This window comes from Strix uralensis, chromosome 2, assembly GCF_047716275.1.
Source record: "Strix uralensis isolate ZFMK-TIS-50842 chromosome 2, bStrUra1, whole genome shotgun sequence".
Classification (NCBI taxonomy): Eukaryota; Metazoa; Chordata; class Aves; order Strigiformes; family Strigidae; genus Strix; species Strix uralensis.
Window position 1 is genome coordinate 73,398,169 of NC_133973.1, and position 71,907 is coordinate 73,470,075.

Genomic DNA, 71,907 nt, shown 5'->3' on the forward strand with positions numbered 1-71,907 from the left:
TTCTTGTATTTGGGGTGTAGTGTGTCCAAACCTGGCTGCAGTATCCAAAATACACTCTGAAAGGTGCCAAGAAAAGGGGAATGACCCCTTCCCTTAATCTACTGGTGACACACCTGTTAATACAGAGCAGTATGCTGTTAGCCTTCCTCTCTGACAGGGCTGACTACAGACTTGCATTTAGCTTGCTTTCCCCCAGGAACCCTTGGCCCTTTTCCACAAAGCTGCTGTCTTTGCCTAACCTCATTTCATTCCCAGGCTTTTCACAGCCAGTCCACTTCATTCCCTTGCATTTCTCCCCATCTCACAAGCAATCAAATCCTAGTTAGGGTCTCTCCAATTTCTGCAGTCCAGCTCCAAATCTGGTTTGTTTCCCTGATCACCCTTAAGCTCCATGTAAGTTGTAAACTCCATGAGAGCCTTTCTACATCAAATATTTATTTAGTGTCCCTCTTCCCTGTGTTTGCATCAACTTCCTTCTCACTGCTGCATGGACTGACCTTGAAAAACAACCTTAGGTGTTATTGATGGTGGTAATCCATGGACTCAGCCAAGAGACAAAACTGCTGGGAACATTTTCCTCTCCCTTTTGAAAGTTCCATAGAGACATATTTTATGCTTTCTCTTAACATGAGAAAGCATAAAATATTCTTCAAAAGCATATACCTTGTCAAAGTATGAACACAAGAAAGAAAGGAAGAAAGAAAACCTTGACTGAAACAAAGCAAAACCCACATTACACACATTTCTTCTTTCAGACCATAGAATCTCTAGACCTTCCCAAAGAAAAAGTAGCCAAATCATTAAAATAGAATCTAAAAAATGCATTTTCCCTACCCTCATTTGTAGAAGAGTAGAACTTTGGGGGCTGAAGTTATCCAAGACAATTCAACCCAAGACATAAACCTGAGATACAGAAAATCTCAACTCCAGCAGTATAAACTAGGCAAAACTATGGGACAACTGAAATTAAGGTCTTACAATGGCAAATGCTAAGCAATTTGAGAAACAATCAGAGGCAGGACAGCTATGTAGTAAGTATACTCTGTATGTCGGTAGGGTGTGTGACTGCACATTATATAACAGACATATTTTAAGATACAAATTACATTTCAAAGCAGCTATATACCTGCCAATTGCACATTATTAAAAAGGAAATAATTATACAAGCTCATACTTTCTGTGAAAATGTACTGGAAAGAAAATGTTCCAGTCCCTTACGTTTGCCATAATGCTGCTTAACACTACTTGAAAAAGAACCAGAGTAGTTGTGCAGTTTGTTGCATTTGCAGAAATTGCCAGATATCCTTGATAACAAGGTAAAATATTGTATGAACCAATTAGATACTACTTATTAACCATCACACTTATTTAAATAATATTTATCAAATGTAGAAAGTTTCCGTAACTCCCACTGACTGAAGTATAAGCATGATACACTTTGCTACCTCCTGTATCACCAGTTAGCAGAACCATCAATATTGAGGTATTCTCCTTTTCTTCCTACTTTGGTCAGAAAATGCTGATCTGTTAAAACTCAACTTTGTGCAGAAGCAGATTAGTTTTGAGAAGACAAGTTTTCTCATGAAGCCAGCAGAAAACTAACCCAACACAACAAAATTGCCAGCTTTCTCAGTAGAAATATCTGAACATCTGTCGACTTGCACTCTCTGCACACATGTAAGAGTTCTCATGGTTCACTTTTTTTATGAAGAAACTTGAGGTTCAGTTTCATCCTACTAAAGGAAGGGAACACTTTTAAAATATTTTCACTCAGAAGGTAAAAGTTCTCCTCCAAGCCACGCCACACCCCAAACACTTTCTAAAGTTCTGCGCTGTCCACATTCGGCAGCACCAGAAGGAAGAAATACAGCAAGGAAAAGGGACAGTGCTGACAAATGATTTAGCTTCACAGAATTTTTGCTATGTGCTGTAGGTTTAAAATATTACACTGTGTCTGTTTATATCAAAGCTACATCTTCTAAGGTGCCAAGCACCTTTAGAATTGGTTTAAACTAAGCACACACAAGCCTACTGAAACCACTGGGTTTCAGTTAAACCACTGGGTTTCAGTTAAATTTGTGAGTTTAGCCATCAAGTCTCTGGGAAAGCAACAGTAACAAAATTTTTTTCCATAATCAGACAATGTTAAAATCAACAAGCTTCTGATTAGAGATTCTGGATATCTCTTGAATGTATGTCAGTAATAACAGACAACTCACTGCATGCTAATAATTGCTTTATCTACAATGCAGCTTCACACAACCTTTGGCTAAACTCAGGGTTCCTGCAGAGGATTTAAAATGTCTTTCTGGCAAACTTAGCACATCAATGTTTACGAAGAAGAAGAAGAAGCAGCAGCAGCTTCAGCTCCAGGACACATAAAAGAATAAATTTGTATAAGGAGAACTTTCAAACATTTTGAAACTGTAGTTAAGACTCATAAAAATCCCAGTGTGGTAATCCAATACACATATGCTTATTGCTGAAATGCCGTCTTGAAGCCCAGAGAAGTTGAATTAATTGTTTCATTAATTTACCATAGTCCTTAATTCCTAGCTCCAAATCTCTTTTATTTATTGTCTATCACCATAAGAACTCATTTAAATCATCGTGATTTATAAAAACAGATGAGGAGACGGCAATATACAAAGCGTCTTTTCTTTACTAAATGAGTTTATATGACACAATTCTCAATCCTTAAGAAATATTTTCAAATTAAGTACAGTTCATTACTGTGGATTTTATCATTTCATCTATTCCAGTAGCACTTTAATACTTCTTTGAAGATCAGTGGAATAAGTATTCAATGTTTGTATTATAATAGCTCCTAGATGTCTTGACCACATTATTACCATGCTATTATTACCTTGACCATGCAATACACATGGATTCTTGGGGTAAAAAGACATAAATCTTATTTACTGATCAAAGCAGATGGACAAAAGAAAAGAAAAAAAGCCATCTTTTTTTGTGTGTGTGTGAAACAGAGTTAAGCAATATATTCAAAACTGCAGAAAAAGCCTATAGTTAACCTAGGGATTAAGCCCAGATTTCTGGGATACAGATGTATTTTCTTAGCTGTATGGCTGATTCCAGGTTTATTGGATTTTTCTTTTTACTATATTGAATAGAATGGATCATAGCAAAAAGCAAGAGAAATACAAAAACTATGTATGCAGCAATATTTCCATTGGATAAACTATACAAAAGAAGATAAAATTCTGTGCCCAAATGTCAAAGGCTTATTTATGTGTGTGTACTTTCATATATATACACATATACTGTATATATATATAACATCTATATATGACTGCAGAAATTACGAAGCCAGAAATCCAGTTCGACCTACTGCATTGTGTCTAATCTCACCGTATTTCTTTCTATCCCTGCCTTGCTTACATAGAAGTATACACATATTCCTTGATGAGTAGCAATGCTTTGAAGATTGAGCTCTTGAAGCATCTTACATGTCCTTTTTCCAGTAAAATTAATTGTAATTAGTAAATACTAATAGATTTAGTAACTTATACACCTTTTTTTCACAGGGAGGAAACAAGCCAGTGGCTACTATTCTGTATATTTCTGAGGAGTTTATTTACATTATCCCATATATTTAGACTTTTTCCTTTCCCAAAATCTTGGCATCAAAGAAAAAACAAAAAAAAAACCTCAAACCAGAACCCAACTGACACCTCCATTTTGTGATGAGGAATCTACCGTTTGATGTTTCTTTCCCATACTTTACACTTCAAATCTTTTATTGATGAAACAAGGCAAATTTAAGATGTACTTGTGTTTTAGTTTTTTAGTTTTCCTTCTCAAATATGGATAACAATTTGATAGTCAACTGTCCTGTTTATGCTGTACTTTATGGTCAACTCCTTCTTTGATATGGACAAGAAATTGTTTCAAAGCCAAAAAAACCATTGCCTTACAGTTGTTACTTAGAGTTTCCCATTGTCTAAAATAAATTTGCTTTCTGCTGATCACATGATGGTTATATCTCACAAGTATGTCTGGTGTGGTTCCTGTTTTGTGTTAACTTATTAAACTGAAGAAAAGTTCTCAGAAGCTGGTGGTTGATGGGGAAAGACTGAATTGGCAGCTTTATTACAATTCAATATTTTTTCTGACAAAGGCATAGGAAAAGAATAAAACTGGATTAAGCATAACAACAGAAATGAAGGGCTTCAGAGGAGTCTAACTGCACCAAAAAAAGTACCATCTCCATCCAAGGATATTTTGGCCCTTCTCCGTGGTATTGTAAGTTGAAGTTCATCCCCTTCTTCTAATTTTGCAATGCCTGGCAAAAGATTTGGAATATTTTTAAGTTAATATTTCAAATACATTACTTTCATGAATGGTATTCAAAAAGTCATTACACATCATCTTACAAATATAAGCATGGCTTGTTACTTGTGACAAGTGCTTTTTTTACCTTTAGGTACAATCTTACAAATCGCAGCCTACCCAAAGCTGACGTTTAACATGCTCTGTGGAGCTGGACCTACTTTCCATTCCGCACTCAGCATATCACAGTTCACTTAAGCAAACGCTGCAAAAATTCATAACAGTGGTGTACCCAGATTCCTCATGTTATGGTGATGTGACAGGAAAGGTCAGCATTGGGTATTGCTGGTCCTAGACCACTACGTTCCCACACTGGAAGAGATTCTCATGAGCTTTACCAACCAAATGAAGTTACCAGACATCAGCTGATCCACTGCAACTGCAGAGCGCAAAGGTCTGCTTCCTGCCAGACACACATCAGCTGACATGATAACCGAAAGCACCTCATCTCCAAGTTGCAGTCACTAAGCTGAGAGCACATCTAACATCTGCTGTGGCACATGCTTAACAGCATGAGATACTGCAGTGAGATTTTGTTTTTCAGGTGAAAGCAGGAGGGTGGGAATTTGGGAAGCAGGAACCTTGAAGTGACAGAATGGAGTGGAGATCCTAGTTAAGAAAGGGGGGGAGTAATACAAGGGTGAAGCAAGAGGATAGATGAACTTGAAGGTGGTTATGATGCCAGAATGTCTGGGTGCATGGACAGAAAGTTAAAGAAAATGTTTGGACAGCCTCAATTGCCAGGAGGAAGTAGCCAATTTGGTTTTATTTGGAAAAAAAATTAGTTTCCTTCCCCATCCCATTTGTTTAATGCCATTACTTGCCAACAGTCAACTCCATCGTTCAATGTCACTTTTTTATAAGGCATTGGAAAAAAAGATAGTTTCTATTCGCATAGATCTTGCTGGAAAATAACAAAAGAGAAAACCCTCAAATCCACCATTAAGGGGGAAAGACAGACAGGTAAGAGCTACTGAACAAGGTTTAATAGGCCTTGACAATAATTCCTTTAATACTACTGCAGGAATATACATATATATTGAGCATTGAGCCTGCTGGACTTGCATTAAACATTTTAATTGGCCTTTCTTGTGGTGTTCCTAATTTGTGCAGTCAGAAAGAGCTCCTTATAGGAATTCACTATTTTTCATCTAACCAAAGAGTAAAACTGCAGTAGCCATTATAAGGAGTAGAGAATTAAGCTGATAAGAAATATCTCTGGAAATCCTACAATAATGTATGCAAAAATTGGATGGCTAAAATTCACATATGATGTTTTAAAGCAGAACATAGGCTCCTAAATATTTTATTGGGACAACTAAATGTGGAATTCAAACCCTAAGTTAAACTGAGTTCTTCAATAAGGACAGTATGTACCCCTTTTGCCTGCTTCAGACATCTAACTGAAAGCACCAAAGTATCTAACCACATTATATAGTCATGTGGTCATGGAGAGAGGGGAATTGTTCAGATCACCTAAGTTAGATGCATACCCTCCAACTGCTGATGCTTTATATAAAACCATATTTTTTTAAAGTATTCTGTAATTTTGCAATTAATCAGATCCGTGAATGCAGTCCATTTTCTTTACAACTGCCACAATACGTAATCACCCAACACTACAGATTCTATTTGATACAGTTTATTTGCAAACAAAGAAAAGGAAAACTTAGATGTTTACCAGCAGTATAGCAAGAATTATTCGGATAAGATTGTGGCATATTTTGGATGCAACGAAACAATGTCACCAAGCTGAGATCATCACCAAACACATGGGCCTTCTTCCTCTGTATTAGGTGTCCCATAGCAAATGTTGTATCAGTATATAAAACCTACAGAATGAAGAGGTGCAGACTTCAAACATATTGTATGGAGACATCAAAAATCCTTTAAAAAGTCAGATGCTGAAGTGAATTGAGCTTTCTCACCTGCCCATATATGAAAAAATATCCTGTTTCTTTGATCACAATTTTATTTCCTTGTTCTTCCAGTGCTGTTCCACGTTTAAAGCTCAGAAGCCAAGGGATAATGCTTGAATCATCTAAAAGAAACAATAATTTCAGGGTAGTCAGAAACAAAAGTTACTTTCTTCATTTTCATCTGCCAAAGATTAACAAAGATGACTTCTAGTCAAGACTTCCAGTCTCACTAGCTGGATTTCCCCACTGAAAAGAGGATATCTGCAAGAGCTGTCCAGATGCAGGGACCTCTTTTTTTTTTTTTTTTTTTTTTTTAATTTGGTGACATAACTCAGTTACTGCTTTGAAGTTAGATAAAATTGGATGGAAGAGTTAATACATGGAATAGTCAGCTATAAATCATGGAACTTATTCTTACCTTTCTGTTGGATATCACTTTTGCTGTCAGCAATCAGTTGCAAGCAGGCCTGCAGCACTGCAAAGTGAAAGCATTTTGAAATCAAAGAAATGTAAATCAGTAATAGAGTAAGCTTTTGAAACTTCTTTTAGAAAAAAAGGACATGAAAAAAAATCTTCTCTCCGTCTCACCACTTATTTGAAAACATAATCTGTTGATTTTAATGCAGACCTTACTCAAACATGCCAAAACAAAATTCATACCACAACACGTACTAGATAACTTTCAGAGATCATGCAGCTAAGCAGGAGGCCTCAGATAGTCGCACAAGTAATACTTGCTTGTTTTAATCTCTGGTCCTAATATAATTGAAAAATGTAGCAATAAGTCAAATGAGCTAGGAATCATAAGATGAGTTAGCCTTGTTAATTTTCTAAAAAAAAAAAAAAAAGCTCAAAAAACCCCCCAACCCTGCCAGCTGTGACAGATATGAGATTTTCTAATGATGTTTACTATATTATGTAAAGAAATTCCAGTCATAGTTGCTGCAAAGTATTAGTCATACATACTGGTTACATGGTACTTTCAAAATAAATTCTCAAAATCCATATATACGTACTTTCAATATATTTTCAGATATCCACACTCAATCAACCTATACTGAGACTAAGAGGGAAGATACAGAGATGACTGTTAGCAAATTAATGCACACACAACAAATAGCTTAGTATCTGTCAAAACTGATGCATTACTCAAAACTGTAGAGACTAGTGACACTAATGACCAACTTGGAGTTTGATCCGAGAAAAATATTGCAGTATGTTAAAATATAGGCTCACAAGTGAAACAAAGATCTTTTAAAAAAATCTGCTAAGCATAAATGTCAGGGAACAGGATAAAAGAAAAAAGGATAGTTGCATTTGTTTAGAGCAGATTTCAGTGAAAACATTTGGTTCTAGTGGTACTTTGAAGGCTGGAAAACAAAGTAGTAGTATTTACTGCACTTGGCAGAAACCAAATTAATTTACTAAGGGTCAAGAGATGAAAATTCTGCCACGGATTGCTGAATCTCCATTTTTGTTTATCTCTTTTCAGGTAAGAAGGCTGTGGGTCAGATTTGGCCACTCTTGATGTAATGGGAGGTGCCCTACTCCATGAGTTCCTGTTTCTACATCGGCCAGTGGTACCCACGTGTGCAACCAAGTGCCCAGCAGCACGAACTTCTCACTGCACGGCAGGCAGTGAGAGGATTAAAGTAGAAAGCAGCCTCTCTCTGTATCTAAGTTTCCTTTCCAAGGGGGCCTGCCGGAAAATACCAGAAGAGGGCTGGATGCTCACCAGCACTCAGCGGTGCCATCTGGCAGTGGACAAAGATTCAAGTGCATGTCTGGGGACGCTCCAATGTCATGATGATCACACAAGCTGTAAGCCCTACTTACGTTAACAGGAATGCTATCCTGCAAGCTCCTGTCTCCTACAGTGGAACACGTCCTTGAGTTCTATCAATACTCATCAATAATGTGACAAAATCTATAGATTTTCAAACCAAGAATTTAAAGGCATCTGAATTCCCTGCCTCCTGATAAGGAATAGAAAAAACAAGCCATCACAAATCAAAAAAGGTATTAGACTTCAGTCATTTTTCTATCACACTTGCAAGTGAGAGAATTGTCTGAAAAAAAGCTTCCAAATAAAACCAAAATGTCATTAGCTGGAATTGCACAAGAAAGCACATCAGGCAATTTATTTCACAAGGTATTAATTCACTCTCCTTTGGAGCAAAGTGCCTTCCTAGTGAATGGAATTTTGATTCCCTAGTATTTCAGTAAGCTAAACCAAAACTTTCATTCCTGCTTTTAAAAGAACTCACTAGTGTGGCCACTGGATTTTCCACTAACCAAACAAGAGAGGATTGGTTATGATTCACACTAACTGCCATCCAGCAGGGTACCAATGAGTAGTGTCCACAAGCAGTGAAAGTTATGGCTACTTTAGCAACTCTTGTTCAACCTGCTCTGCAAACTTGATTGACATTCTTGAAACTATCCTGATTTACAGTTTGCAAGTCTGGATTTATGTTTCAGTTGTTTGCAGCACGGAAATACTAGTCATCATTGCTGAAAACTGCTACACAATTAATTAAAATCACGAAGTTCAGTACAGTCTGAGATCTTTTCCATCTTTTTAAAGCACATACCAAATCTGCTTTATTCTACAGATACCAAATCTACACATATCCTCTAAAAAAACCTCACTGTCTTTTTTTTTAGTTTATGCAGATAGAAATAAGGCTCCACAGAATATAGTAAGCTTGTTTTTCATGGAGAAATATGGATAGAACAGTGTCATTTATGACAATAAGGAGAACAGAAACTAGCACAGTGGTCATTTTACCTAAAGCCGCAAAGGACAAATAATACCTAAAAAAGTGTTTGAGGGATTGAACAACAACATGCTTCAAAAAAATGTTCCGAAGCCAAGACTGACGCATAACTATTTCCAGTATATACAATTACTTCACTTTGAGCTCAATGGAACTACATACATGCTTAAAATTAAGCAATTCATTGAAACAAATTCAGAGTAAGCAACACTACTATTGAGGAGAAGATATGAATATACAGAGTATATTTTCTGGGTAAAGCAACAGGGTTTTTCAGTAAAATGTTAACATTGTTAAGAATTGTTAGCAATTCTATTCCAAGAAGGACCCAAATCTCACCTGAAGTACAATATCAAGAATATATGCATTACAAAATATGGGTTGAATTGTTACTACCAGCATTCAGCAGAATAAATCAAAAGCTCTACCTGAATGCCCTTCAGCCCACTGTAAATCAAACCTGAGCATCAGCTTTGTAGTCTAAAGGATTTTTGAATAATTAATAATGTAAGCAGAATACCAGATTCATAAAATATGTTTTTAAAAAGTGTAAAAATATCTAGCCTGAGTGTCACTATGAGGTCTAGCTGTGTAAAACAGAGTGTATCTAGAACAATAAAGTGTGCCCCATCCTCTTGTGACTTCATATAATATCTTTGCTTTGATAAGCTTTTTTTTTTTCTTCTTCTGATTTTAACCGCTCTGCAGGGTGTGGGTGGGAAGAAACAAATTTCAGAGTCTGTCTTCTTCCATAAACAGAAGAGCCAATTCTGAAGAAGTTAGTGACTCCAGATGCCTTTATAAACCACAGCCAGCACATGAAGGGATGTGTTGTCCACCGGTTGAGCAATGTAACCACAATTTAAAAAAAAAAAAGCTAGCTTTTGCAGCAGGATAGGAATACAGCTTTCTGCATATCTGCATGATTTAAGACCTGATATTGGTAAAACCAAATTTGCCCTCCCATGCAAGGTTTTGTATTATTTAACTTGCATAATCATTTTAATATTTTGCAGTCAATGTCATAATCCATCCAAACAAAATGTCAAGTTTATCGTCTGTGAACTCATGCATAAGTTTTAAAGTTTCGATATCTGAGGCCTGAGACATCTATCTCAATTTTTGCTGAAATAAAACCAAGAAAAAACCTGAACTTTAAAAAGCAGACCTGCTTGTTTAGGTTCGTTCTTTGGTCTAGATATGTGCTCTGTAGACTTCCCAAAACATACTTAAATACTAGATAATTCAATTTATAAGATATGCATGTTCGTGAACAATTCCCAGTCCTTCTTCCCTTAACTTCTTCATTTCTCATCACAAAAGATCTTCTTCCACTTTTTGCTTGCGCATTTTTATAGACTGTTTAATTTGGTGCTTTTTAATTAAGAAGTCTTTATGTGGCATTAATCATGGGTTAAATCAGTCCCTGCATTAAAATGGCTTGGTCATAGTTACAGATATGACTCATATCTGACAAATATCTAGCATCATTCTGACCTTAACAGAATTACCAGTAACATGTTACAATCAGAATAACAAGAAAATAATTTACTAAGAATTAAGAATACTTTATGTAGACTTCTATTATACAGTAAAAAGCAGGATATTGTTTTTAGAAATTAGAGCCTATTTTGTGCATTTTGGATTGAAGTGTTCTGCATAATACACAGCACTGATTCATTCACCAAGTGGAATCCTTCACGTAAAATTGCAGGCATTGTATAAGTCTTTTTCTATTCTCTTGCATAGAAGGGCCTACTTCCTTTTGAGTTAGTCTGTTGTCAGCAGAAACAAAAAAGAATAACGCATCTTTTCAAGAAGTAGATATTTCTTTTTTTATTAAGAGAACTCTTATATTTCCTCTCTTCAAACAATAAAATAAGAAGTATTTTGAATATTTGGTGAGGGAATTTTATATGTGGCATTTGTTTAGACTACTAACAAAAGGTTAGGTTTCTTGATTCAAAGATCACTGAAGTCAAGTTTCACTTGTAAAAGTCCTTGCTATCCCTGTCTCACAGAGATCTAAAACAACAACATACAGAGTCAAAATACTTCTAACCAATAAATGCACCAATTTGCCAAAGCAAATGTAGCAATGTGCTAGTAAGACAATTATACCAAGAACAATGGCAAAATCCTCACAACTTATACATCACACTTGCATGACAATAGTTATTTTCCATGGACACAACTGATATTGGAGTACAACCCAGGAACTTCTAGTGAAAAAAAAAAAATTGCCAAGTCACACGCCAGCTCAGCCTGCCTTACTGCTTTGTGGAATTAGAATTTCTCCTCAGTTCCTTCCATACATGCAATCAGACTGATTGAGATGGATAACTTCAATACACCAAAGTAAATATAGTCCACGGATGCTCCAATCCAATCACAGAAGAATGTTGCCTGAATTTGAGTTTATAGAAGACCTGATGCTCTTATCCCTACTTGGCTGTAGGAATCAGAATCCCACAGTAATGATCAGAACAAGGCACAGAGAGAGTATGTAAATGAAACTTGACATTCGTATATTGTACTGGCTTGGGTAATGGAACCTATATCTTGTTCCTGGACTCAAGCGCATATACAGCTTAGAGAGAAACACATAGGCAAGGCAATCAATAATTTTGAACAGGGTATAAAATTCAGGAGAGGTTTTTGTTGTGTAGTGATTTTCCTCTACAGGCAACATATATAAAAAGAAAGACAAATAAGAAAAAATATATCTGTTCTTATGTGTCCTGATATGACATTTGCCAGAAGTGGTTAGATGATCTCTCTGCTTGCACATTAATAATATGTACCTTTCAAAATCACCCATTAACTCCTACTCGTTGTGTATCAAGAACTCTGGTTCTGACTGCTAACTGTACAGCTTTATTTGGAACTGATGCTTGAAATCCATCTCTTCAACCTACTCGAGCTCGAAATTTTCTCGAGACACAAAATGTACAACTACTGATGACTAACAGTTTTATGCATGAACACAGACAAATGCATACCCCATAAAAATATGAAATAACAACATTGTATTAGATCCATTTTCATTCAACTGTCATTTTAATTAAAATTCTAATTTGTGGCCACTTTTATGCCTATAACATCAAGCAAATAGAAAAAAATAATATAGAAATTCCATATGTTCAAGAAGGGCTGTGCTGGGCCTAAAAAGAATCATGGGGCACCTGGAATTTAATGATTAAAGTTTAGAAAGAAAAGAGTATTGAACCACAACTTTATTTATAAACAAAACAAAACAATGGTTCTGTATTTTACTTCTGCTCTCTGATGAAGCACAAGAGAAACAATGGTACATCAGTGACATTTTCAAGTATTCACTTTCTAAGGAATTGGGCCATGTTAAACTGAAATTATGGGTCAACAATTAATTATGAGACCAGACCCTACTTTGAGACCTTGTTGAAGCAAACAGAAATAGGACAAGAACAAGGCACCTCACTCAATACCCTCATTTATCTGCCATTGTACCAGAATGAGTGCAGCACATCTGCAGGATGATTTGAAGGCTGCTGGGATTCTGGTACCCAGAAATGGATGCGAGAAGATCAAAATGCAGGGCTAGTAATTCTGTGTACATGACCAAGAAACAGACAGGATTCAGCACCATGAACAACACCATGTTGTTTTATTTCACTCACTCTGCTAAAACAAAATTTAGCATTGACTAGTAGGTTCATGGCCATCAGTGAAATCTGATCTGAGAAAATGTAACATCTTACTGAATTCTGACAAGTTTTATTTCTTGTAATTATATAGCAGACAGAAAGGTAACCCTGTCTAACAGATAACCTTTTATATAAATGCAAGATTTGTAATTTACTTTTTTCCTTTTTATGTATAAAAATATGATGGTCATGTTAGAAAACAGGTTTGTAGTAGGTCAACCTATGTAGCTTTTCTCTTTTAAATTAATGTTTATATTCCATGCTTTCTGTTATCCAACATAAACAATTTTAAAGCCAGCCGTATCTTTAAGAAAAAGCTTACAGAAATAGGTAGCTTAATTAGAATTTTATGTGAAGAAAGACAAATAGGTATAACCAGAGGTGGCTACCTGATGAGAAGAATTTTACATCTGCCAGAAGCACAGCTGAGGACCCCAAAAACTTCCTCTTCCCCATACAACCTCAAATAGCAATAAGAATAAAGATGAAAGCTACTGTGAAGGGAACTGAATAACTTGCATAGTGATGCTGTAACATTCATTTTAAAAAGACATGCCTCTTTATTTTTGAAGATACTTGTGCTTTAGGTATAAAAGACCACTACTTTTTATTTGGGAGATGCTAGGGTGGGGAGAGCAGGGAAGCTTTGTGGTTCCTGTGATAGGAAACAGGCTACAAGAAATACAATTTAAGCAATATTGTTCTCATTCCTGTTTGTGAAATCACTCTTAGCCAAGACCCTGAACCAAAGATTACTAATGAAATAGAAGGAATCCCATTTAAACCTATGAATTTTAGGTGATGTCCTAAATGAATACTTTCTTTTGAGAGACCTGGAAGTAAATAGAGTGGTTATACCCTAGAACCTAAATTTCATTTAGCTTGCTGAAGCTTAAGTGAAATACATTTCACATTAATTAGTCAATCAAAAGCACATTTTAAGCAAAGTATAATTTAGTCTATACCTACAAATTACTCCATTTTAACTCCGTTTTAACTTCATCTATTAATAATTTAAGATAACAGCTTTCATCTAAAAGTATTAATCAATCTAAAAGTATCAGGCTTTTACAATCTAAAACTATCCATAAGAGGATTGAACTGATTTAGCAACTCAAGAACATCTTTAGTTACTCGGTGCAATTAGAGTATGTATGCAAATTATTATAATAAAATTCTGTATTTCATCCTATCAGGCATCATTGTATTTGGAAAGAGAAAAAGGAAAAAATGTAAGCTTTTTATCCCCAAAGGAAACAAATATATCCCATTAATATTCAAGCATTATAATACACATCAGATGTCTTTTATGGAGCACAATCTTCAGTGCTCTCTGCAGCACGTTTTAAAAAGATAAAAATATCTTACAGGACAGGCATGCCTGTATTCATTTTGCTCATTATAATAAAAGATTGTTTTAATTCAGAAATGATGCTAAACTTCTGAATTCCTTGTAGTCTGCCTCTTTTGACAGGTACAAGCCAGCCTTTCTCTTTGAAAGCTCCTACTTCCCTGAAGTTAAGGAGTTTTCTTGTTACTTCTCTCTTTTAGCATGAACATGTTTTCCCAGAAAAATGACTTGGCATTTTTAATAATATCTTTCCCTCCCTAATACTGATCAGAGAGAAGCAAGTTAGGCATTACCCTTAACTGAGAATGATGGATTTAGAATTGAGTAATTTACAGTCTGAAGAATTTAAAGTTGCCTTACTCTACTGCATCATTGAGAAATACCTCCATTACAAGAAGATTTGGGATCTAACGTTCAAAGTTCAATCTGCAGACAGCATAAATATTTGGTACCTTAAACAGTATGGTAACCATTAGGAGAATATACCTACAGTTAACACCATTCATTCAACAATAGTTGTAAAAACCTTAATGGGCTCTGGGAGCACGGATCGGCTGACAGGAGAAGACATGAGTCAAGCACTGCTGCTTTTCTCAAGACAGTATCGAACTGCAGCATCCCAACCCACTCCACCAGATGCTATTTACCTGTTTCTTCTGTGTGGACAACAGATCTTCTCCACCTGTTTCTGCTCCCATTCCAGATTTCCTTTTGGAAGCTCTCAGCTGGGCCAGGACCAGGAAGCCTGTTCTCCTGAAGGGCAGAAGTGACAGGCAGTGAATGCAGCCTCACATTTGCTCATCCCCTGCAAGCCAAAAACCACCCTTCCAGCTTACCTGCCTGGCGCCAGCTGCAGACACTTGCAGGAAGGAAGAAACAGGGGTACCCGCTTTATTTTCATCAGGGGACACGGGTGGCCGGTCTAGCGGAGACCTTGCCTGGACCCTGTAGATCAGCTCGCTGCGCAGAGCTTCTAGTTCTGTTTTCAGGGTGATAACATGGTAAAGAGAGACTGCTGCAAAAGAGGACAGGAGCATTGCAAGCCACAGGAATGTGACAGAAAAAAGTCCCGTGGTGCCTGAAGCAGCACCAGAGGGGGCAGAGGGACAGGAGGCGGTATCCTTCTGTTGGATGACGTGCACACAGTCCACGGATTTCATCGCTGCTCTTTCCTCACTAAAGCCAAAGGGAGAGTTCAGCTGTCCCCTTCCGAGGTGCAATCCATGTTACCAGTTGCTCTCTGAAACTAAGGGCATCCAGAATGTGAAGTGAACAAAACGCCCAGATCATTTCCTGTCATATGAAGCCGTTGATAGAACCATTAAACTTAATGTACAGAGTGAACGTCTAAGATTCAGACTCCCTTTAGTTTTCTTCTTTCTGTACTGCATTTTGGAAATGAATACTTTCTCATGAGCTGCTTGCTCAATCTATCTTCCTCCTTTCACTTTCAACTTTTTATTTATGTGGCAGCTTGCTATTACCGTTTCCCATTATCTTTAAATTTAGGCACAGCCGGTACCACTGGTAATTTAAAGCCTTATCTAGAAGTGCAGAAACAATGTAAAGTTTCCTGGCAGCATATCATCCACTGCTACTTAAAAGACATACACATCTGACAATGCATGTGTCTCTGTGTGTGTAGGTATATAGACGTACTGTGTATATAAAATATATATTTATATATATATAATTTCATATCTAAAGTGCATATACACCTACAGAGGGCACAACCTATTCAAACAAAAATTTTTGTGGTTTCCTAAACACAACAGTGGAACATATTCCCAGGTATGAGTAACAAATTACTGGTCTCTCAACTGTATGAAGTTGCAGATTGTGCAGTTGAGTTCATCATACTACTTTGAAGAGGGATAACATTTTATTAAACTTATCTAATAAATATAGTTCCTTTACAGAATTCAAGGCCTGGATTAATGCAAAAGCAGACACAAAGAAGTGGGGAAAGAAAACTCTGGGAAGGGGAGGAATGGGAAGGGATGAAAACTACAGGATGGGAAAGATGAAGGGAAAATAATAATAGGGGGGTAAAGGGGCAGAGGGGTATAGAAGGAAAATAACATTTAGAGACTTTTTAACCCCCCCCTCCCCAAAGCTTTGAACATGCATGCTTAAGTTTTTCAGGTGAATCCTGAGTGTCTGGCTTAAGATCATCTTTTTAAGTCCTTTCATCTTAAAGCCCTGAATTACGAATTCCTTTCTTCTGGGCAGCAGTAAGGCTACCTAAATATCCCAAATACGTTCATACACTTTTTGTATTGTCTTCTCACATAAAATTAAAGTTTTACTCCTTTGTTAACATTTTCAGTGGTCTGGGACAGAAAAAAAAGACCAAAAAGCATCACAATTAGAGCTAAAATCAACAGGTCACACCCCCCCACACCACCCCCCCAATCTAAATTTTTTTACCATGTAAGTAAACTTTATCTTTGCAAGGGAGACAACTTTTACAGGTTTGTCTGAATACTGTGTAATGAATTCTGATGGCAACACCTATCAGAGTAGCTCAGATCGAGTTGATTCTGTTGGGAAGGAGAAGGAAGAAGGAGCAACAACAGACTAACAACTTCCATAGCCTCTCCCACTTCTATTTCTTAAGACTATTAGAAATTGAGGGCTCTTATAAGATTTGTCATCTTCCGTTGTGATGCAAGGTACTTTTTTCCTTACTTTGCCTCCTCTAGCAACTGCCCAATATCCTTCTCAGACAAGTAGTTATTTTCCTAAATGCAGAGGAAGAAAAATTATACCACATATCTTAATATGTTCCTAGAAGGTATGTACATACTGTAAGAAATGATACAGTAATCAGTGCAGGGTGAAATGAGAGCAGAATACCATATAGTTTCTGTACCTATTTTCAAGGCTAAGTTAAGGTGTAAACGGGGTTGCATTTTGAAGGAAATTTAAAATTAACTAAGGTAGGTTTTTTTGGAACAGAATAAGCAATTATTAGAACTAAGCAGATGTGCCTTGAAGTATTACTAGACATCAAAACATTACCAGCCTAGTACTGACTGTGTTCCAAAAATAAAACAATATGACAGGTGGAAAATAAGTGCTATTTAAGAAAATGAAACCAAGTGAGAGAATGGAAGTTATAACTAGCTATCCAGGAATACTGAGAAACAATTGGACGGTGAGGTCTCTGTGGTCATTAACATGTAAGAAAATAACAGATAGGTATATAATTAGCATCACTCTAGTTGCTTCTGGAGAAAATAGGCTGTCCCAGTCTCCACACCTTCTTTAAATCGGGTCATTATTTGGGCTGACAAAATAATTGTGGTGACACAGAGGACTTCTGTAAGACATCTGGCTTTATGTTGCTTACCATTCTGATAAATGAGAATTTCAGAGGGGAGATGAGAAAAATCAGAACAGCCCCCACACGGCAAACTGTTAAATTCGGCAGGTATTTCTAGTTAAGTATCAAAGGGATCACTCTGTTTGCAACTTTGTGTTGTTCTATAGCTTCATAAGCAGTTAAATGATTTGAAAGAAAATATAATTTTAGACAACTTCCGTGATGACAAAAAAATAGTGGAACAACAGATAATGGGAGTAGAGATCAATCATGAAAAACAACGTGAATTGCCTAGAAATAGACTTAGTTGAACAACTTCCATTTTAACATGATCAAACGAAGCTTTAGTAAATTGCAAACTACTAATTGCCTAAAAGTAAAACCTCATAAAAATTACTTAAAACAAACAAACAACAAACAAACAAAAAAACCCAAGCTAGTTGCAGAGCCTAGAGCGTGGAGTTGGTGCCTCGATGTTTGCCACTATGTCTTAACATACTGTCCTTATGATTCCTCTTGTTGGCAGAGCTGCAAAGTAGTCCTTAGCTTGCTTAAAGCAAAGTCAGTAAAATTAACATATGTGCAGTTTCTTCTGTGTTTTAATCTAAGATATGACTAAAGATGACTAAGGAGGGCTCAAATTAGCTTTCCATTAGCAGACATGGGAGGGTGTTGACTCCAGCTGAACATGAGCTCTCAGTGGAACATTCTTGCTGAAACAGAAGTGAAATATTTGAATATATATGCTGGAGCAGAGTATTAAGCAAAAATAAAAAGTAGCAGTAATCGTGATTTTATATTGACAAAATTGTTTGCATAGAGCTACAACTGCCAAAACCAAACAGGTTCAGAAAAAAAAAAAAACAGAATGAATATAAGAGGCCTAAAGAACCTGTCATGAAAGGGTATTCAGTTTGTGGTTAGCAGCCTGCTTCTACTGGTCTGCTTCCCTGAAAACCCTTTTGCAAAAGTTTCTAGCATATTAACTGGTTTTGGCTCAAGACACACAACCTATGCTATGCATGCATGCAGTAAAACCTTGGGGCAACAAATGACCACCTCCAGTCCAGTTCAAAGCAGCATTTTTAAAACTATTTCTGGAAAACAAAATGGCACTGCATTAAACTGCGCAGAACTAGTCCTGGCCATCTACCTGTGGAAGCAAATAGGAATAAACCCTTATAATAAAGGTATTCTGAAAATATGGTCCTATTTTGCATGCACAGTACAGATGATCCATACACACACACTGAATCCAACCATTTAGTGCCTCTTTAACCCAAAAGAGGAGCTATGTTGAACACTCAGGTTGACTAAGACACCTCTTTAATTTAGTCAAGGAAAACTATTAAGAAGTGCCTTGGCTAGTCTAAGAATTTTACTTAACCAAGTCTTTTACTTTTGGGAAAAAGAGCAAACTTTTAGGTAAAACTCAAAATAAGAAGAAAAAACCCAACATCACCACTGAAGATTATTAACTGTGAGAATATTTCAGTAGGGGAAATGGATTCCTGAACAAAATCAAGGTTGGTGAAATCTCTGAAGATGTTACAGCAGAAAAAAACCCTGTAGTTTCTGCAAGCAATTAATTTTTTTTCATTTCCATTATGCAGAGTATCAGATTAAATGATCAAGATGGGCCCTGCTAACCTGCAAATTTATAAAACTTCATCACTACATCTGCGGGGAACCAAGGCAGAGATAGTAAGCAATCACACAGGAAATTTGTGGTTGAACCAGAAACTGAGCTCTTGATTTCCTGAAATATAGTACTGTACTTTAACCACAAAAGCATCTTCTTTGAGGGGGAGGAAAATCCCATAATGAAGTTTAACGTATAAAAGAAAAGCAGATGATTTGAACGTGAAGACTTGGATAAAAACCCAATTTACTGAAGAAATGTGAAAGCTTACTTAAAAATTAATGTTCTGTTTTTAAAAGGGAGGTTATGCAGATGCTGCAACCGAGAGATCCAGGCAAATGTTCATGGCCACACTAAAAGTACGGCTCCAGTGGCAAAGGTCCAACTTCACATACTTCTGAAGTAGCCATAAAATGGAACTGGTCCCTGCGGTTATTACAGAAAGAAAGAGGCCACGATAGCTTGCCCTACTACACAAGACAATGCAGAACAGATAGAGGAGCAAAGAATAAGCAAAGGATCCATTTTAAACACATTTAATTTCAAGTCGTTTCTGAAGATAGACAAAATGGACAAACTATTTTGGAGATCAGAATAAATCCTGACAGTTTTCTGCTATTACAGATCTCTGTATTAAGAGTATTCATAAATAGCCCTCTGAAACAGTACATGTTCCCTTCAAGGACACTTAATAAGTTTTTTCAGCCATTAACTGCAATTTATACAGTAGCAAAACCAGGTAAGATCCTGCCTCACACATGGATCCAAAACCCACTCTATTTGTAGATACTGTGCTCCCGTGACTGTGTACCTTACATCCTATTATCTTAAATTTTAGGAAGCTGTTGAATAGCTTGCAAATAAAGGATGTGCTATGCACACAGTTAAAGCTTTATTTGATATATTACCTTGTTAAAAGGAAAAAAAAGTCCTATGAGATTTTTCTGAAGCAAAAGAGGTATTCTGTTCTCTTTGCCTCCCAATTTCAAAATTGCCTAGGATAACATGAATGTCACTGCACATTTTAGATATGCCATGCCTGATTTATTCCTTGCCCAAGACTTCATTTCTCTAGACATCTAGACAATTTGGGTCCAAATCTGGCATGCACACTACACAGTCATATATACATCTGACTTGCAGCCATCATTACTTTTTACACGGTTATTACAGTGCTTTCAAAGGGAACAGGAAATAGCACAGGAAGGAAAAGCAATTATTATAGGTGTCTCTCAAAGTATGCAGCAGAACCAACAAGAAATATAATTTTTAAAATATATAAAATATAAAAAGACAACACAAGATTTATATACTACAGCACCTTAATGCCAACCTCCTCCCTCCGCCCCCATGATATTATAGCAATTCCTTCTTACTGCACAGGGAAAAAGGAGCTCTGTCATACAGCTGTAGCTCACTTCTCTTATAGTTTCACTGGCTTGGCTACCCAGCAACACGGAGTAGCGCATTTCTCCACCTCTTCGACACTGTGCAACTTGACAGATTTGCACAGATGGGATAAAAATGCATTTGTATGGTAGCAAAATAAACAATCAGCCATGGCCCTTCACATGGGAGTGGCCACTCTTCTGCTGCTATGTACAGTCTGTGGACCTTTAACAGAGAGCACAGGACAGGGATCCAAGTATTTTCAACTCATAGCATTATTTCTTCACAGCTGTATCTAATTGCTACACTGTCCCCGAGTCCTCAAGGACAGAAAGGGAAGGGTTCTCTGCCTGACCTTTCCCTTTGAATTTTTGTAAATAATTAGCCCACACCAGATGTAAGCATAACGCAAAACAGCTGTAGAGCTTCCTTTCTTTCTGTCTTCAAGCAACAGAATCCATTCCTTAGTTGCTCATCAAAACTCGCAACATCTCTCCAAACTTGGTATGTGAGCACACTTAGATTTCATGCCAGCAAGCTTGCAGTTTTGCATTACTGAGCTCATTACTGAAGATTATTAAAGATGTACCTCCAATTATTATGAATGAAACCATGTTCTGTAATACATTAAATCCACGTTTGCTCTTACGCTGTATTGCCTTTCAGAGAAAGCAAAATTGCTGTTTTTTCAAGACATAGAGTTATTCTGTCCCCACCCAAGCTGAAGCATAACAAATTAATCACATTAAGGTTGTCAAAACATTTCCAGAAAACATTCAGTGTATCTTCCTTATCTACTTACAGAGACAGAACGCTGTAAAAGAAGACCCTGAATAGGGTCCAACAAAGGATTTAAAGCTCAGGCACGTTCAATACCTTCGAAGCAAATAATTTTTGTTTAGCCAATAGTTCAGTATTTTATCAAAACCTTACCTACCTATACTTGATCTTTTTAATAGACAGCACATCCCCTGCCTTTGGTTTAAGTTTCATTTCTAGCACTTAATTCAGATGTTTATATGCCCTTATGAATGTTTACTATGATTTAAGCAGTACTTGCAAATTCTGAGATAAATTCAAATACTGTATTTTACCTTTTTCCATCTGATATGAAGGCCTATACATATCTACTAAGCAAATGAATATAACATCATGAGACATTTCAGGACACAGTTTATGTTGCACTTTGTAGCCCAGCTGCAATCATTATCCTTTCAGATAAGAAAAAGCAAATACAAGACCTGTGTTCTTCAGAGCAGCACTGCACAAGTAAGGTTTAGTGACATAGTTCCCAAGACAGCAAACTGCTTTGCATTCAAGGGCAGTATTCACATGAAATACCCAAATATGAGTTGCTCCTTTACTTTTATTGCTTCCTTTTCAAGAAATAGAAGTATCTTTTTTCCATTCAAAATTAAGAGGTACCACCCACCCCCCTACCCGTTTCCTATTTATTGGGTTAAAACTGAACTACAAGCCTTGCAGTAATCCAGGTGAGGACAAACATTTTGCAGCTTTAGAAAAGAGCAGTAAATCCTTATTTTCTGGGTATTTCACATTAACCATGCAGCATGGGAGCAGAGGTGATATAAGCTTAGTTATCCATTTCCCTATAAGAAAGTAGAAATTGCTTCAGCCTGAGTACCCCGTTGCAGCTACCTGAATTAACCGAACCCCTGCTAGAGTGGCATTATAGCATTTAAAATTGACATTTAAAATATTACCAGAAACAGGTGGTAAAACTAGTCAGAAACACTTAAAAATATTTCTTAAGTGACATAATATTCAGACCATCCCTCAGTCTCCCAGAAAACAAATTTTGAAATGCAGAATGTGTTAGAAAGTGATGGAGAGCTACTGCATATCAGTTTTACTTATTAACACTTCCTGGAAGTGAGGATACATGACAAAGCTTAGAAATAGATATCGGTACTATACGTTTCCCCTGCTATAATACCTTTCCACAAATGCCGCATCTAACAATGAGGATGTCTGTTCCATGTGCTCTGGTTTAAGTAACTGAAAATGATACCTTGAGGTTGATCAGTTACCACGCATACAAAAATACCCCTGTACACATACTGAAGACAGGCCACAAACTAGAACAAGACATTAACAGCACTTTTAATGTATCAATTTATTGCATATGTCAGTACATAAAAATAGAAAAGTGTTTTTTGTAAAATTAATTTTATTGTAAAAACCAGACTAGAATGAGAATGTAAAACGTTGTCACAATTAGCACATATACAGTAACATTTATGCTTTGTCTACAAAACTTAAGAATACTTTATAAGACATTTTTGCTTTAACTATATATTAAAGAAAAATCAAATTAAAAGCTTGCATCATATATTCAATGACTGTTTCTGAATTCAAAACACAAGTGTTATTTAGAACTTCAATATGCTATCTCTATTTACACTTCTGCGGGGTTCTACTCTGAATTATACAAGCAGGATGGCATTGTAAATTATTCTTAATGGGATACATCAGGCTGATCCCACTACGTGCAAGAGGCACTGATTTTATATTTGGCAGAAGTGCCCCTAGCAAAATCACCTGTCATTAATAAAAATAAAAATGTACTTCTCAAGAATTGATTTATGAAATACAAATGGAGGTATGTCTAAATCTTCTTGCTAACAGAAGAGACCATACCTTGGACTCTCAATTCAGCCTTGCATTCTTCACCATGAACATCCAATGTGACGCAAATGATTAGCTTAGAGATGCTGATATGCATATTTTGTATAAATAGTTAATCCACCTGCCCTTCAACTGAGATTGTCCGTAGCCTACCAAATGTATTTGTGCTCTATTTCTAATTTTACCTGAGAAATGGACATGAGGGCAGCTACACTAGTTAACATTTCTTCAGATGAAAGCATAGCTTATCTCTCTGCATTTCACAGTTCAGAAACAAATATTGTGAATGTAAACTTGGGTTAGCAGGAAGCCTCAAGTATTTCCACTAATTAAAACCACACACATGTGTGCACACACAAGGTTTTATACTGGATACTTCCTTACAAGGACTCTACTGCTACAGCTGTTCCAGTTCAATTCCTGACTGCCTGCCCCATTCTTTTTTTTTTTTTTATAAACTTAAAGTTCCTCTTATAAAAGAGACTATTCCTTTAATGAGCATATTTAAACCAAGAGGCTTTCTTACAAACCCGTGAAAATAATTCAACTTCCTCTTCCCAAACTAGAAATTTATATATACAGGACGAATACTTGGGAAACATCTACACATAAACAGAGAACTGTTAAGGGAAAACATATAATGGTATTAAGTGGAACAAATGCATCAGTATCATAATATACCTTTTGGCAATTTAAAGTTATTACTATGTTGCTTGCAGTTCACTTTTTAGCAGCCAACAACTGTGGGCTTCCACACAGACCAAAAAATAAAAACAAGTCTTGACTTGTCAGAACAAGTTTCTTCCCCTTTCTCTCCCTCCCTTAAAAGATCGTATGCACAGCAGTGGAATATTTGCATAAAAAAAAAGTCATTTCCTTCCTATTTTCTTTCAGTGAATTTCATAGTCAATGCAATGAGAAACAGCATGATAACAGACATTCATTCAGAAATACATGCACCCAGCCCATTAAGGGAGAAGTAAAAACATGCATATGTGGAAGAAACCACATTAAGTATAAAGAAAGCATATATGACAATTTTGTCTTCTCATACCCAATACTTGCAAAATCAGACAAAGTTTCATCTTTATGTCCTGCAGACAGTATAGTGAAAAGATATGGCTTTGATAATCAAAAGTAACACTTAGATACAGTTCACTCTTAACAGCTCCAGATTGCCATAATCTAATGACACTTTTGACTTAGCAACTGTGTGCCCAAATGAGAACACTTCATTTGTCTGTAAGTGCCACATAATACTGGGGGGTATTTTGGGGTTTTTTGTCTTTGACTGGGGGGACGCAGCGTAAAAAGTGATGTTAATTTAGAAATCAACATTTTATTAAAAAAAAAATGGCATTTAATGGCAAGTTATGACAACTTCTGAAACAATTTACTTTCTCTTCATTCTGTCTCCAACAGGTAATCTATTCTTTTGGCTTTATCTTATGTTTAGAAAAGCAGTATTTGCCCACTTATTTTCCTTCACTCCCCCCGCCTTATTTTTTAAAGCAACGTGAAGTAGCTGAAACAACCTATGCAAGCAGCTCACACTGTCATTTTAGAATACATCAGGGAAAGAGAACGCCATGTCTATTAACTCTTTTCTGCTATATAAACACCCCCACCCTCCTGCCCAGCCAAACTTCACAAATACACCTTCTCCACCCGCCGCCCTTCAAAAAAATACCATCACTGGAAGGCTGAGGAGATAGTTTTGGTTTCACTCAGATTTAAAACTATGATCTGTCTATAATTATTTTAGGTCTATAGATCCAAAAAGGTCTATAGTTTTTTCAGTCAACCAAGAAAACCTTGATAGTATGGCAAAAGAGCCTTACCAGTGAAAGGAACAACTTCTGGTATATATATGTTTATTTAAAAATTAAAAAAATAAATTAAAAAAATCACATTTAAGTAAAGATGTATCAACCCTATCTATAAATTGCTGACAACTATTACCCATGTGTACACAAGACCTGTAATTGCATGTAATAAATTTTAGGAGGCATGACCATTAAGGCACCAGTTCAGGAAAGCAGTTTTATTCAACCAGAGAACTTAAGCACAAGCTTAAAATACCACTGTCCTTCAGGAAACAGATTTTAAGTGTGTGCCGAGATGCTTTTCTGAATCAGGACAACATGGCAGAAAAGTTTATTTAAAAATTTCAATCCGAAGAGCAAATGTACAGAATGCGTGGAAGATTTTCCACAGTTTGTTCTTCCCATAAAAAGTGTTTTGAAGAGGCAAACTGTCAGCTGCAGTAAATGGGAAATTAAACCTGCAGAAGAGATTTGAACAGCCCTACACTCCAATATGGGCTAAGCTAACAGCATTCAACTTTGATACGACTACCTAGGATAAGGACTCCGAAAAACAAACAAAACAAACAAAAGAATCCCAACATTCAGTCAGAATCACACTCTCTCTCAATTTAAGTACTGCTGGCTCTGAAACGGTGATACTAGCTTCAAAAATCCCAGAAAAGTTACAGAAAACTCACTTCTGCTGATGCTTAGGCTACTTCCACATGGTACAACAGAACTGTAAAAGACTTTGCAAGCAAATGGGTAAAAGCGGTAAAATAAATGTCATCTCTTTCCAACTTAGGTCTAACTAAGTAAGCTTAGGTCTACTAAATTTAATGCACTGCTCATTTTTATTATCCTTACTGTAACAACTGTATACATTAATCTCTAATCATGTGATCACTAGTAATTATTTGGATTTGTTTCTTTTGGAGGTATAAATAAAGGGCACTGACGTTTCACTACAGCAGCCTGAAAAAAAAAAATCTAACACAAATACATACTTTTACCTTGTATGACACTCCTTTCTATCACACCACCCACTCTGCCTTGGGAAATCCCACCTCAAATGCACAAGCAGACTAATATCAACAAATAGTTTGCCTGTACATTAGCGAGGAGAGCTTGGGGCGGAAATGAGCTTAGATCACACTGCTCTTTTTGAAGGTTATTTCAGTTTTCTATGAAAATTGCCTGGGTGAAATCCTGAAGCCATGATGTTTAGGCACATAACACTTTCTGGTCACTATTATAATACAAATAGTAAAATGAAAACAGGGAAAGTGTCTTTTCAGTTGCAGTTTGAAATATATGTATGCATAACCATAAAAACCAGTAATAACCCAGGACAGAATACCTGCAAGTATACTCTACCATTAATGTTATTTTAAATTATTTAGCACATTAACGACTTCCCACCTTGCATAATATAAAATTTCAAGGAATAAAACACTAATCTCATGCATGGCACACTTTAAATAAACTCTTAAGAGAAGCAACAAATCATTGTGCTAACCATGACTCCAAAAAGCTCATACATACAGCAGTGAATACTGAAGAGCCTCCCATTGTTCTGAACTAATACATTCTGTACTACTTTTGTAGCAAGTTCCTTTAATAGCATCCGTTGTACATCTCAAACAAATGGAATATATGGACAGAGATACCAAAAAAGTATGAGAAAGACATAAAATGGTTCATTTACAATGCTGCAAATGTAAAAGTTATCTGGAACATCTTAATAAAGCATCAGACCTTTCCAAGTTTAATTTCACTCTTTAGGCAAGTACAGACATGACATACATTTAAAAATGGACATTCTTTTACCACTTTTCACAAATCAAGGTACAGTGCAGGTACTCCCCCCACCCCACCCCAAAGAAGAGCATCAATTATATTATTGTTACGTTAGATGATGTTTTCGCCATTTCTTCAGGGGAGTGACTCTTTATTACTTCTTTGATGAACTGTTCAAGTGCAGTGAAATAACCCTGGCACTGCCAAGTGTCATTATGAGTTCCATCAGGAAAGATCGCCAATCTCTTAGTCCGAGCTGGGGATAATTCATAAAGTTGCTTCATCATAACTGGTGGGATTAACTGGTCAGACAACCCAGAGATGAAGAGAGAAGGCATTCTGCACTGAGAGATTTTTCTGTAGGACAGAAATTTATTTTTGTAGCACCATAAAGGAAGGTATCTCATTGGAAAGAAAGAAAACAAAGTGCTGGCCATGTATGGGATGCTAAGAAAGGTGTTCTCCACCACGATGGCAGAAATCCTATGGGAATTTTCAGAAGCTAAGTGAATAGCTACTGCTCCCCCCAAGGAACGGCCAAAAAGAAAAATTTTTGTTTTATCAAGATCAGATCGAGTCATCACATAGTCTAACACAGCCTCAGAATCTAAGTACAAACCTTCTTCACTTGCTTCTCCTTCACTTTTTCCATACCCTCTATAATCGACAAGAATCAAGTTTACTTTCAGGTTTACCAGCATTAACAAAGCATTTGGCAACCTGTGGCCAATGTTGCCTGCATTCCCATGAAAGTAAATGATGGTTGGAGAATACGCTGCATTGTCTCCTGTGTATCTCAGTAGAATAAGATTGAGAAGAACTCCATCTTTGGTTTTGATGAAGATATTTTCATGTGGTATACCAGTAGGCATAGGAACATAAAGGCGTGATGAAGAGGGCTGTTCAGGAAAGTAAAGCAGCACATCCTGGAATTTATATAATATACCTGCTATTGATACAAATATTAATATAAGTAGTATAATGCCTCCGTACAAGTGAAAAGTTACTATCAAGGGTAAAAGACAAATACGGCAGAGACTCCAAGACCAGGAAGCCAAAGCTAGTAGCCATCTTTTAACAAAGGTCCAAAGCATCCATGACTTTTCCATTGTAGAAGTCAGTGATCTTTTACTCCAAGTAAATCCTGAAAAAAACCCCAAACATATGTATAAATATAGGCAAAAGAAAAAGGAAGTGATTTAAGCATTCATACTTGCAGAAGAGTAATGGCAAGTCAATACATTAAAGCATAAATATCAAACTGGGTGACAAACTCCCTTTGAATTTTTGGAAACCACTCAACTCCAAAACAAGCAGAAAAGCAATCATAAGTGAAAAGCTTTAGAACTCTTCAAAATCCCATTTACATTATTTCAGCAGGCAAGATCCATCAGTAGCACTAGAAAATTGGTTGACTGGGACCATAATAACTTATGCTTTCCCTCAGTCTTCCCTACCAACCAACAAAACAACCATACAGACTGTTATCACCAGTTTGTCAAAGCTTCTCACGTAAGTAATTCTAGAATCCAGAGAACACAAACAAAAATAGCCCTTATTTCTAAGTTGCTACTGATTAAGAGCAAGAGGAGCATTCAATAAGCCTCTGCACTTCACTCTGCAACCAGCGGCGGCTCACAATGCATATCGGGTCTGCTATCTTTTAGTGGCTGTCTTTCAGAATCTTGATCAACTGTGATTACAGAGCAACATATAAACTGGTCAGAAGACAGACACTCCTTTATAGCAAGATATCACATTGTAGTTATATTTATGACAGCTGTTTTGCTGTATTTGGATTGGTTCTGATTTATAATAATGGTTTTCCACTATCAGATCAGTAATCCATATTAAATCTTTAACTGAATGAAAGATTGTGTCCTCATACAAGACCACCAAAACCAGTCAGCTAACTACCTTATTCTCTGATCAATGAAAAGCACAACTTCTGAAAAGTCCAAACATGAAAACAGACTGATGACAAAAACATACACACAGCATAAAATGAGAGTGATGGTAACAATAATGGATTAAATCTTCGTTCCAGCCATAAGAGATAGTTATGCCTCATCTCATACAAAGAATCTCTCACACTGCCGGGTTCAAGTGTAATATGGAAATAGGCAAAATCTGTCAAACCTACATGAGAACTACAGTAACCATTCAGTTGCCACTGAGCTGAGTAACCATACTGCCTGGAAGTGACAACACAAGCTCACTTGTTTAAGAACACTCTAATTTATAGAGCTGATAATAATTACATGTATTAGACACAAAGTTGTAACCTCCTAAAATGATGTAGTGCAGTCAGAAGCTGAACTAACTCCAAAGCAGTCTGACATGCAGAGATGCATCCAAGCATTCAATTAAGTCACAGGACCCACGCCAAAACAAGCTGCACGGCCTAATACTACTGGAGAGAGATGCAACTGCACAAGCCAATTTGGTAGGATTGAGTGATAAATGGTGACCTCTGCAGTCACAGCCTTTGTACTCCACAAATATGATAGCACCCAACATGAACAGGAAAAACTGCCATCTCTATTTTATGCAACAATTAGATATAAATCAGAAATAAATCTGTTACATCTTAAGATTCACAGATTAACCAAAGGCAACATGAAATTAAACTTTTATATAGTATATCTACTCCAAATATGGAAAAATATGAAGTAGTCTAAAGAGGAGTTATCCTAACTTTGCTATCTTATATTATTTATGAGTTCAATATCCACATCCAAGTATGCACAAATATTGTCTATATGAAAATTTAATTCTTCTGATCCATTTCTCTAGTAAAGAAGTCACAGTAATTAGAAAACAAATACTTCAATTTGTAAGAAAACTTCCTAATTAAGCTGACAAACACTTCCTGCATTACATTTTGACTATAAGAACATTGATAATGACACAGTAAAAACAAAAACCACTCTCCTTATCTACACTATTCAAAGTTTTGCTGACCTTCTTACAAAATAAGACTACAAAAATGCTTTCTCAACAAGACATTCATAAGAGATCCATCATTAAAAACAACTATTAAAACCCAAAGAAGCCATAAAAATCTTACTTAAGGTGATGAAGTTTTGCAGCTAGCTATCCCATATACACTAAGGATTGCTATTTGAAGAGTGATACTCACAGATTATTTTAAAAGCCATGTTAGTTTCATTTGTGCGCTGCTATTTTAATTTCAGTAAGATAATATTATCAAAATGCTATACTACTGAGATACTGCTGCTGTGTGATTACTTCTGATAAATATAGGTATATATAAAAACTTTGCTACTCAAGTTGCAAGACCAATGCATCCTACAACTAGAACTCAACGTATGGTAGCTAGCAGGAAGGGTAAACTACACAGCCACAAATGTTTCATACTCACCTACACATTTAAGTAAAGCTGACTACTCTGCACTAATGAACAACTATATGACTATTAAAGTTTTTTCACAGCTACGTGAAACTTCACTAGTTCCGTCTATTTCCAGGCTTGAATCAGACCATGTTTCTTACTTCACATCTTACTTCAAAATCTGTTAGCTAGAGAACTAAGATAAAAGTTTCTCCTAGGTTCTTCCCCACCTCCTTCCAATACAAACTGAAAGATTACTAGAAAGGAAGATGATGGCTTCTCAAACAAGCACACAGGCTTAGAAGAGAGTCTAAACCAAGACAGTACAAGCTCATTCTCAGCAGAGCTACAAACCATGCTTTCTATGGAGCCCCAAGTATCAGACCTTCCAAACATTATCTTGTTTGACCTGAACAGTAGAAGATGATACAAGCAGAACCAAACTTCCACTTAAAGGACAAAAATAAAAAGGGTAAGCTAATATAGTAATTTTCAGTGAGTGATAAGGTGTTCCTCAACACTTTTTGAAGTGGATGAGATTTGAGACTGCTCAACATACTGGAAGAGTATCCTCCCCCTGCCCCCCCCAAAACATCTCTTTTTGGTCTTCATTTCCCATTACTGTTGTGCTGGATGGAAAGTTACAAACCTTTCAGTTTACATTATGACATTTTATGATGCAAAAACTCTGTGTTGAATTATGAAAAGCACATGTTGTGATTCTCCTGTATGACTAATTTTTGCGACTAACAGGACACTGGGAGAATCAGGCAACGAAAGGGAGAACAATATATTTAGACTTTGATGTCTAAGCTGGTCAACCTGAGAAACAGAGTGGACCTGCCACCTGGACAAGCCCGTTTCTCTTCCTAGACAAGACTACTTTGCTCCTAGACTACAAGAACCACTTATGGACTTGCTCTGTAACTGTCTGATGTCCCAGTTAAAGCAAGAAGCGTGCACCCCTTTACGTCTTCTAAAAGAGAACTTTTAAATCAATTTGTCACCTGCAAATATGACTAGTTAATTATGGTTTTTAAATGGCTGACTCTAACAGGATTATCTCAGTTACACTGCCTTCTACTGTTAGAAGTATCACAGCTCTACAGAGAGGTGGCATGAAATATCATCCATGTATTACAGATGAAGACACTGGAACCAAGGGCAGTCAGCAAGCTGGCCAGTGGAAGGTCTTCTGTTTCATCCAGGGAAGTAAGGTTTCTCTACAGATTTCCTTTTCAAATCCTCTGGATAAAACATTAACCCCTTGGAAATCATTCTTATTTCACTAAAACACACTTGTTTTTCTGAAGGAACATTATATTGCACTATATTTAAAGTAATTGTCATAACTTTGCCAATGACAAGGTTTTCCTATAACAAGAAGTCACATCCCATTTTACACAGCAACAGTATTTTATAATCGCTGAATATTTAAACTAAGTTAGAGACTACAAAAACAAGCATAAGGGAGATATTTTGTTCTTTAAACTTGTCATGAAAGTCAATGGCTGTGACAAGTACACAGTTGTCAAGAGCAGACCCATACAGTTTTACCTGGTAGATGTTTTCTTAGGTAACTCTTATATTAATGGAAATTCCTACAAAAGCTGTTCTTGTTCTTAACTACTCATACTACTAGAAATACTTCCTAACACTTAACAGGGAGACCAAAAAACTTAAATTCTTTACTTCTAGTTCAATGTTTATTAACCTCCAAATATGTAACCTACTTTCAATTTCTCCAGGCTATATAAACTCAGTTCCTCTATTCTTTCCTCACAGATGATGTTTTCTTAATCACTGATATGGTCAGAGGTCTTTCCTCCAGCATCTATCTGCTTCACATTTCCTCCCGTCCCTCTGATAATGATGCATTAGAAAGGCTAGCCTTTGTCAATATTGGTGGTTCCTACAAGTTGTTTTTTTGATGATGCTTGTAAAGTTAAGAGACAAGTAGAAAAGACAGACAACATTTAAATACAAAGTTCAATCATGAAAACCATTAACACAGAACAGCAATGCAGCCCAATTCAACTATGCCTCTGGCTTAAAGGCCGTTAAAGACCAGTTCAGTTTACACAGCCACAGAACTGTATTGTCTCGCAGAAATGAAATTTGGAAGTGATGAGTTTCAACTTTATGCCACAGGGATATATACGTATGTAGATATGCACACACACATCTGTATCCATACATCTCTACTGCTAAATCCACAGTTCAGGAATTATGGCAAACCTCTATGCTCTATCAGATGAGCTACAAATCCCATAATTAAGTAACTCCTGAAAATATAAATCACTCATAACAATAAAAATTCTGAAGGAAAAATAGTCTTTATGATCAAGACATTTTAATAATATTCTGCTGTGCCCTAATGTTATTCTTACATGGTTAATGTAGTTATCAACTGAAGATCATAAAAACTCAAGTGCATACTTAAAGTACCTGGCAATAATTTTTCATACATTTTGAAAGGCAATTGAAATTACTCTTGTATTTGCTACAAACGCTGTTGTATTTTTTGTCTTTGTCTACATTTTTAATATCAAAAAGTGCTATTTTCACCCACTAATCACATTATACAACATTTACCTGTGGATGTGATGATTTCCCAGGCTTCATCTCTGCCTGAAAGACAATTCCATTTATGAACTTTGAGTGAAATTGCCTTTGAATTACACACATAATTACCGTTTATATTGTTACTTGAAAAAAAATTAAGAAGTGCTCACAGACAACACCCTTAGAAGTTACATCTTCTTTACGGATGAAACCATACATATCATGTTCATGCTCCTCCTATCAAGCTCAGCTCTTGTTTGAAACATCTGATAAACCTGAAAACAACATCTTATAACGAAGCTCAAGAATCACATTGAAATGTCCTGGACTATACATACAACACACAGCATAAAACATACATAGTGCATGATAACAATGTTATGATAGATTTACATTGCCTCCTTAAAGCTAACTTTGAATGTATGAGCAGCCTTAAAGTCAGTGTCAAGAAGAGCATTCAGGTGTTTAACAGCTGCTTTCTCATTAAAGAGCTTTTAAAAAAAAAAAAAAGTTAGTTTTAACACTCACTGCAATCCTTCGATTTCATGGTTTCAAAAGACAAAATGAGGTATTTCTTAAGAACACAGAGAAATATCTAAAGAATTGTTTCTTTACTGCACTTCCTTTCCCTAGACTTCACCTCCTCCTGAGACAGACAAGATTTACACACGTTTTACATTTATTCGTATTTATTCAGAACACTTCTGTAAGTAGAAATATTAAGTCCTGAACTGTCAAAAATTAGTTTCAGAGGGGGGACTAACCTGGAAGAAAACCTAAAAGTTTAGTAAGGACAGGAGAAATACCCTTTTTTTAGTACTAGAATATTACAGAGACTCATTAAAATAAAATAAGTTAAACCAGCAAAGTACCTACTCCTAGCCAAGGAAAAAGCAGCATAAGACCAATTGATTGTCAGACATTTAAGAGCTCTGACTTTTAAAATCAGCAAGCCACCTCTCCTAACTATTTCAAACAGCAAACTTCCACAGCTGTGCATCAACTGGTACATATTTTCATAACTGAAAGCGTTTCCCCCTTAACTCTTACTATACTCCCCCTCCCAACTGACAAATCTTAACGAACCTTACAAACACACTCTGAATTATGATGGTACTGTGTAAAAAAACCAGAACAAAGCAAGGACAGATACGATATTAGAGCCTTAGCTTTCTAGTGAGCATGGGCTCCTAAAACACATTACTTCCCAAACACGTTAAATTGTTTCCATTTTTACCTAAAAAGAAACGTTCTGCTCAGCCTTTTCAATACATTTACTTGGCACGTTAAGCAACATCAAAGTTATCATCATCTGGCCTATCTTTAACACGCATCCCCATTGGCGGAAATCGTTCCATAGGGCAGCGGAGACAAACGAAACACTCGAGCAATATCTTGCGGCGAAGATGCAAAAGCCGTCCCAGGGCTTCGCAGGAAGGCACCTGAGGGAGCTTTTAAGGGCGCTGTCACGGCACCGCGTCCTCGGGAGAGACGCCCCGACAGGCCGGCGCCGGAGTCCCAGGCGCCCAGGGGACAGCACCCCGCCTGCCAGCCGCTCCCGCCCAGGGAGCCCCCGCGTCTACTCACGGCGAGACCCCAAACACCAAATCAAATCCCGACCTGCCGGCCGCCCCCCGCCGCTTTTGCCCCCCGCAGGCGCGTCCCAGCCCCCCCTGCCGCGGCCTCGGGGCCGGGCCGGGCCGGGCCCCCACCACCTCCTCCTCCTCCCCCAGCTCCCTCCCGGGGGGCGGGGCGGGGCTGGCCCGAGGCCAGGCGAGACCCACCCGCCGCATCCTCCCGCGCGGCCGCGGCGGGGCCGCCGGCGGCGCCTCGGGCCAGCACAGACCCCAACGCACAACTTCAACCACGGCTCCTTCCGAGGTACGAAGTCACGCCCGCCGCCGCCGCTTCCGCTTCCGGGTCAGGGGCCGCCCGTTCTCCTTCCGCCCCCCCGGGCTCCGCCGGCACCTCCCCGTCGCGGCGGTGACTGCGCAGGCGCGGCCGCCGCCGCCGCCGCCGCCATACCCGGGGTCTCCCCGCGCGGCTGGAACCGCTAGGCCCGGGGAGGGGCACACACCGCCGTGTCAACGGGGCGCCCCTCCTCTTCCGGGGCGGAGGGTGGCCGCCGTGACCCCGGCTCCGCGGGTATCCCTGGCTCCGCGTAAGTCTCCTTTGGGGATGGCCGCGCTTTCACTCTCCCTTCTGCCCGTCTTCCCGCCCCCCCCCCATCTTCCCGCTGGTCCGCTCCGGGGAGGGGGTGGCCGGTGCGGAGCGGAAGGTGCTGCCTGGGTGCTGCCTGTTCCCGCCCCGTGACCATGGCAACGCCGTAGACCGGAGGGCGCGGAGGCTGCCCGCGGGAGGAGCACCGGCCGCTGGGCCCCCACCGAGGGCGGTACCTGGCCGCGTAGGACCCCGCTCCCTCAGCGCCGCCCGCGGCGGGCCCGGCGGGTCTCCTTCGCCGCCGGGGAGCTGCCTGGCGGCAGGAGCGGGCCGAGGGCGGGGCGGTGTCGGGGCCGGGCTGTGCCCCGCGGAGGGGGGCGGTGGTGGAGAGCGGTGCCTTCTCCTGCCCCGCAGCCCTCTCGTCTCGGCGATGCCTTGTGTCAGTGTCGCAGCCCGGCAGCTGAGTTTCACCATAACTAAGTACAGCGGTACCACCTGGTCACCTTTAAGTAAAGATAACGGTAAAATCCTGGTTAGAAAAATAAGAAAATCAGTAAATCCTAATTAGAGGGGTTTTTTTTTTGAGACAGAATAACGTGCTGGCATTTTCTTTCTCTACAAATATAAACTTTTTTTGTTCTTAGTGAAAAACGGACTCTTGATGGCATCCACACCAGCTTCCCAGCCTTCTTCTAAAAAAACTGTGGCCTCTCACGTGCCTTTTGCAGATCTGTGTTCTACTCTGGAGCGAATACAGATGTGTAAATCTCGTCCGGAGAAAACCAAGTACTTCAAGGATTTTCTGGATTCCTGGAGAAAATTCCATGATGCTCTTCATCAAAAAGAGAAAGATGTCACAGATTCTTTTTATCCAGCTATGCGACTTATTCTTCCACAGTTGGAAAGAGAAAGGATGGCATACGGAATTAAAGAAACTATGCTTGCAAAGCTGTATATTGAACTGCTTAATTTACCAAAAGATGGAAAAGATGCTGCAAAGCTTTTAAATTACAGAACCCCTTCTGGCTCACGTGGAGATGCTGGAGATTTTGCAATGATCGCATACTTTGTGTTAAAACCTAGGAGCCCAAAGCAAGGCAGACTGACAATAGAACAAGTCAATGAACACTTAGATGTGATAGCTAATAATAATGCTGCTAAAAACAAGGGTCTGTTAAAGAAAAGTCTTCTTCAGTTAATTACCCAGAGCACAGCACTGGAACAAAAGTGGCTCATCAGGATGATTATAAAGGATCTAAAGCTTGGTGTTAGTCAACAGACTATATTTTCCATTTTTCACCCTGATGCTGTTGAATTACACAACGTCACAACTGATTTGGAAAAAGTGTGCAGACAACTGCATGATCCCTCTGTCTCACTTAGTGATGTTTCTATCATGTTGTTTTCTGCCTTTAAACCAATGCTTGCTGCTATTGCTGATGTCCAGCAAATTGAGAAACAAATGAATAACCAGATATTCTACATTGAAACTAAGCTGGATGGTGAACGTATGCAGATGCACAAAGATGGAGATGTGTATAAATATTTTTCCCGAAATGGCTTTGACTATACTCAGCAGTTTGGCGCTTCCCCGCTTGATGGTTCATTAACGCCATTTATTCATAATGTATTTAAGAGCAATGTACAAAATTGCATTCTCGATGGTGAAATGATGGCTTACAATCCTGAGACGCAAACCTTTATGCAAAAAGGAAACAGATTTGACATAAAAAGAATGGTGGAGGACTCTGATCTGCAGACTTGCTTCTGTGTGTTCGATGTATTGATGGTTAACGATCAGAAGTTGGGGCACGAAGTACTAAGCAAAAGATATGAAATCTTAAGTAGTGTATTTACCCCAGTAACTGGCAGGATACATGTTGTACATAAAAAAAGTGCCAGCACAAGAAAAGAAGTAATTGATGCTTTAAATGAAGCAATAGATAACAGAGAGGAAGGGATTATGGTGAAAGATCCCAAGTCCACCTACAAGCCTGACAAACGTGGAGAAGGCTGGTTAAAAATCAAGCCAGAATACGTCAATGGGCTGATGGATGAACTAGACCTTTTAATTGTTGGTGGTTACTGGGGGAAGGGCTCACGTGGTGGAATGATGTCTCATTTTCTGTGTGCTGTTGCAGAGACACCCCCTCCAAATGAAAAACCTACCGTTTTCCACTCTATTTGTCGTGTTGGCTCTGGCTATACTATGAAGGAATTGTATGATCTAGGTTTGAAACTGGCTAAACACTGGAAGCCCTACCATAGGAAGGACCCTCCCTGTAACATTTTGTGTGGAACTGAAAAACCTGAAATGTACATTGAACCTTGCAATTCTGTCATAGTTCAGATCAAGGCAGCCGAGATTGTTAACAGTGATATGTACAAAACTGACTGTACTTTGAGATTCCCCCGAATTGAGAAGATAAGAGAGGACAAAGAATGGTACGAGTGCATGACTTCAGACATGTTAGAAGATCTCAGAAGCAAAGCAGAAGGGAAGCTGGCATCTAAGCACCTTCATGTAGATGAGTATGATGAGCCGCAAGAGAAAAAAAGGAAAACTGTATCAAAGGTGAAGAAGATAATTGGAATAGCTGAGCAGTTTAAAGCTCCTGATCTTTCTAGTGTAAAGAAGGTTTCAAATGTATTTGAAGATGTTGAGTTTTGTGTTATGACAGGAACGGGAAAATGCTCAAAGTCTGAACTGGAAAGCAGAATAGCAGAATGTGGTGGTAGTGTGGTACAGAACCCAGGGCCGGAGACTTACTGTGTCATTGTAGGAGCTGAGAATGTCAGAGTGAAAAACATCATTGCTTCCAACAAATATGATGTGGTGAGGGCAGAGTGGCTCCTTCAGTGTTTTCAAACCAAAATGCTGGTGCCTTGGCAGCCAGCCTTTATGATTCACATGTGTCCTGACACAAAAGAACATTTTGCTCGCGAGTATGATTGTTATGGAGACAGCTACATGACAGACACAGATGTTGTACAACTCAAGGACGTGTTCTTGAGAATGAAAGACAATAAGGTGATGCCCTTGGACATGATTGCAGAGTTAGAAGAACGTTACTCGTGGAACAGCTGTCATCTCAGTATATTCAGAGGAAACACTATTTATGTGGACTGTTACAATGTTGTTAACGAGCCCAGAACCAAAATCCATGGAACAAGGCTATCAATTAGAGCTTTGGAGCTCCGTTTTTATGGTGCAAAAGTGGTCTCTCACCTTGAAGAGGGTGTCTCCCATGTTGTTATAGGGGAAGATCATTCCAGGGTAAAACAGATGAAAGCACTCAGGAGAACATTTGGGAAAAAATTTAAAATCGTATCTGAGCTGTGGGTAACACAGTCAGTGGAGGAAGGAGTCGCAAAGAATGAAAGTCAGTACTTAATTTAAAGTAGTTTTTAAGCTTGGAGCGAAAGCATTCTTGTTGGCATGGTTGGACTTGGATATTATGAGGTTGCCTTAAATTTTTTGTGTGTTTTCATGTCTGTTTAAGGCTGTCTCTGGCTAAACAGTTACACTGTATTGTTGAAATCAGAAGAAGGCTTTTAATTATACTGTTGCGGAAGCAAGAGGATGCTAAGCTGTGTTGGAGGAGGAAAAAACCACCACAAGATAAATAATGTAAGCCTTTTACTTCACCAGCAGGTCTCCGGAGAGATCTGATATTTTACCCAAGAGAATTCCTAGCTATTAATAGTGCTTGCCTTCATTGTTCAAAATGGAGACAATAATTTACTATTTTATGGAGATTCTACTATTTAACATATTGTTTATTTATCAATTTAAAATCACATTCATGTTTTTGTGGAATAGTTTTGTGGATATTCCATATGCTATAGAATTCAGTAATTTATAAACTTTGTACGATTTTAATTTGTTTACACTGGTTTTAGTATTGAGCCCCACACAGCCTCAGTAGCACTTTGGTTTTAGGAGATTGCATTGATCCCATGGTTTTTTGTGTAAAATAGAACCTAAACTTCTGATTGAGGTGCTAATGAATTAATAATGACCTATATATCAGTAAAATAGAAATCAATTACTTAAAAACTGTCATGACCTCCTGTGCTCATTACAGTTAAACCATGAAGTGCAACAGGGCTAGGCTTTTACACTTATCTATCAGTTTACCTTTCAAAAAATGTCTCGTAAGCTGTTTCAGTAGTGTAAGATTAATTTCCAAATATGCAGTTCAATATATTTTTTGTTAATTGCTAAATAAAACCTGTTTTTAAAGTCTGCCTGTTATTTTTTTTTTGGTAAGAGATAACTCTTGAAAAGCAGGAAACTTAGTTTCTGATTTTACTCTGTTAGGTAATTTATACGTTAACTTTGAGGGGAGAAAGGTTGAGGCCTCAGTTCTTGTTATGTTAATACTGGTATCAAACAGAACTGCTATTGGGCTGATCACACAGAACCAATTTTTGGCCTACCTGTTTCTTCAGTGCTTTTTGTGGTAGTGTTCATATAAAAAATTACTATAAAAAGAATTGGGAAATGTTATATGGAAGGCTAATTGGAAGGAAGTTTATTCCTATCTTTTACAGTTAGTGTAAACATTAGGAGCTCCCTTATTTGAAATATACTAAATAGGTAAAATGTAATAACCACTTTTCTTAAGCCACCATATAAACTGTTAAAAAGCAGAATTATTTTTTGTATACAAAAAATAGCATATACTGAAAGTGCATTATTTTTCCTCTAATAATTCAAATACAAAATTGGTATATGTGAAATACTTCAGTTTTAACTGATTTGGCTTCTGTGTAATGTCATATATTCTGATTTACAAATAGAAAATCAAAAGTTTGTCTTCACATCCACACAGATTTCTCTTAAAAGGGTTTTAGTAAAGCATGTATTTTAGGTGATCCTGGTTAGGAAAGTTAAGAGAAACAAAGGCATATATGAATTACAGCAGACTCTTGAGACATTGTCTAATACCTCACTTTGAGATCTAAATGTTACTTACAGAGATGTATTTAAAAAGTATTGATTCCACATTGTCTCTTTGTTCTCTCAAAACTATGCAAGGCTGTGGAATCTAGAATTAGTAAGTAACCGGCAAAATTGTTATTCTTCTCACTGACTCCTCAGTACACGGTGTACTGAAGGTGTATTTTTATATTTACTTAAACTGAAGGTTTACATTTTTACACATAAAAAAGCCTTATAGATGCAGTATGCTGTTTTAGCTTGTTTTATTTTGTATTTTGCCCCAGTTCTAGTTAGAACTAGAAATTAATTGTTAATCACGCATATTTGTATGTGGCATGATAATCAGCATACAGTTTAGATGGTGTGTATTTCTTTTGGTTACTGTTTTGCACATTTACGTTTAAAATGTTGAATAAGAAATGCTGTATTTCACAGGTCAGTGTAAAAAGAGAATCTTGCTACTACACTGTAAAAACATAGGCATTACAGATCAGGTTTTCTTTTGAGATTTTTCTTTTATGTGGTGACTTAGATAGATGGACTGCACGGATCTGTGGATGAAACTGCACCCAGCTGTTATTAAAGTATCTATCTAGAATATAAGACAGGGGACAGGAGAATGCATGCATCCTCTAAGCAAAGGCATTCTTGTGGAAGAACAGTAGTGACAGGAAAATAGGAGAAGTAAGGAAGAAGTCTGTGAATCTGCTTAGTTTTAAGGAAATCCTGATTTGTACTGAGGGAACCAGTGAAGGCTGGAAATGATCCAAAAAGTAAGAATATGTTGTCCAGACACAAAAGTTTTTCTTAAAAAGTCAAATTAATTAAGGAGGTACGCAGAGAGAATTTCAGGCACAATGTCTAAGGATGAATAGAAGACAAGACTTGCAGGTAGCAGTAAGAGCTGATGTGGATCAACAGAGTGTCTGTGTATGAATAAAGTGTCTTATTTCTTTGGTCAAGTAAAAAAAAGGTTTTGACATATAAAACTAGCCTTTATTATTAGGTAATCATAATCCATTAAAAATAGTGTTCAAGAAAGAAGAAAAGCTGGAGTCAAAATGTTAAAACATTAACCTGATCTTTGAATTTCCAGAGGACTTACTCTGATTACAAAACATCAGCCTATTATATTTTTTACTGCGATAAATACACCCATTTTCTTAATTACATTTAGATCTTTGCAAACAGGAGTTCTGTAGGTGAAGATTTCTTAGCTTATTTACATACCGTGTAAAGATTATTATTGTTTTTTTTTAAATAGGCACTTGGCTTGAGAGCAAACCTTCCATTTTGCATTGTAGTATAAAATTTTAAGTTTATTTTAAGATGTTCATGAAGAAGTGGAGAAAGAAAGTAGAGAAAAGAGACAGTAGACCTTGCAGTTTGGGGGAAGTAGATAAAAACTTGCTATTATTCCTATTCACTGGCTTTTAACTGGCAATTTTGAAATGTTGAATTGGTATTTGAAGGGGGAAAAAATAATCAAACTGCCATGTAATTTCAAATCTAGTTCAAAGCAAAAAAGGCAAAAAGCTTATAGGGAGAATCACAAAATAAGTTTCATCTCGTTAATACTGGGGGAGAAATTAGCACAGTCTAAAAGCAAAATCCATAAAGATGAACAAGAGTTACACCCTGCAGTAAGAAATAATTCTGAGGTTCTATCAGGAATCTCATCTGGAGTCTGAATTGGTGTAGGTAAATTGGAATGCCTTTCTGGATCAAAGTACCTAAAGTTTAAAGGATCAGGGTGATGACATTGCCTGTATTATTGCCAGAAAAGCAAAAAATCAAATGCATGCATAGAACAAACCCATTCTAATATTATCCAAGGTACTGACTTTAAAATTTGTATAACTGACCCTGTGGTTTTCCTAGAAATCATCAGCAAGAAAAGGTAAGAATATCAATTAGAACTAATTACTAATCTCAGACTTCAGAAATGCTTTATAAAAATACTACTTGCTGGACAGTGTGGGGGTTCTTCTTTAGGGATGCTTGTCGTTCTTTGGAAATCATCATGGCAAGCATTGCAAAAATGTGTTGTCCCAGAACAGAAAACAGCAACTGAACAGCAGTAGCGGCATTTGTATTCTAAGAAATCTGTACCGTGCTTGGGACACATCTAAACAAAAGAAACAAGCACTGATAAATGAAGTAGCCATGCTGTAACAATCTGAAGAACACATTTCTACCTTCTGTAGTATGCATTAGTATTACACAATACATGCAATTACAAATCACTGTGAGTTATTGTACAGCTCAGGTACTCAGAGCTTCAGAATGAAATAAAAACATGAATGCAAGTTACAGAATTGTCTAGGTTGGAAAAGACCTTGAAGATCATCCAGTCCAACCATTGACCTAACACTGACAGTTCCCAACTACACGATATCCCTAAGCACTATGTTGACCTGACTCTTAAACACCTCCAGGGATGGGGACTCCACCACCTCCCTGGGCAGCCCATTCCAACGCCTAACAACCCGTTCTGTAAAGAAATGCTTCCTAATATCCAGTCTAAACCTTCCCTGGTGAAACTTGAGGCCATTACCTCTTGTCCTATCGCTTGTTACTTGGTTAAAGAGACTCGTCCCCAGCTCTCTGCAACCTCCTTTCAGGTAGTTGTAGAGGGCAATGAGTTCCCCCCTCAGCCTCCTCTTCTCCAGACTAAATACCCCCAGTTCCCTCAGCCGCTCCTCGTACGACATGTGCTCCAGACCCTTCACCAGCTTCGTTGCCCTTCTTTGGACACGCTCAAGTAATTCAATGTCCTTTTTGTAGTGAGGGGCCCAAAACTGAACACAGTCATCAAGGTGCAGCCTCACCAGTGCCAAGTACAAGGGCAAGATCACTTCCCTGTCCCTGCTGGCCACGCTATTTCTGATGCAAGCCAGGACACCATTGGCCTTCTTGGCCACCTGGGCACACTGCTGGCTCATGTTCAGCCGGCTATCGACCAACACCTCCAGGTCCGTCTCTGACTGGCAGCTCTCCAGCCACTCCTCGCCAAGCCTGTAGCGCTGCTGGGGGTTGTTGTGGCCCAAGTGCAGCACCCGGCATTTGGCCTTATTGAAACTCCTACAGTTGGCCTTAGCCCATCACTCCAGCCTGTCCAAATCCCTCTGCAGAGCCTCCCTACCCTCGAGCAGATCAACACTCCCACCCAACTTGGTGTCGTCTGCAAACTTACTGTCGGTGCATTTGATCCCCTCATCTAGATCATCAATAAAGATGTTAAACAGGAGTGGCCCCAAAACCGAGCCCTGGGGGACACCACTCGTGACCGGCAGTCACAAGTTCTTTACTTACCTAAGCCCCTGGAACATCAGAGCATGCACCACAAATAAGCTCTCTTGGATCATAGTCCCCTCCTTGTCCAGCCTCAGCATCACAACAAGCTTCACCACCAAAATATGCCTAAATTTAATCTAGAAATGATTGGACATTAATCCAGAGACAAGTATTCTTTTAACAAATTCACTGTTTAAGGGGAAAATGATGAATAAGGGTCATGACTGTCATCTCCACTATTCTGATAACTCTCGACTCTAACTCTAGATACATGTCTTTGAGGTGCTAAGACAATGTCTCTCAATCTCAGGATAAACAAGACCAAAAATTGTGCAATGTACTCTGGCCTATGCAAGAGACTGTAAGGCTTGTGAAACAGTATTTGTATGCTCTATGAACAGGGTAGGTAAGAAAGACAGAACTGAGGCTGCAGTCAGCAGAGAAAGATTCTACCAGGGGGGCTTTTTACTCCCCAAAATGAGTGTCAGTTCTTAGGCTCATGTGGGATCCCTTGTAATTAGAACTTTTCTGTTTTCTACAAATTCATTCTACTTTCTGATCTTACTCTACCAGGACACGCTGGGCACAAAAATGCACCAAGACTGCCAACTTGGATGAATTTCTTCTTATACTCAAGTGCTTTCCCATGGAGTAGTGAGATGAGGCAACGAGTAACTTCCTTGCTTCCTTTGTGACCACATTATTAGCTAATTAGACAATGCACAAAATTCTTGCTCTCAGCAATTCTCACCTTTTTGCAGTGATTGTAAAAGGAGAGGGAAAGCGGTCTCAAGGTGCCGTGGTTTGAACTCAGTCGGTAGCCAGTCACCACGTGGCCAGTTGTTTACTTCCCCCCATCCCCTCCCCAGTGAAATGCGAGGAACAAAAAAAAGAAATTTGTAAGCTGAATTAAAAAAATGCAGTAATAGTAACAAAGCAACAGTAACAATAGTAAGACCAAACAGGTAAAATGCAGCAGTGGCTCACTGACCAGCGACTGGTACACAGCCCTCCCCTCCCTGCAGCGATCCCGACCGCACCAGAAATCCCACCACGCCGACCCGGAAACTGAAACTGAAAAATGGACCGTGAGAGAGCCCACGTCTGCCTATATACTGAGCATGACGTCACATGATATGGAATACTCCAATGACAGATCCAGGCCCGGCCCTCTAGCTGTGCTCCCTCTCAGCCCAAGGAAAGTTAACTCTCTCCTGGCTGAAACCAGGACACAAGGCAGCTATGATGAAGGAAAAATTTGAGAAGCCTACTTCCCCCAAGAGCTACAGACTAAAAAAGAAAAGGCAGAGTACTTCCTATGGAATGTATGTCAGGGAATTAGGTAGTAGTTTGGGGTGAACAGGTGCTGGAGGAAGGTAATGAGTTAGAAGTTCCATAGTTGAATGTTGCTATTCAGACAGATAGACACAGTACGAAAGGATATAATGAGATACAAGGGAAGGAAAAAGAGGGCAATTAAGAAAAAAACACTGAAATACTGAATATTAAAATACTGGAAAGAAAGTGTAATGAAAAACAGGGTCAGGACTAAAAACTAGAGAAGGTAAGATGCAAAAAATCATTTTTGTAAGGGAGGTAAAAAAGACAGTAGGCAAGTTGCTAAAGGATGCAGAGTGAAAATTAACTGTGGGAGCCAGGAACAGAAGTGAACTGAGTAACTGTAGTAATGAGCTAGAGGGATGCATTACTGCTCTTCTCTAGCATATGGAAGTTAATCCTTTCTCTTATTTTCGAATTGTGCGCTTCCATTAAACAAAAAAAAGTTGGGGTTTCCCTTGAAAATTTTATCATGAAACTGCCTTATTCCATCCGTTCCTAAGGGAACGAGGAAGGAGGACTGATCAAGGTGGGCATTAAAATCAGCTTCAGATGAAAACAGCAATGGGAGAGGATTCCTTGATTATCCAAAATATCTATAGTCTCTAACCATAGATTGAGAATGTTTGTCTCTTCTCTGTTGGGGAAACCGGGCACTGTTTGTATATGATTTTTGTCTTCTGGATAAATTTCATATTCTCTACCCGAAGAAAACTGTACACATATGTCCCAGAGTCCATCAGGCTAGACCACATGTTTCCTCTTTTCTCCTTTTTCTTTTTTCTAACACCTCTGCCCCAAAATCAGTTTACCGTGGTTGCAATGAACTCCAGCTTGGGTAAAAGTAGTATTCAGGTGGAATGTTAGTGAGGAACTCTCCATATCAAAGAGTGAGAATGAAGCTTATGTTTAGTCTATTTTAATTGTCATGTGAAGTCATGTGAACGGTCATATGAAGTATGAAGTCCTTCATACTCCAATCTCATTAGTGCTTTTCTCCTTACACCTTCACAGAGTTCTTTGATTGGAACAAGCAATCCCTTTAATACTGTATGACTGATTTTCTTCCGAAATGAAAAAACAAAGTAAAATATCTTGCATCTTTATTACAACAGCTGTGATAATTTTTATTACAGTCAAACAAATATAGCGTAACGGATGTCATAAAAACCTAAGAGCTCAGACAATGGACTTTTCAAAAAGTGGATGATATAGTTTATACTTTGTTTGCTGCAAAAATAGTAACCAGGAATGTTTTTTAGATGGCAGTCTGTTATATGAAATCATCAGCACTTACAACAGACTGTAACAAACACAGAGGGATGGTAAAGGGTACATGAAATATTCACCACAGCACAGGAATATTCTGATTGTCTGTTTTCTCTAATTTTGGTGCTTTTTGACTTACTGCTCAGCAATTGAGAATAATGACTGACAGTCCTCTATGCCAGGTCCTCATCATTTAATGATCACAAGCTATTGCCATAAATGACCAAAATACAGCACAAGAGAAGAAACACAGCATGCAGAATGGCTGACCATTCACAAATTTTGTATTCCTAGGGTGTTAAGGTGCTCTCCTTCCCAGAAGCTATCATATGCTTTCGCTTACAGAAGTTATGATTTTGTAGAGTACAAGAGGAATGTTTAGTCATTTCAGCTGAACTAAGCACATCTATCCTTCAGCTCCGTCCTCCTACTGAAAAGCCAAGCAGCTTTAAAAGGGGTTAGTGTAATAGAGAAGCCAAGTTTCCTGCTTCAGATAATGTGCATTAAGATTAGTTCTTCTCCTCCCCACTGTCCCCAAATACGGGGAATTTACAAGCTGATGGTGCTAAGATTAAAACAGCATTTAGATAATGCCGCATTTACGCTTTCTTTCTAAGAGGACCCTTACTTCAGGGAACAGTAGGGGAAGGTAAAAAGATGCATCAGTGATATCCTTTTTTTAGGGACATGATAAATTAAGGAAACAAGTAACACAGAAGTAATTTATATTGTATCAGGCAATATCTTATTTTTTTTAAAAAGGAAAAAAAAGGAAAACCAAAGACAGTATTAGGTAACTTGTTTGACCTAGGCAGTAAACACATAGCTCATTTACTTTGCAAATAGGACAGGACATAAACCCAAAAGCTATGTCTGGCCCAAGCCATCGAGGGAAGGGAAGGGAAGGGGAGAAAAGGGAAGGCAAGGCATGGCAAGGCAAGGGGAAGGGGACTCATCCAAATACTGAGACTGCCATATACAGGTGACTTTATTTCTGTAAAGAAACCGTAAGATTTTAGAAAGAAGGACATTTGAAGAAATGCTAAGGGCTGCAGACAGTCCATACAATGTATTCCAGCAAAGGCAAGGGCAATAGGCACATATCGGTCATTCAGTCTGAATACAAACAAATCACTCTGTCAGTACTCAGATTTGAGGCGGCTTTCACAGAATCATCTAGGTTGGAAAGGACCTTGAAGATCATCTAGTCCAACTTTTAACCTAGCATTGGCAGTTTCCAACTACACCATATCCCTCAGCGCCATGTTGACCCAACTCTTAAACACCTCCAGGGATGGGGACTCCACCACCTCCCTGGGCAGCCCATTCCAACGCCTAACAACCCGTTCTGTAAAGAAATACTTCCTAATATCCAGTCTAAACCTTCCCTGGCGCAACTTGAGGCCATTCCCTGTCTTATCACTCATTACTTGGTTAAAGAGGCTCATCCCCAGCTCTCTGCAGCCTCCTTTCAGGTAGCTGTAGAGGGCGATGAGTTCCCCCCTCAGCCTCCTCTTCTCCAAACTAAACAACCCCAGTTCCCTCAGCCGCTCCTCATATGACATGTGCTCCAGACCCTTCACCAGCTTCGTTGCCCTTCTCTGGACACGCTAGAGTAATTCAATGTCCTTTTTGTAGTGAGGGGCCCAAAACTGAACACAGTAATCAAGGTGTGGCCTCACCAGTACCAAGTACAGGGGTAAGATCACTTCCCTGTCCCTGCTGGCCACGCTATTTCTGATACAGGCCAGGAGGACACCATTGGCCTTCTTGGCCACCTGGGCACACTGCTGGCTCATGTTCAGCCAGCTGTCAATCAACACCCCCAGGTTCCTCTCTGACTGGCAGCTCTCCAGCCACTCCTCCCCAAGCCTGTAGCGCTGCTGGGGGTTGTTGTGGCCCAAGTGCAGCACCTGGCATTTGGCCTTATTGAAACTCATACAGTTGGCCTTAGCCATCGCTCCAGCCTGTCCAAATCCCTCTGCAGAGCCTCCCTACCCTTGAGCAGATCAACACTCCCACCCAACTTGGTGTCGTCTGCAAACTTACTGAGGGTGCACTCGATCCCCTCGTCCATATCATCAGTAAAGATATTAAAGAGGAGTGGCCCCAAAACCGAGCCCTGGGGGACACCACTCCTGACTGGCTGCCAACTGGATTTAACTCCGTTCACCAAAACTCTCTGGGCCCGGCCATCCAGCCAGTTTTTTACCCAGCAAAGCGTGCGATCATCCAAGCCATGAGCAGCCAGTTTTGCCAGGAGAATGCTGTGGGAAACGGTGTCAAAGGCCTTACTAAAGTCAAGGCAGACAACATCCACAGCCTTTCCCTCATCCAATAAGCAGGTCGCCCTGTCGTAGAAGGAGATCAGGTTTGTCAAGCAGGACCTGCCTTTCATAAACTCATGCTGACTGGGCCTGATCATCTGGTTGTCCCGCACGTGTTGTATGATGGTACTCAGGATGAGCTGCTCCATCAGCTTCCCGGGCACCAACGTCAAGCTGACAGGCCTGTAATTTCCCGGATCATCCTTCCGATCCTTCTTATAGATGGGCGTCACATTGGCCGGTTTCTGATCTGTCGGGACCTCCCCAGTCAGCCAGGACTGCTGGTAAATGCTGGAAAGCAGCTTGGCGAGCACCCCAGCCAGCTCCTTCAGCACCCTCGGGTGTATCCCATCCGGTCCCATAGACTTGTGTGGGTCTACGTGAGTAGCTGTAAATAAAAATGCAGTGGAGTAATTCAATGCTCCTGTCCGCTGCCTGTCTGCATTTTCTTTTAGAAATTATTTTCTCTTTCCTTCCTGACCTTCACAGGTTTATGAGGTATGCAGCTGTATGCCAACAGCAGGCCAATACTCTTTTGGAGTTTAGTTGCATTTTTGAAAGGTGCAGTGCTTCGTTCCCGTACACGTAAAGCAATGCAGCTCTGCTGGCACGATCCACCTTCTTGACACACACTCGGCAGTGTCAAGGAAGTTGTGTGACAAGCTACCATTCTTCACTTGCATTCATCAATGTCTTTGTGTCATCTCTGTCTAATCCGTGGACTCTGACAATACAGATGTTGGTTCAGCATCTCTCTGTGGAGAATGAGTAGTTGTAAGTAAACCTGGACGGTTTTCTAGTCTGGAAGAGTCTGGCCAGTGTGTCCCTCCTGTCCCTCCCAGACGACACGCACCACCACGCGTAAGACGCTCCCCGTAATCTGAAGTTCCCATGCCAGCTCCTCAGCTGGGGAGATGTGCTGGCTGGTGGGCACTGGCTGACGGAGCCGGGCGGTGAGCCAGGCAAGGCCTCCTGCGAGGGCTGGGATGGCTCTGAGGGCGGTGCGGGGCCGCTGCGGCTCAGCGGTGTGCAACTGCAATCAGCATGCTGGCTGGAGCAGAAGGGCACGGCGCCTCTCTCCTCGCTTCCACCAAGGTGGTGCTGGGACTGCGTCGTGCCCGTCGAAGCCCAGGCATCAGAGCTCGTCGGGGAATCCAAGCAGCAAAACTAAACGGGCACCTACAAGGGCAGAGTCAGAAAGCGCTGGTGAAACCATGAGGGCAGGAACAGGCATAACTTTGTTGCCCGTTCTTTGGCAAGTCCAATGAAAAAGGGGTAGTTCCTGGCACCGGAGAGAGAACCCTTACTGGCAGCGACTCTGGTGTTGCTTTGGCCCCTTCTCAACACCTGCCATGCCCTCAGGGCACGGCAAGTTGACAGAGATGTGTGGTGCCCCCTTGCCAGGCAGCAGGGCTCGGCAGGGAGCCCCGGGGAGCTGGGACAGGGTCTTTTCCAAAACCCGAGCAGCAGAAGCAGCAGCCCTCACTGTCCCATGCTAAAACTGCAGGTTGCCAGGCAAACCACGCTCTTTTTTGGTTTTTTTTGTTGCGGTTCTTTTTTACTTCCCCCACTTTTCTCAGGTGAAACAGGAGCTTTTTCAGAAGTGCCAGTATCTCAGTGTTTACAGCTCTTTGGAACAACTCCTTGCTGCGTCTTTGGGATTGAGGCGGCAGCAGCCACGCTAGGGTTGCCAGCTGCCGTGAACAGAAAAGAGGGACTTGGCCTCATTCTGTAGGTAGCGGGTCAAAGAGCTCAAAATTGTGAGTCTTGTGACCTTGCCGGGGTGTCTGCTCAGCCTCGCACAAACAGAGCTTTGGCAAGTGCATAATGAAAACTGCCAACGCTGGAGCGGTGTGTTTCTCCTGACCTACACGTTCTCCCAAGGGCAGGTGCATGCTTCCTGTCTGGGGCCAGCCATCTCTGTGCACCTCGGAAAGATCTCCTATACTCAGAGCAGTGTTCAGAGCCTTTGACAGATGGACAACAGCAAGGGTCTGCTACACAACTGGGCTCCTCGTTCATCTCGCCTGCTCGGAGTTCCTCAGTTGCCCATCCCCGAGAGCTCCGTCTACAGCTTCCTCCTCTTGCTGCCTGGTTGCCCATTGCTCCCTACTTCATTGCTTGCTCTTCTCTTTCTGTTTTCTTGTGAGGAGCCTGGCAACCTTTCCGTTCAAGAGTATGGTTAGACAGGTAAAGCCATGATAAACATGAAACAATTCTGCTCTTCATCAAAGCTAGCTCATGTTACCTTGTCTCCCCAGATGAGCTCTTCAGGTGTTGTCTTTCTGGGGCGACGGGAGGCACCTGCAATGGAAAGGTGGAAGGCCACAGGTGGCAAGGGCCTGCCTGCCCAGTTGCTACCTTAGCTCTGACAGGCAGATCCCTTGGATGGGTTTGCGCAGCCCAGCTGAGCCAGTTCTGGTGGGATCACCGCACAAAGTGCAAGGGCCAACCTGCCTCAGCCTTACTCTGCACTTTTGCAGAGCTGCAGGTTGGTGGATGATCTTGCTTGTCCCTGCGGCGGCAGCAGTCCCCCCTTCTGACGGGGGACGCTTTGGTTGTCACGCTGTTTGTGGCCCTGACATACCTCTGCTGCTGCTGCTTCCAGCCCCGGTGCCGACAACTCCTCGGGCGATGTGCCGGCCAGCCCAGCCACCTCCTCCCCAAAGAGTTCCTCGTGGTGTTCAATGAGGAACTCCACCAGCTGCGTCACCTGCACACAGCAAACCATTGGTTTCCACCCAGGTGCAACAGCCTTTCCCACTGCTGAGCCTGGCTTCGGCGCAGCCGTGGCGCTGCTCTTGCCGGCAGCTGCCCCAAGAGCGCTTGCTGAAGAGAGGAGGCAGCCAGGTACCTCCGAATAGCAAAGCTTGGGTGGGCCCAGAGGGCTGTAGCCAACTGGTAAACAGAGCGTACCTTCCCCGTGGCCTGTGCCAGGACGTCCAGGGGAAGGGTGCGCTCCTCAGCTGGGCTCAGCAGGTTTGGCCCCACACAGATGGCCAAGTTGCTGGCAGTCATCCTGCTGGTGGCCCCGTTCCTGCTGATGTTTTGCAGCAGAGACAGCAAGCGCTTGAGGAGGACCAGGTTGGCCTTGGGCAACTTGCTGGCCACCCTGAGGGAACAGGACCACAACGTTAATGAACTAGACACTGTCAACACAGGTCTCCCAGGCTGACCTCACCCAAGCCCACCCCAGGGAAGGCTCCCTGGCCACGCCTGCGCTCCAGCAGAGGGATTGCTTTCTCTGGGAGATGGCCACCTCCCTCTCCCCTGCCTTCCCTGCCGGCAAGAGTCCCTTCGTGGAGCAACCCCCAATGCCTACGGGCAGCGCTCCAAGGAGAGAAGTGATCTGCTGTGCCACTTGTCCCCAAAACCCGACCCCACGGCGGCAAGAGGTGGCTGGCAGAAAAAAGGGCCGTCGCTCAAGAAGGCCGTCACTCTGCAGACAAGTGCCGGCCTCTGCCAGTCCCCGCGGAGCGGGCAGGCTGCTCGCCACACTTACTCCTTCAGTCCTGCCAGCTTCTCCTGCCTGCTGGTCTTCTGCAGGGCGCTCATCCACTCCTCGTAGAGCTCTGCCTTGAGGAGCTTGGAGGGGATCTCGCGGAGGAAGTGCTGCAATGCCGAGGCATGCGGGTGAGGACTTGACCACCACCGCCAGGAGCACAGGCAGCATCCCTAGCGCTCTGGCTGACGAGCGGGCGGCTGGGTTTTGGCTCCTGCTCTCGCAGGTGCCCACCAGCACCGATGGAGCCGGCAGCTGCTGGGCTCCAGGTCAGCAGGAATCACCTTCAAGACGCCGGCCAGCACGTGCGCAGGCTGGCTTTCGAGGTGGACCTCCTCTCCGCTGCCCAGGGCCTCCCGGAGCTGCCGCAAGGTGTGCTCGCTGGCTGCCAGCCGGAAGATCCCCTCCGTGGATGGCCCGTGCTGGTGCAGGAGAGCCAGCAGGTCCTGCGGGGGACAGAGGAGGAGAGTTGCTTGCCTGGAGACAGGCCCTGGGGCACGTGAACCTTCCTCAGGGCCAGGAGCGAGTGGGGATGGCTCCGCAGCTCGCACTGGGACGGGCTGGAGGCGTGGTTGGAGGCTGGGGACGTGGGGAGCAGCCGGAGTCCCAGCCGGGGTCCCTCTGCTTGGGACACCGCCTCTCCAGAGGAGCCAGCGGGCTGGGAACGCCCTGGCCAGGCTCGCTTACCTGGATGGGCGGGGGCAGCGTGCCGTCCTGGCTGCAGAGAGCTGCCAGGGGCCGGCCAAAGAGAGCCCCGCTGCCGGCAGAGCCCAACGGCCCGGGCGCCTCCGCAGCGGCCGAGGTCCCTCGCCGTGCGAAGGGCCAGGGCAGCCCCCTCCTCCTGCTGCGGCTCCCACCTGCTGTCAAGGGAAGGAGAGCAAAAACCCCTGCATGAGAGCCACCAGGCGAGCGCTCCCGGACCCTCTCAGCGCTGTCCCCCCACCGCCAAGCGCAAGGGAGAGGCGTCCTTTGGGAACGAGGGGTGCTGGGGGCTCAGCTATCTCCTGCACTGAGCGATGGGGACGGACGTGCCCCGAGGGAAGGGCAGCAGCCCCGTTGCAGCACGAGTGCCCGCCTGCCAGAGGAGGAGAGAAAGGCCGTCCTGCCCCCCTCTTCTCCAAACTCACCAGCCGAGGGGCCGCGTCCACCTTTGCTGCCAGCAGGGGCGGGTGGTGGCCGCTGCTCTGCACCCGCCTGCAAGAAAGGCACCGTGCTCACCGAGCAGCTGAGCTGCAGCGGCCCCTGGCCACGTGTCAGAGAGAGGTGGGGACGGCCAAGGTTGCCCCCTGAACGATGCTGACCTTTGCCTGGCCCTCGACCAGCCTCTCCAGGCTGCTGGCGCGTAGTGTCGTGACCTGGGCAAGGGGAAAAGAGCAGAAGGTGAGAAGCGATGTGCCTGATGCTGGGCTGGAGCAGCATCTGGGGGCAGAGCACAGACAGGAAGGACACTCACTGCCTTGCGGCGGCTGAGCTCCTTCATCAGGGGCTTGATGGAGGGCAGCTGGGTGACGCGGGCTCCCTCCACTCCTTCTGGTGGCCTGTGTATGGCGAAGGGGCAGAGAGAGAGCTGTGTGAGCCCCAAGCTGCCTTTTCCCTCTCCTGCCAGCCCAGGGAGCACTTCCAAGCTGCCTCGAAGCAGCCGGGTACCGCCTGGCAGTCGAGCGGAGAGCAGCGGCAGTGGTGGGGCTGGGGCTGGGGCTGGGGCTGGGCAGGTGTTGGCTGGACACAGCTGGGCAAAGCATCTGCGTCAGCTCTGCCTGCTCAAGAGCTGCCTGCAGCCATGGGGGCACCTCTCCCCAGCCTGGAGCATCCCCTGTGATGTGAGCACGGGCCTCCCAGGCTGAACTGCCAGGCTGGGCTTACCCTCGGAGTGCGCTGACCCAGAGCTCCTTCTCCGCCTGGGAGCTGCAGAAAGAGAGGAGAAGCAGCCTGAGTGCCCGCTGCTCCCCAGCCTGCGGGCAGAGGCGGGTGCCGGCACAGCCCTGCCCCGTGGGGACGGCCACAGAGGCAGGACGAAGCCCCGTGGGGCAGGACAGAGGCGCTGCCGAGTCCTGCTGTGGCATGTGGCACCGAGACTCACTGGAAGGTCAGGACGCACGAGCCGCAGGGCCAGACGAGGACAAGGGAGTTGGTGGTGTTGCCTTCCTCCTCCTCGGGGCCATCACCGGCCGCCCCCATCGTGCTGCTCAGCACCTGCAGCTGGCCCAGGGCCAGGCAGAGCTGCAGGCGCGGGGCGCTGCCACGTCTGCAGAGAGGAGCGACAGGGAGTGACCTGGAGGTGGCCGAGCCCAGTGGCTCCCCTCTACCGCCCACCTGCCACGGGCATGGCCATGGGTGCCTCCAGCACCAGGGTGCCGGGGGCCTGGGGCTGCTCCTTGGCTGTCCCTGCCCTGGTGCCAGGGCTGGGGGCTTGGCAGGAAAGGCAGCCGGGGTCTGCGAATCTTACTTGGACTTGGCGATGACCAGGGCGTCCCTGGAGAGGAGGAGGTCCCTCTCCCTCGTCGCGCGGCCCTGGGTCACCCGCACACGCTGGCGGAGCAGCGGCTCGGGTGACCCCGGGACAGGCCCGCAGCGCTGCACGGGGTCAGGGTCATCCCTGCAGAGCAGACGGCATCGGGCATGAGCAAGGCGGCTGCTGCGGGACCCGGCTGTGCCGGCGTGTCCCCGAGCCGCGGGGGGAGCTCACCTGGAGCCGCGGCAGCAGTTCAGCTGGCCCATCCCGCCGAGGACACCAGAAGTCTCGCGTGGGATACTCTGGTGGGGCTCCAATGGCCCGAGAGATGCTTCTGGAGGGGGTCTTAGTGCTCTGCAGTGCTGCTGGGCGAGACCCCACTACCACTCTGTGCTGCTGGCACAGCACCATCACTGCAGGCACTGGGGCCGTTGCCGGGCCAGCGCCGGGTCAACAGAGCGGGACATTCTGACCTCAACTGGTCGGTTGCTGGGGGGTGCTGGGGGGGACAGGGCACTGAGGGGCTCTCCCCAGGGTGCCTGTGTCTCTCTCGTCCCTGGGAGGCCAGGCCTGGGCACAGCACTGCAGGCATGGCCTCACCAGCGCTGAGCAGAGGGAAGGGTCAGCTGCCTCCAGCTGCCGGCAAGGCTTTGCCCACTGCCGCCCAGGGTGCCACTCGCCACCGCCTTTGGGCAAGGGCACCTTGCTGGCCACCCTGAGGGAACAGGACCACAGTGCTCATGAACTAGACACTGTCAACACAGGTCTCCCAGGCTGATCTCACCCAAGCCCACCCCAGGGAAGGCTCCCTGGCCACACCTGCGCTCCAGCAGAGGGATTGCCTTCGCTGAGAGACGGCCACCTCCCTCCGTTCCCTTCTGGCCGCTGATTTCTTTCCTCATGCCCTTTTTCTCAGGGTTTTAGGGTAATCAGGGCCCTCAGCCAATCAGGGCTGATCTTGACCAGGGATCAGGTTTGGCCCGGGTAGAAATGGAATGCCCCGGGGCAGCCCTTTTGAGATTGTCCCACTGATACGACCTGCCTCCAGGCAAATGCTTTGAAAGGGTTGTTCAGGTTCACCAGGCAAGTTTCTAAGTCGAGCTAGGAATCCGCATCAGGGTGGCAAATTACTGCTAGTGGACCATACCCTGCCCATCACAGCGAACTGCCTGAATCTCCAAACCTTCTGAGCAGGCCGGTACAGCTCTAAGTGACGTGACAGTGTTGCACATGTGGCCACAGTGGAGTATGCATTTCCCATGCGTGCCAGTGTGTTTCATGCCATCCTTCCCTCTTATGGCTGCTCAGGGGCAGTGGACGGCACAGGAGAGACCTAGGAGTGTGGCTGGGTGGAGTGGGAACCCTTTCCAGGGCAGCTGACTGAGCAGAAAGGATAAACTCGGCAGGGAAGGATGTACGCAAAGCCACATCCTGCTGTCTCAGGAAAGGAATATTGCTGAATGAACAGAAGGGGAGGTGGAAGGACTAGCCCAGAGCTACCATGAGCTAAGGATGTTGAAATCACCTGGGCCATCCCTAAGGAGGCAGCTCCTCCCGTAGCAAGCAGTGGTGCTCGCTCATGCAAATAGCTACAGCACTAGAAGCCAAGCTACAAGCAGGTAGCTGCATGGGGGATTCATGCAAAAAGGGAGCAGTTTGGCTGATTTTTAACTGTTGGTGATTTTTTTTGTGGAATGAAGGTCTTCACCATTGCAGGACCCATCTTCCTCTTGCCTGCTTGTTGTTATTGATGTCCATTGCAAATTAGGTTTTATCTTGAACTTCTCCCCCCTGCTATTCATCTGTAGTAATTTGTTTCTGTTTCCTTTTTCTTCTTTTTTTTTTCTTTTTAAATATGTAATTCCTGACTTGGCCAAGCTGACTGCTTCGTAAAAGTACAAGTACAATCCTTTGTTTGCACTAGGATAGCTGCTGGCTCTGATCTTAGTCTATTTGGCTTTTCTAAAGAAAATGTCAGCTCCCCTAAATATTATTTTTCTTCATACTTGATTCCTACAGGATCTTACCTAAGACTTCTGTCAAGTTACTGAATGTAATTTCTTTATCTGTCTTCTTTCTTCTTTCTTTTCAGAATCCTTAATGTTGTCACTTCATGGTGGTTTTCATCTAAACTGCCTTTCAGTCATAACCAAATCTAGTAAAGCTTCCTTTTAGTTGCTTTCTCTACTTCATATACCATATTTCTTTCATATATCTTCAAGAACTTACCAGGTAGCCTATCTCCTGTTGTATATCTTACTCAAAATATACTGACTAGTTAAAATTCCTCACTGTCACAAGTTCAGTTGTTTGTATGACTCTTAGTGGTTCAAAAAAATTATGTGGAGGATTTCTTTGCAAGTCTAGTGCAAGCCCTACATTTGACAACCTTTGTCTCTATGCCTGCAGCCTCTCCCACCGGCCGCATTGCTATGTGAATAAGATAAAGAACATTTCAGAGGGGTGTGTTTTTCCCCAGGTGTTCTAAAGTGCAGGCAGACATCTACATTACAGATGTCCGAAGTCAGGTGAGATGGATGCCATGGTTCCAGTCCAATCAAGGTCCTCTGACCCATCAGGATGCCATCTACCAATATCTTAACTGTGAGAGCAGTTGTTCATGTCGTCACTTGAAGTTCGAGTTTGCTTTTCACTATAGAGGAGCAGAGGACTTGGGACTCAATAAATAAACGTGTTGAGATTTGCGGCAAAAGGCCTAAAAGAGGGGGTGATGCTTTACTGAAGAGTCTTAAGAATGGATAAAAATAATTTGGAGTCTTTTTTTGTGTTTTAAAACACTGTTGGAAATTGAAATGGAAATACACTACTTCCTATGAATGCTAGTACATGTATCCAGTTTTTCTTGTAAAGATTTGAGCAGTGCTTTTTGTCTTAAGTATTTCTATAACTACCAGTTTACCCAATAAGCTTTCCTAATTTTTAAAAGATCCTGCTGAAATAATTCTAAGAAACATCCCCCTCCTCCCTCCCATTTTAAAAAACATTTCTGAAAACGGAGGCTTACACATTCCTTAGACTTTCACTGTATAAAAACGTAGAGTGGCTTTAATGATGTGTACATTCTATTATGTTTACAGCTGCAAGATATGAGGCACACTCAGTCTTGCACTTCATTATATACAGCGTGATACTTGTTACATTTATGCCTTCCTAAGACAATTTTTTTTATAACAGTCTAGGATATGAACCAGAATATTCCTCTTTCCCATCCCCACTTGTGATGTGTTACAATTGTACAAGATTACAAAAAGTCGGTATACAATAATCAGTATTTTTTTTCTTTCTCCTGAAAGCCAGCATCATTCATAGTCCACAGACACACGGATCCTTTAATAGCAATTATTTATTTGTAAATGTCCAGCGTTTCCATGGCCACATGCAAACACCTTGCAAGTTTTGATGTCTTGGTTCAAAAAAATGTCAATATCTCACAGCAAGAATTATGTAGATGGGATTTGGCATCCCTCTTGCACTGTAAATTGTTCCTTTTACCTGGGTTATGAAATGGTCCCCTCCTCATCCCAGCTGGACTTTATTTCCAGGGCACTTGAGGGATGAGGGCACCTGTTTTGCTCTGGTTAAAAAAAAATGCTAGTCTAAAAAGTGTGAGCATTTCTGCAAACCCCATAACCCGAAACAAACTCTTCACCAGTGGGTGGATGGACAACGGGAAGTGGACATTCTGTTCCTTCAAGTTGTTTACCGTTGGTACCTACAGTGAATTTAAGGGTGAGGAAAAGAAAAGAAACGATTAATGCTTGGAGATTCAGTGTAAATAAACATAGATTACACTTCCTCAAAACACAAGCTAAGTGAAGGTAATACAGTCCATAATATGAACTTAGAAGACATCAAAAATGAAGGCTTAAGAAATAGCAGATAGAAAGGGGGTTTCACACAGGCAAATTCAAGCAAGAAGTCTAGAGGCTGAATAGGCCAAGAGAAAAAATGCCATCCTATTAGATCTGACAAAACATGATCAAGAGCTGTTAGCTCCGTAAAACAGTTATGTTGGGGGAAAGAGGAGAGCAAGTTTCAGGACCTGCTGTAGCAGAACATTTGGTAGGTACCCCCCCTGTCTGCAAGTGTATGTTGGTGAATGATGGTCTGATTTCTTGGCTGGTTACAAAGGCAGTTCTGCACAGGTAATAAACTTCACAATTGCTGGGAAAAGGCTCCTCTGTTCACTTTGTTTATTAAACATTTTTATAAAATAAATTCACATCTAACTTTTTCTACTCTGAAAGGCATATACTCATACTGATGTAGTGTGATTTTGGAATTAAAAGCCTGTGGGAGGCTTGCACAAAGTATGACAAATCTTGCCAGGGAGCTATATTTTTTTATTTCTTCATATGATTCCTCTGACTTGTCAGTGGAAGCACAGCATGTGTTGACCATACAGAGCTGGTGAAATCTCAGGTGTTCTTAATCATTAGAATATACACCTCAGTTTCACATCTAATGTTGTAAAATGAAAGACTGTGGCTTGCTAATATTATAGACATTTATGCCAGGTATAAAGCAAGTGCGAAGTGCTGTTATTGCTCTTTTATACTCTTTTCATATGCAGATGGATGAAAATATGGCTGTTGCAAGTCAATAGAGGATGACTCCCACCTCGCACGTGTTGCCTCTGCTATCATTCTGTGAGAATGTAAGAAGCCAGCATCATAAGTAGTTGACATTCAGAAAGCATTGGAATATGGTATTGGCAAGGGCTATTTATTCCTAGCATAACTTACTGAATTCTTCTAATTTGACTTGGAATGTGCCTGCCTTGTTAAGCAAACCACTAGTACATGAATAAGCTGAAACCTAAACGTATGAAGAAAAATTATCACTGGGGTGGGGAGGGATAGTGTTTCTTTCTAGCAAGTGACTAGATTGTGTATCAATGGGAGAGCAAGAAAGCCTTGTTTGCACACCAGCACAACTTTAATCAGCCCTCTTGCTTTATTTCACATGTCCTCAGCTTGTACCTGTACACTGAAAATATAATTGACATTCTTGCTATTTTAAGGGGTTTAAAATGATCTTATTCTTGCAGCTGCAGATAGGATTTAAAATATAGTCTTGCAAGATCTCATACTCTTTACTGTTTAATTATCCTTTGAAGACCTGAAAGCTAATAACATTGAGGGTAACTGATATACAATAGATTGCAGCCTGCTGACTGTGTGTTGAAGATCTATCATCCTAGCAATTTCACATTTAAAGTACTGTAAGTAGTAACATGGGGGAAGCTCAATTTCATGGATGAAAAAAAGCTTCTCTCTCTTTTTGCTACAACTTAGCTGTAGTGTTATGGTAGCTTTGGGCCTCTTTCTGTGACTCTTTAGTGTAAGTGTAGTGAGTATCAGAACCAAATTCCTCCATTTCCCTCTGCTTTTAGGAAGATAAATTGCTGGAGAAAGAAAAGGCAAGAAGCTGCAGTGAGTCAACACAAGACACTTCCTATTTCCATACATACTGCATGAAATGACCACTAACTAGTTAAATGAATACTTTAATTAGACAAGAGGCTATAAATAGTGTTTTGCATAAAATATGGTGAAAAATCTTTATTATTTCAAGTTAATGAAAACTATCTTTTCTTAGTTAATCCATTTATATTTTTTTTTGTTTTTGAAGAACAAGGAGGATTCACATATTTAACCTGTCTAACTAAATTATATTGTCAATTTATTTTGATATTTGGCATACACCAGCAGTGATAACTTCCAAGGGAAACTATTTCAAACACACACACGAGTAGGATTTCTAGTGTATGAGAACTTCACAGGTAGGAAGGAGCTCTCAGAGCCCTCAGTGCACCCACCTCCTCCTGGGGTATGGCTGCCTGTGCTCAAGGCCAGAAAAAATTGTGACAATCCTATCAATTTTTACTATAGTGCATCTGTTTGGTGAAACACTGAAAAACTGTGGTCCCTGTTGCTCAATTCCCACTTACTCTTCCCTGAAGTAGTACATCTTTGTTTTGAAAGAGACTGCATGGATATCTTTGAAAAGCAGAAGGTCCATTTATTCAGGTGAAATCAGTCCAAATCTCTGTCAGCTATGGTAAATGACAGGTAAGGTGTATTATTCTTTTCATGGCACCTCAATTTAATGATCTGGTGAGAGATTTTTAAAAAGCTTTTTGTTTTGCTAGTAGGGTTGACACACCTTTTTATAACATTCAGTTTCAATCTTTCTGTTAAAAAAAAACAACAGTCATTTAATCTTTCCAATCCATGTGTAATTTCAGTTTGAATTCTTTCAAAAGAGGGACTTAAAGTTGTAAGTTATAAAATTTCTTCAAAAGGAGAAAAAAAATGTTTGTTTGAAGGTGACTAGGGAAATGCCTTTTAACATAGTTCAACTGAGCATAAAGCACCTCCAGCTAGTAACAGCTTTTGTACCACAAAACAATAGATGGCCCTATAAATTTTTACTGTACTACTTTTTGCTATGAGGGGATAGGAATGAGAGAACAGTCTATAAGTTTGGATTATTATACAAACCCTACAGTGAAGGTGGAACTTATAGGTATAATTAAAATGTTTCTGCATGTTATTTTCTAGAGGTAAGGTAATTAAAAGGCATCCCTCTTGAAAATCTTTTCTTTTAGATAAAATATATTTAGCATTTTATTGGGATGTTTTCAACACATGTAGCTTTTCCTTTCTTTGTAATTTTGGGGAAGATTATTTTGAAAGAACATATGAGGAATAACTTTAAGTTTAAACTACAAGCATTAATGTTCTCCATTTTTTTCTGACAAAGAATGTAGAAAGATGTAGAAGGCCTAAGCATTTGATTGTATTTGAAAACTGACAAGAATGGTTCAACAAGTGTATTCGTCACTATGTTAGTGAAAAAATATATTTAAATTTATTCTTCTGTTAATTCTGTGGGTAGAGGAACCATGTAAAACTGTGAAACCAGAGTTCAGTTTTCTCCTGTGTCATGTATCATACATAGAGTAAAATACAGTTTTGTTATAAGGACAAGAGGCAATGGGCACAAAATGAAATAAGGGAAATTTTGTTTAAAAATAGGAAAACACTTTCTACTGTGAGGGTGGTCAAACACAGGAACAGATTGCCCAGAGAAGTTGTGGAGTCTCCACCCTTGGCAACACTCAAAACCCAGTTGGATACAGTCCTGAGCAATCTGCTCTATCTGACCCTTCAAGAGCAGGAGAGTTGGGACTAGATGATCTCGAGATGTGCCATTCAGCCTCAGTTGTTCTGTGATTCTGTGAGTCAGGTCTGAACTGAAGTTCCCGGTCTAATTTTTGGTGTCTTGTGAATGTCAAATGGTGGTATATTATACATTAAAAACTTAATGGATTTTTTTTTTTTTCATTTGCAGTACAAGAGGTTTTAGTATAGCTAGCACTCTTATCAGTGCGATTTTGACAGCTACAAATTATGCTGAAGGAAACCCACAGAATTTATGTAATCCTGTACTGTAAAATTGATAATAAACTAATGAGTCCATAAGCAAAAAAAACCCCCAAAACCAAACAACTCCCCTGTAAGAGTCGGTCAGAAGATCAGCATTGTCTCAACATTGTCATCGGGGACATGGACAGACAATGGCCCGTTTGGAACACAGTTGCCGATCCCAAGAGTGGAATGTGGTGCAAAGGCTCCTGAATGCAGAACTGTGTGGCACAGCGAGTGCTGTGCTGTTCTCCTGACCCATGTGGTGCAGGCAGTGCAGTGCTGTTCTTCGGTGCCTGAGCCGTGTACTACAAAGAATGTTGTGCTATTGTTCAGTACCTGGGCCTAGCTGGAGCTGTTAGAGATAACCGCATAGCCACTGTCAAAAAGATGGATCACAACTGTTGCCATAACATCGATGAAGAAATCATGAACTTTAGATGAACTTTGCTTCATTATAATACCAAAACACACCTCCTGGTCGAAGGCTACCTGCCTCCAAGACTGACCGCACCTCGGACACTCCCCCCTGCGCATGCACGACGGCCTCGCTCGAGAAGGGCGGAGATATGATAATTGAATTCTGAGAAGGGCGGAGACCCCTGAGGCAGAGGTGGAGCAAGGTGTGTTACTGAGCATAAAAGATGACTTCTGTGCAATGAAAATTGGAAGGTTCCCCACCAAGGACCACGACGATCGATGATGCAGCATCACCTGGACCCGGGACCGTTAGGACGTCGTGAGATCAGCAGTGGTACCTATAACCTCTCTCCCTCCTCTCTCTAAACTTAACTTTACTTTTCTCCTTTCTTTCACCCATCTCTAACTATCGCGTGCCGCTTCACGGGCAACACAATAAAGTTTCACTGTTTGATTACTGCTATCCCCTTTGGTGTTGGTCACCTTAATTTTGCACTTTCGAGATCATAGCAAACGAACCATCATGAGTCCAAGTGGATCGTGACATCCCCCCAAAAGCAAAACCAAAAAAAAAACCAAAGCATAAAACAAATTGAGTTATACTAAACATGAACACCAAGGTTGTTCACAGTCTCATGATCATTGGAAAGAACTCTCTAAGCACTGTGTATAAATGTTTAAATAACAGCCATATCTGAGAGAACAGAAAAGCTTGCTTTCAATTTGGGGTTATGGAATCACAGAATCACAGAATCATCTAGGTTGGAAAGGACCTTGAAGATCATCTAGTCCAACCTTTAACCTAGCATTGGCAGTTTCCAACTACACCATATCCCTCAGCGCCATGTTGACCCTACTCTTAAACACCTCCAGGGATGGGGACTCCACCACCTCCCTGGGCAGCCCATTCCAATGCCTAACAACCCATTCTATAAAGAAATGCTTCCTAATATCCAGTCTGAACCTTCCCTGGCGCAACTTGAGGCCATTCCCTGTCTTATCACTCATTACTTGGTTAAAGAGGCTCATCCCCAGCTCTCTGCAACCTCCTTTCAGGTAGTGTAGAGGGCGATGAGGTCTCCCCTCAGCCTCCTCTTCTCCAAACTAAACAACCCCAGTTCCCTCAGCCGCTCCTCATACGACATGTGCTCCAGACCCTTCACCAGCTTCGTTGCCCTTCTCTGGACATGCTCGAGTAATTCAATGTCCTTTTTGTAGTGAGGGGCCCAAAACTGAACACAGTCATCGAGGTGCAGCCTCACCAGTGCCAAGTACAAGGGCAAGATCACTTCCCTGTCCCTGCTGGCCACGCTATTGCTGATACAAGCCAGGACACCATTGGCCTTCTTGGCCACCTGGGCACACTGCTGGCTCATGTTCAGCCAGCTGTCAATCAACACCCCCAGGTTCCTCTCTGACTGGCAGCTCTCCAGCCACTCCTCCCCAAGCCTGTAGCGCTGCTGGGGGTTGTTGTGGCCCAAGTGCAGCACCCAGCATTTGGCCTTATTGAAGCTCATACAGTTGGCCTTAGCCCATCGCTCCAGCCTGTCCAGGTCTCTCTGCAGAGCCTCCCTACCCTTGAGCAGATCAACACTCCCACCCAACTTGGTGTCATCTGCAGACTTAGTGAGGTGCACTCAATCCTCTCGTCTAGATCATCAATAAAGATGTTAAACAGGAGTGGCCCCAAAACCGAGCCCTGGGGGACACCACTCCTGACTGGCCGCCAACTGGATTTAACTCTGTTCACCACAACTCTCTGGGCCCGGCCATCCAGCCAGTTTTTTACCCAGTGAAGCGTGCGATCATCCAAGCCTCGAGCAGCCAGTTTTGCCAGGAGAATGCTGTGGGAAACGGTGTCAAAGGCCTTACTGAAGTCGAGGTAAACTACATCCACAGCCTTTCCCTCATCCAATAAGCAGGTCGCCCTGTCGTAGAAGGAGATCAGGTTTGTCAAGCAGGACCTGACTTTCATAAACCCATGCTGACTGGGCCTGATCATCTGGTTGTCCCGCACGTGTTGTATGATGGTACTCAGGATGAGCTGCTCCATCAGCTTCCCGGGCACCAACGTCAAGCTGACAGGCCTGTAATTTCCCGGATCATCCTTCTGACCCTTCTTATAGATGGGTGTCACATTGGCCAGTTTCCAATCTGTCGGGACCTCCCCGGTCAGCCAGGACTGCTGGTAAATGCTGGAAAGCGGCTCGGCGAGCACCCCAGCCAGCTCCTTCAGCACCCTCGGGTGTATCCCATCAGGTCCCATAGACTTGTGTGTGTCTATGTGATGCAGTAGGTCACTGACTGTCTCCTGGATTGCGGGTAGGTAGCTCTATCGGTTTTTAAAGTGAAAACAGTTTCTAGTAGTTTAACCAATTTCATCTGATTGCCCAGCCTTGATCCAGGGGCGCTTAAGTAACAGCTTCTTTCTTGCAATGGTAGACTTTACAAACGTAAACAGTACTCCAAACCACAGTTCAAGTCACTGCGGGGAAGAAGTATCTGAGATATAGAAGGGTTTTTTTGATAGAAGCTCTTGTGGTTCTAATTTATTTTCTTTTAAATTTGTTTAGCATTATGTGGTTTGTTGTAGTAGAAGACTAGGTCAGTGGACAAGTGGGAATCAAAGGAAGATGTAGGATTTCTCTGTGTTCTTGCACATAGCAGCTTCCTCCTGCAGCTGAAGTGCTATAGCCTGCCTTTCCTGAGCAGGCTTTGGTACAGCAGCATGCAGAGACAACATGTTCTTTCAAATCCATGTTTTTGGCCTCTGCATCTTTCACCTGCAGTTAATGAATTAATGGCCTGGTCTAAGGCAGGTGGATAAATGGGTCATGTATGCGTGTCTATCCGTAGGTATGTGTATTCAAGTAAAAGACAGCCATAGATGTGTAACACAGCTAGTTTCAGTTTAGTTTTTGTGGTTGTTTTTTTCCTCCCTGTTCTCCCACAGATTCTCCCCAGCCCTAGCCTCTTTTGACTAGTGTATTATAGATTTTAAATACCAGACCTATGTGCTGCCAAAGCAGAGTCATTGTGTTCATCCACTTTAAAACTAGTTTGCATACCTCTGTGTTATGCTTCAGTTTATCCTATAAACATGCTCATATATGATTATACCAGATATAGTTAAATGTCTTGGATTTTTTTTTTTTTATTTTAATTAGAATCTATGAGTGCTGTTGAACTAATAAGAAATTAAAGAATATTCAAAGCAAAAATAAATATGAAGATGACATTGTTCAGGTCTCTGAACATGGTTGTATGAACAAAATAGAAATAAACAGGATAGCTAGTTCTGTTGATTCCATCTAGCTGTAAGTGAAACACAGCAACCAGGGCAGAGCAGTGGGATCACATGCACTAATGACATTGACACAATTAATAAATAAAGACAGTTAAGAAAAGAAAAACATAATTTTACTCTTTTTGTTTTTCTCTGACTTATGTGGTAACTCCAGAACTTTTTTCTATATTGATATATCTAAATTGTTATGCTTGATGAAGAGATTTATAAACACACCAACTGCTGTATACAGACCTCATACAGATTCCTGTTAGACACTCAGTAAATGACATCTGAGGTGCAGTACAGGTAATATTTAAAAATTTAAGACTAAAATATTTAGCTTTTTTTTAGTGACTGGGGGATATAAAGGGACATCTTACCACTAGGAAGAGACCTGGGTCTTAATAAATAATGGGACAGGAAAAATATTCTGCTGTACATGTTTTGGATAGCCTGCCTTCCTGGCCTGTATTTTTGGCAGACATGGCCAATTCAACCTTTCCAAAATCATGCTTACATTGTCTCTCATAGTGCATTATTTTTTATTGTAAAATGCATTTAGAATTACATGGTATTTGTCTCTACATGCATGAATGTACATGCTTTGTGGTGAGTCTTCTTTGTTTATGAATTCTGGTCTGACTTACACAATTCTGTGGTTATGTAGTGGTGCTGAACCCTTGACCCATATTTTGGCTGCTGCCCAGGAAGGGACTGTGGCTTGGTCATGGCCCCGCTCTGGATTTCTGCTGCTGCATGCTTATCTGTCCAGCATGTGAGTGAGCTCCAGGGACTGTGTGGAGGGGAGGGAGATTTCTAAATCAGAGTATCCAAAACCTGCTTGAGTATGTGTAAATTTGCATATATATATAAATATAAAGAGATAGAGATTTATGTGATGCTTATGATGGCTATCGTCTGCCCTCACCTCTTTTTCTTCCTTTGCCTTTACCAATGCTGAGGAATATTTTTAGAGATCCAAGAAGTGGATAGGAAGGCAAGATGACAAGAATCTGTGACAATGTCATAGGATTGCTGTATACAGACTACCCCAGGCTAACCAAAGTTACTAGACTGTGGATGTGCCTTACACATGGACCTCTTCCCCCCATTCAGAAAAGGGACCGTAGAAGTTTTACTTGGTCAGCAGAAATAAAAAGTTCCCAGGACTAGGCACAGACCGTGTGACCATTTCTTGTGTCCTGCTGCTTATGCTAAACAGGAATTGTTCCCAGTTACAGCTCTTCGATCTGTAACATCAGCCATCAGCTATTTCTCACTCATACAGTAAACGTTCTCATTTCTTAAAACAGGCTGGTCATGTAAAAGCTGTGCCCTTAGCACTGACTGGGCCCTTCTAGCTGGTGCTTCATCTCTGTTTTGGAAAATGCTATTTGGTCCAGGCCAGTTAGCATTGTGGACAACAGTATGGTAGTGGCAGGCCTATGCCATGGATCTGTCTCACCAGGATGAAGAATTGAGCCTGAGCTGAGTGTCTGACATGGAGAGGAACCTAGGGACCATGGAAAATCCATGCTAAGCCCTGGGTTATGTTCAGGAGCAGTGAGGAAACATGTAGAGGTGGCTGGCTTTCATGGTCCCTGAGCACGGGCAGAGTTCTGCTGTGGGAATTTCAGCTTGTGGGAAGACTTGTAAGTGTTGACTCTTGGCCATGAAATTATAGGTGATGTCAAAACAGAACGAGTCTCCGGAGGACAAGAAAAAAGACCATAGCTGCCTCTTATGCAGGCTGAGGAGAGATGAAGAATGCTGTGTTGATGGTAGAGTCCCCATCCCTGGAGGTGTTTAAGAGTAGGGTCGACATAGAGCTGAGGGATATGGTGTAGTTGGAAACTGCCAATGTTAGGTTAATGGTTGGACTGGATGATCTTCAAGGTCCTTTCCAACCTAGACGATTCTGTGAATCTGTGATTCTGTGATTCTCTGATGAACCCAAAGCGATCACTGTGAATGTCTAGCAAGGGCAGTGGCAGGACTTTGCAACTGTTCACCCACAGTTTTCTGCCCTTTGACTAAATTCCAGCATTTCATAGGGAATTTTAATATTCATTTATTTTCTCACAAAGTTTTTAGCAATCAGACAACACAAAAATCACAAATTATCTTTTACAATTATATTAAAAGCTAACAAGAATTAAAATAAAGATTAAAATCATTTAGCAGCATTTATACAATAACAGTTCCCCAAAGATCAGCACAAGCAATGAAACACTGGCAGGAACCAAATAGGCAGGTGGCCAGCATAGAAAACTTGAGTCATCAGTATTCAAGCAGAAATGGTCTTTGCATTGTTAGTCAGACTAACCTCCCACCACCTTTTTGTCCTCTACTTACTCCTTTTAGGTGGGTTTGCACCCTGCAGAATCCTGGGGTAGGTCTGGTTTTAAATGCTGTTAAAAGAGGAAGACAAGCTGTTTCAATTAACATATTTGTCGGGATGACTTGGAAGTTAGTTAAATGCAAAAAGGAGTTCACTCACTGGCATTAAGCAGTATGTGCTGAAAAAGGTGTGAAATAATTTCTGTGTACAAGGATAACAGGCTAGATTATCTGTGTTACATCCATGAATGTACTGTGAGCAGTTTCAAGACCATGTTAAGGAAGAAATAATTTCTGTCAATATATTCTTTTAACTTCAATGTTGACCCATCAACATTAAATGTATCTAGCCTCAAATGGTGATCAGGCTGCTTAGCAGAACTGCTTAAGTTCACTAACAGCCTCTGGAGAGCTTCAGAGACAAAACAGGTCCACCTGTTTCCTGTTACTTGTACAAAAAGTGTAATCACTTCCATGGTATCATGTGGTTTGCTGATTTGGGTGTCCAGCCTGTTCACTGCAGCCATAAACTTAGTGCTCTCTGAACACTTTCTAAGATAAAGTGGGTCCTCTTCCCAGGACTGCTTCCTAGTAAAATGGTCAACATATACCCCATGAAGTCAGAAGTAGAAACCTTGGTTTGATCTGTTCCAAAGAAGTTCATCAAAGGGAAATCTGATCCCCTTTGGCTCTTCGTATCTCTTGCCCAATGACATTTATAATCCTGCATGGATCCAAGCTTTGGGAGAACAGTTAATAGAGCTTTCACACTTCTATGTACTTCACCTACTTTATTTACAGTCTGTTATTTGAATGTTCTTCAGGAATAGGAGGGCCGTGCTAGAGTTGTATTGTACCGAATCCAAAATATCCTACTGCCTGGGCAGGTACTCTGACAAATGGACTGTTATAGCAAAATGGGCCTCTAGAAACCCCCAAAACTGACTGGAACACTATTAAGGGCAAAGAAAAATCTCATTAACGAGAAGAAATTTACTTTTTTTTTTTTTTTTTTTAGATTTAGATATCTAAAGCAAGACTTGCATGGAGCTTGGATTCTTCCTAAAGAACATAAGCTATTCTTTGAAAAGGACTGGTTAATGTCCAGAGTTTACAGTGGCTTTGTAAACTGGATTCATGGATTAAGTAGTTGCCATGGGAAGTTTCAGTCCCTCTCTCAAAGCTTTTTATTTGCTTTACATCATAGAGTCTTTATATAAAAGGAGAAATCATTATAAGAACTGAGACAGTAATCCAGATAAATGCCCTAGTCACTGGCCCACAGGATCTAGTGAGAGGTCTGGGGCTGACACAGAATGACTGTATTTCCAGCAGAGTTCTCAGGTAGAGGGGAGAGACTTCACACATCACAGCTCTTCTGCTCATTGAAGACATGTATAAGTTTCCCAACTGTCAACTCAGAGTTTCAGTTTGGGACAATAGCTTACCTGTTGTTTTGCTGATTAAGGATACCAATTAAACTCGGACACCAGAGTGAAAAGAGTAGGCGTACTTTACTAGTGATAACCAAGTAATGTAACAGTGTAATACAGAGAACATGCAGTAAGAAGAAGCAGAATAGTGCACTTAAAGCAACTAACAGAGTAATGCATCAAATCATTACTACAAGAGAGAGAGAGAGAGAATAGTAATTAAGAGAAATACATCACCACTTGCATATATCACCATCATCCAGATCCGCAGACACTGGGGAGCCCCGGTTACAGCGAGGATTTGGAGAGCCTGTCCCGGCAAGTGGGAAATCCTACGCGGTGCGTCCACCCATAGGTGAGGCATCCAAAGTCACTGCAAACGGGCCCAGCCTTATATACCAGAGATCAACAAGCCAGAATAGCTGGCACCTTTGTTTTGAGTTGAAAGTTTCTGGTTTCATTCTCCTGTTGGATTCCACCCAAAGCTTGGCCAGGGCTCGGGTGGGGAGACCAAGGGAGTTTCTAACAAGGCCAAATACTTGGGTTCTCAGCCTTGAAGAAGGCTGCAAAAGGAAAGTCGGATACATTCTCTCCTCTCTACTGATTATATTTTGTCTTTCACTAGCGAGTTTACATATTTTATTAATGACTACATGCTAAGTTAGCAGCTTCAGCTTGGGGCCTGTTGTTCAGGCTGCAGTATTTCAATACTTTAGCACTTTTTACACCAGCATAAGTAGGTTGTTATAACTTAGTACAATACCTACTAGCACAATGGTTATCAGTTATAAAATATACAGGATTCATCTATAGGTCAACTCTGGCTTGGGCCTGTTGTCCAAGCCTTAGCACTTCACCTGTCAGTTGCCAGATTGCTCCTGACTGATTAGGAAACGTTAAAAAGCACAGTGGTCCAGTCTGAAAAGGGGACATATACAGTGTTGGGAAATTTTTATGGTACCCTTTGAGGTGAATTAAACACACATTTGTGCTTATATATAAAAGAAAAATTTAATGAACAATGCATTGGATGGAATCCTGCTGCAATGTGCCGTTTTACATGGAGTCTGCAAAGATGCGTCACAAACAGATTCCTTCTATACTCTTATCGGTTCTACTTATCAGTTCTACTGATTCATGTATTTTAAAATTCATTTTTAAAAGTCATGTATTTAAGTGTGTATAGGATTGGATTAAAATTTAAAATTTAGTTTTCACATCTGATATGGAGATATCATTCTGGACACACAAGCGACATTTTGAGACAAGCTTTTAACTTATGAAAGTCAACCTGGTACAGCCATTGACTTTGATTGAATGGCACTGTTTTACACTAGCTGCAATCAAACGATTTTGTTTAGTTTAGAGCACAGTCAATTTTTGGTGGATTTGGTTAACAGATTCTTGTGGGTGAAAGCACAAAACAGTGTGGAAACAATTTCCTTGTCAGACAGTATTTTTGGAGACAACCTGCAGAGTTCAGCAGAACAGAAACAACAACAATAAAACTGAAATGCAGGTAATCTATTCTCCACTCTGTTTTGATGAAACCAAAGCAAGATAAAAGGAAGAATAAAAAGATTTGGACAGAAAGAATGTTACTAAGAAAGATTCTCTTGACTAATCTTGCATATGCATTTGTCTGACAATGAAAGGTGTACTTGCTTTAAAAGAATATGTACTGCCACTGAGGTGTTATCAAACATGTATCCACAAATATTAAAATATTTAATTTATGAGGCACCTACATAAACGTGCCTCATAAATTATAAGATACCTATAAAAAGAGTAGAAAGAGAAAGAAAATGCTTCAAGATGAGACATGTCTCAACAAACATTATAGTTGTTAAGTGACAACAAGATGACAGACAGGAAATGGCCTAGATATTTGAAGAGGTATGGCATCTCTCCAGAGAGGCAGGGATTTTTTACATTAAGACAGAGGCGATCACTAAAGCAGAAGTGAGGTTTGCTTAACTTCCATCACCCAAAGAACATATTGTGATTTGCGGGCCACTGTTTTACAGCCATTCTTTTTTTCTTTTTCTTTATTTTTTTTTTAACTGAAAAGGAGGGATCTTACACCAAAATAAGTGGATCTTTATTTTTCATGCTCAAAACAAGTGAATAATTAATTGTAGTATTTGTTCCTAGTGCAGTGCATTTTTTAGCATTGTGCATCCTGGAGCAACACATAGTCTGTTCCTGGTTTAAGGTAGTCAAATATGGGACAGGGGTTAAGGGAACAGATAGGTTCATGGGGTTCATGTTTAAGGTAGAATGATCATTGGAAAGCGTGTATTTTAAATATGGGTATGGAGAACAGAATGGACAAAAGGAAGGAAATTAATTTAGGGACAAAACCAGTATAACTGACAGATTGGGAAGAGACAGATCAATAATGAAATGGGGAAAGACTGCCCAAAAAGGAAATCAGAAAGCTGAGGTAAGAATTGTTATCATTAATGGCTAGGGAAGGGAGCCATGGCCAACTGCTCCATTAAATCTTATCCTACGAAGAAGTTTCCTTAGCTCAATTTGGTAGGCTAAAGTTTTCAGACATAGTTTCTTCTCTCACAGAAAAGTCTTATTGACAGAAGTATCTGAGAGGGTGACAAGGAGCACAGATCACCTGGAGTCCCCCGGCAGCTTCTTTGCTCGTGGTCTTTCTTGAATCTTTCCTTACTTCAGTTTATTAAGCTAATTCTGACTCAAGGGTGACTCACAGTGTGGCGATGAAGGAAACCTGACTAATGAGGGTATGCAAGTAAAACCAACCGAGACAGCCTTTCCTTTCCCATTCACCAAGAGGCGAAGGAGAGAGCTCCAGATTTCCTGGTGCAGTGGATCCCAGGCAGCACATACAGTATTCTGCAATGTTCAGGATGGACAAGTCCCAAGTGAAGTGTGTTCCAACGTCTTTCCAGGGATGACACCTGCTGGCACTACTGCTGCTGGTGATGGTGCTCAGACAAAAAGGCTGGGGAACTCTGCTCTAAGGAGGAAGGCAATGGGGCTTTTGAAAGCAATGCACGAATGTATGGCAAAATGTTTTG

At 41.3% G+C, this 71,907-nt stretch overlaps 3 protein-coding genes across 8 annotated transcripts; 1 reads left to right on the forward strand and 2 right to left on the reverse strand.

Annotated features, from left to right (window-relative positions):
• Positions 1-4,079: 4,079 nt before the first annotated feature.
• On the reverse strand, positions 4,080-34,492 carry TNFSF13B (TNF superfamily member 13b). 3 transcript variants are annotated; one of them, XM_074859301.1, is made up of 8 exons: positions 34,407-34,478; positions 32,653-32,688; positions 14,923-15,332; positions 14,734-14,839; positions 6,688-6,744; positions 6,279-6,391; positions 6,032-6,182; positions 4,080-4,303 (listed from the first exon to the last, which is right to left on the reverse strand). In XM_074859301.1, the coding sequence occupies exons 3-8, from the start codon at positions 15,244-15,246 to the stop codon at positions 4,191-4,193; spliced, it is 864 nt and encodes a 287-aa protein (XP_074715402.1). In that variant the 5' UTR covers positions 15,247-15,332; positions 32,653-32,688; positions 34,407-34,478; the 3' UTR covers positions 4,080-4,190. The 3 variants fall into 3 exon arrangements, with proteins under 3 accessions (XP_074715402.1, XP_074715403.1, XP_074715404.1); XM_074859302.1 differs by lacking the exon at positions 32,653-32,688 and having other exon boundaries at positions 34,407-34,492; XM_074859303.1 differs by lacking the exon at positions 32,653-32,688 and having other exon boundaries at positions 14,923-15,326; positions 34,407-34,462.
• On the reverse strand, positions 22,563-34,651 carry ABHD13 (abhydrolase domain containing 13). 4 transcript variants are annotated; one of them, XM_074859296.1, is made up of 3 exons: positions 34,407-34,503; positions 32,653-32,688; positions 22,563-27,846 (listed from the first exon to the last, which is right to left on the reverse strand). In XM_074859296.1, exon 3 carries the CDS (start codon positions 27,809-27,811, stop codon positions 26,798-26,800), a length of 1,014 nt encoding a protein of 337 aa, XP_074715397.1. In that variant the 5' UTR covers positions 27,812-27,846; positions 32,653-32,688; positions 34,407-34,503; the 3' UTR covers positions 22,563-26,797. The 4 variants fall into 4 exon arrangements, with proteins under 4 accessions (XP_074715397.1, XP_074715401.1, XP_074715399.1 ...); XM_074859300.1 differs by having other exon boundaries at positions 32,653-32,684; positions 34,407-34,487; XM_074859298.1 differs by lacking the exon at positions 34,407-34,503 and adding an exon at positions 33,860-34,267.
• On the forward strand, positions 34,629-39,031 carry LIG4 (DNA ligase 4). Its single transcript, XM_074859295.1, has 2 exons — positions 34,629-34,783; positions 35,427-39,031. Exon 2 carries the CDS (start codon positions 35,444-35,446, stop codon positions 38,180-38,182), a length of 2,739 nt encoding a protein of 912 aa, XP_074715396.1. The 5' UTR covers positions 34,629-34,783; positions 35,427-35,443; the 3' UTR covers positions 38,183-39,031.
• The last annotated feature ends 32,876 nt before the right edge of the window (positions 39,032-71,907 follow it).

What these genes read in the sequence shown, in the direction of transcription:
- TNFSF13B (XM_074859302.1), bottom strand. Translation starts at nt 15,246, where the DNA reads ATGAAATCCGTGGACTGTGTGCACGTCATCCAACAGAAGGATACCGCC. An exon ending in TGTCCACACAGAAGAAACAG is followed by an intron (nt 6,745 to 14,733) that starts GTAAATAGCATC and finishes TTCACTTTGCAG; the next exon opens with TGCTGCAGGCCTGCTTGCAA. An exon ending in ATTTTTTCATATATGGGCAG is followed by an intron (nt 6,183 to 6,278) that starts GTGAGAAAGCTC and finishes TTCATTCTGTAG; the next exon opens with GTTTTATATACTGATACAAC.
- ABHD13 (XM_074859299.1), bottom strand. Translation starts at nt 27,811, where the DNA reads ATGGAAAAGTCATGGATGCTTTGGACCTTTGTTAAAAGATGGCTACTA.
- LIG4 (XM_074859295.1), top strand. Translation starts at nt 35,444, where the DNA reads ATGGCATCCACACCAGCTTCCCAGCCTTCTTCTAAAAAAACTGTGGCC.